General features: G+C 42.1%; 1 protein-coding gene across 2 annotated transcripts; it reads right to left on the bottom strand.

Moving 5' to 3' along the window:
• Positions 1–17,287: 17,287 nt before the first annotated feature.
• Positions 17,288–69,833, bottom strand: LOC132393476 (interferon-induced GTP-binding protein Mx-like). 2 transcript variants are annotated; one of them, XM_059968754.1, is made up of 15 exons: positions 69,723–69,833; positions 67,915–68,086; positions 63,134–63,213; positions 60,963–61,155; positions 59,766–59,903; positions 44,713–44,867; positions 43,128–43,266; positions 40,798–40,996; positions 38,156–38,234; positions 32,527–32,649; positions 26,267–26,411; positions 25,708–25,866; positions 23,222–23,298; positions 20,356–20,586; positions 17,288–18,824 (listed from the first exon to the last, which is right to left on the bottom strand). In XM_059968754.1, the coding sequence occupies exons 2-15, from the start codon at positions 67,958–67,960 to the stop codon at positions 18,600–18,602; spliced, it is 1,989 nt and encodes a 662-aa protein (XP_059824737.1). In that variant the 5' UTR covers positions 67,961–68,086; positions 69,723–69,833; the 3' UTR covers positions 17,288–18,599. The 2 variants fall into 2 exon arrangements, with proteins under 2 accessions (XP_059824737.1, XP_059824738.1); XM_059968755.1 differs by lacking the exon at positions 69,723–69,833 and adding an exon at positions 69,307–69,511.
• Between the last annotated feature and the right edge of the window lie 2,256 nt (positions 69,834–72,089).

Below are 72,089 nucleotides of genomic sequence, written 5' to 3'. Positions count from 1 at the left end.
CTAAGTGTGGCCTAACCATAGGCTGGAGCTGCTCTAGAACATGTCTGTCCAAGATCTTCATGATGTGGGAGGTCAATGCCACTGGTCTGTAGTCATTGGAGCCACTGGGGCGCGGTGTCTTCGGTACAGGGACGAGGCAGGACGTCTTCCACAGCACAGGAACCCTCTGGAGACTCAGGCTCAGGTTGAAGACATGGTGAAGTACTCCACATAGCTGGGGGACACAGGCTTTGAGCACCCTGGGGCTGACACCATCCGGGCCTGCAGCCTTGCTTGGGTGGAGACATTTCATCTGTCTTCTCACCTGTTCAGCTGTGAAGCCCACTGTGGTGGTTCCAGGTGGGGGAGGGGTGTAGTCATGAGAGCAGGGTGGGGGGCTGTGAGGAGGGGTAGGAGGGGAGAGTGGAGTATGTGTTGGTTGGGGGCCGACAACAGATGAATTATGTGGGGGATGGACAGGGGCCACAGTGTCAAATCTGTTGAAGAACAGGTTAAGTTTGTTGGTCCTGTCCACACTGCCTTCAGCTCCTCTGTTGCTAGTTTGCCAGAACCCAGTGATGGTTTTCATCCCACTCCAGACCTCTCTCATGTTGTTCTGCTGGAGTTTCCACTCAAGCTTCCTCCTATACCTGTCTTTAGCCTCCCTGATCTTGGCTTTCAGATCCCTCTGTATTGTCCTCAGCTGCTCCCTATTTCCATCTCTAAACGCCCTCTTTTTAGCGTTCAGGATGTCAATAATGTCCTTTGTTACCCATGGCTTGTTATTTGAATAACAAAGGACAGTTCTTGCCAGAACATTGCAGTCCACACAGAAGTTGATGTAACCGGCGATGCACTCTGTGAGCCCATCAATGTCCTCTCCATGTGGCTCACAGAGGGCCTGCCAGTCTGTTGCCTCAAAACAACCCTGTAGTGCCTCATTAGCCTCCCCGGACCATTTCCTCACTGACCTCGAGGTTGCAGGTTTACTTTTCACCAGAGGCACATAGCAGGGTTTGAGATGCACCAGGTTGTGATCTGATCTTCCCAGTGGGGGAGGGGAGGGGAGCTGTATCAAGTCAAGGGTCCTCTCCCCTCTGGTTGTATAGCTCACATACTGCATGAAGTTGGGCATTGTTCTAGCCATGGTAACATGGTTGAAGTCACGCGAGATGGTAATGAGGGCACTCGGGTGCTGGGTTTGTAGTCCGACTATGCCAGTGTGAATGATGTTACACACCGACGTTGGGTTGGCAGAGGGAGGGATGTACAGGTGCCAACTGGTATGAATAACATACACCACATGTAGATTCCAGCAGGAGAATATCAGAACAGAATAAGTAAAATGGGTGAAATATGTCTAATTTATTATAATTATAATTAATATTATTAATTAATTAATTAATTAATATAATTAATTCATCTACTATGCAAAAATCTATCCAACCTTGTTTTAAATATATTTACTGTGTTCGCCTCCACTGCTTCATTGGGCAGAGAATTCCACACATTCTCCATTCTCTGGAAAAAGCAAATCCTCCTTATCTCCTTCCTAAATCTGCTTACCCGGACCTTGAGGCTATGTGCCTTAGTTCTAGTCTCACCTACCAGCGGAAACAACCTTTTCTATCCTTTTCATAAATTTGTATTTTTCTATAAGATCTCTTCTTATTCTTCTGAATTTCGGTGAGTACAGTCCTAAGCAACTCAATCTCTCCTTATAGTCTAACCCCCTCATCCCTGGAATCAACCTGCTGAACCTCCTCTGCACCGCCTCCAAAACCATTACATCCTTCCTCAAGTAAGGAGACCAGAACTGCACACAGTCCTCCAGATGCAGCCACACCAGTACGCAGTACAGTTGCAGCATAACCTCCCTGCTCTTAAATTCAATCCCTCTAGCAATGGTTAACATTCCACTTGCCTTCTTGATAGCCTGCTGCACCTGCAAACCAACCTTTTATGATTCATGCACAATCACTCCCAAGTTTTTCTGCACAACAGCATGATGCAATTTTTTACCATTTAAATAATAATCTGCACTTCCATTTTTTCCTTCCACAGTGGATGACCTCACATTTGCCAACATTGTATTCCATCTACCAGACCCTTGCCCACTCATTCAATCTATCTATCTATATCTCTGGGCCATTTCTTCATTACCCAATATCAATTCTCCTTTCTCCTCCTCCAAGGCACCTATGTTCAATTTAGCCACCCTTTTCTGCTTTATATAATTATAAAATAATTACTATCTGTTTTTATATTTTTTGCCAGTTTATTTTCATAATCTAGCTTCCCTTTCTTTATTGCTCTCTTAGTGGTTCTTTGTTGCTTTTTAAAGTTTTCCCATTCCTCTAGTTTCTCACTACACTTGGTAACTATGTATGCACTAGCTTTTAGTTTGATGCCTTCTTTTATTTCCTTAGTTATCCAAGGCTGGCTCTCCCCACTCTTATACCCACTTTGTTGAGCACTGTGAAAAATCTCTTTGAAAGTCTTCCACTGTTCTCAAACATTCCACCATATAGCCTGTGTTCCCAGTCTACACTAGCCAAATCCTCCCTCATCCCATTGTAATCTCCATTGATTGGGCATAATGCACTGGTTTTAGATCAAACTGTTGCAACCTCCATTTATATGAGAAACTCAGTCTTACTGTGATCACTCTTTCCAAGAGGATCACTAATTTTACCTGTCTAATTGAACAGGACCAGATCTAAGATAGCATGTTTCCTTGTAGGTTCAGTAACATGATGTTCAAGAAAGCCATTGCAGATGGATTCTATGAAGTCCTTCTCAAGACTGCCTCAACCAACTTGATTCACTCAATCTATATTCAAGTTAACTTCCCCCATGATAACTGCTGTTCCATTCTTACATGCCTCAGGTATTTCTCAGTTTATTGCCTGTGCCACCATAATGTTATTATTCAGTGGCTGGTAGACAAATCCCACCAGTGATTTTTTTCCCTTTACTATTCCTAATCTCTACGCAGATGGAATCAACATTCTGCTCCTTAGATCTTTATCGTCTCTCCCTATCACCCAGATCTCATCTTTAATTAAGAGTGCTACCCCACCTCCCTTACCTTCCGGCCTATCCTTCTGTATTACCTGATATCCTTGGATATTTAATTCCCAATCCTCTCCACCCTGCAACCACGTATCTGTAATGGCCACTAAATCATAGCCCTTTGTAGTAAGTTCACTAAGCTTGTTTCGAATTCTACGGGCGTTCAGATAAAGTGCCCTTACGCTCATTGTGCTTTTAAAATCTTGTAACCTTTTACTCTTTTGCACTTGACTTTTCTTCACTCCACTCTTACTTTTCTCCTTTTTATCTTTTGCTTTTACTTTATCTTTATCCACACTTTTCTTCTTAATTTATCCATACTTCTCCAATCGGTTCAACCCACCCCCCCTGTACTATTTAGTTTGAAGCACTATTCATAATCCTAGTTATGCAATTCGCTAGGATCCTGGTCCCATCATGATTCAGGTGAAGCCAATCCCATTGGTACAGCTCCCTCCTTCCCCATTACTGGTGCCAATTTCTCATGAATTCAAACCTACTTCTCCCACACTAATCCTTGAGCCACGCATTTAACTCCTTGACTCTATGCCAGTTTGCACATGGCTCAAGTAATCCAGAGATTACCACCTTTTTGGTTCTGCTTTTTAATTTGGTGCCTAGCTGCTCAAATTCACTCAGCAGAACCTCTTTCCTTGTTTGACCTATGTCTTTGTTACCACATGGACCACAACAACTGCATCTTTCCCCTCTCACTGCAAATTCCTCTGCATAAAATGTCCCAACCCCCACGGCAGCACAGCCTTCAGGACATTCTATCCTTGCAACAGAGATCTCTGTTTATTCCCCTGACTATATTGTCCCCAATTACCACTACATTTCTCTTCTCTCCCCCCTCTTGAATGACTTCCTGACAGTGCCACAGTTATGATGCTTATCCTTCTCACAGCCCCCTCTCTCATCCACACAGGGAGCAAGAATCTCAGACCTGTTGGACAAGCTCAAGGGCTGAGGCTCCTCCAGCGCTGTCTCTTGGATCCCACTACCTACCACACTTGCAGTCCCACCCTCTTGTCCCCAACCACAGACCAAATTTAAGGCAGCTAATCTAATGGGTGTGACTACCTCCTGAAACAGAGAATCCAGGTAACTCTCCCCTCCCTGATGTGCTGCGGTGTTTGAAGCTCAGATTCCAGGTCATCAACTTAGAGCCTCAAGCGGCCAACACTTGTTGCAGATGTGGTCACCAGGAACCACAATGGGGGTCCACCAGCTCCCACATCGTGCATCTACAACATGTCACCTGATCCTGCATCATCCCTACTTTATTTAATTAGCTGTAATTTTGTGACTTTTTATTCAACCACTACAAAAGCCTTACTTGATACTTACCTGTGCCTCCTTATCAAAGCCTCAACTTCCCACTCCTACACTGGCCCACTCACGCAACGGCTGCTTTGCTTGACGCTGCTTTACTTTTATTTGTTCCTGCTAATGAATCGTGAACCAAATTGTCTGCTGCCAATGCGCCAAGCCCTGTGAAATACTCCCTCTTCAAACTCCTCTCACCAACCTGTGCGAAACTCCCACTCTCTGTGAGTCAATTCGCCCACCACTAATTATTGCAGAGAATTCAGAGGCACTTGCAAGGCACACGAATGACTGTGAAAAGATGGCTGGCAGTGTGTGCATACAGAGGTCCAGACCCCAAACCACAAAAGCAATATTGGTTTCCCAAGAAAGCAGAGGAAGATATAATAATTAATACAGAGTTTGGTGCAACAAGGGTACTGAAGCCAGTAGCCTCCTCTAATAATTCACCCATATGGCCAGTGAGGAAACCAGATGGTAGTTGGAGATTGACAATAGACTATCGAGAGCTGAATAAAGTAGTGCTGTTAACACCCCAACTGTCGCAACTAACCCAGAGACGGTGGTCCAACAGAATGAAAAAGCGCTATTGTTCACAGTTTTAGGCATAAATAATGGATTTTGGTCTATCCCACTAGAACGAGACTGTCAATACAAGTTTGCATTTACCTTTCAAGGACAGATGTATACATGGACTGCCCTACCACAGGGGTTCCATGATTTTTCATCTATATTTCACCGGAGCTTAGGGGAAGGGTTAAAATGGTTTTCAAAACCTGAGTACTTGGTGCAGTTTGTACGTGATCAACTTTTCCAGACGGAAACCAAGCAAGAACATCATCAGCTATGGACAGAACTGTTGCAATTATTTGCATTGGGACTGGAGGTAAACCCTAAAAAAGCACAGGTGATGAAACAAGAAGTTAGTTATTTGGGAGTGATCTTGACTGGGGAAAAGAGAAATCGGTAAGCAAATAGTAGAATCTTCCGGCCATGTTTCAGAGTAGGCCAGTGGCAAGAGTAGAAGCTTCAGGCTTTGGCTCAAAGAAGGCTTTGACTCGCAGGAGGCGTTGGCTCTGGGTAAGCTTCCGTTAAAGTTTTCTTTTTGTTTTTCTCTTACTGTGCCTGGTGTAGTAAATGGCGGTTGTGTGTTTATGCCAGATGTTGGAGTCCTGGGAGGCCCAGCATTTCCCAGGGAACTGCATCCGTGTGAAGTGCATCCAGCTGCAGCTCCTTGAAGACTGTGTTAGAGATCTGGACCAGCAACTGGATGACCTTCAGCTGTACAGAAGAGGGAGGAGATAGTTGATCAGAGTTACGTGGAGGTAGTCACCCCGAAGTTTCAGGAGGTGAGTTGCTAGGTGACAGTCAGGAGAAATGGAAATAGGCAGTGAGAGCCGAGCACCCTGTAGCCATTCACCTCTGAAATAAGTATACCGCATTGGATACTTTTGTGGGGGATGACCTACCGGGGGAATGCCACGGTGAGCGGGTTACAGGCACTGAGCATGGGTCCATGGTGCAGAAAGGAAAGAGAGAGAGGAAAGCATTGTAGGGATGACTTACAACAGACTGAAAAGCTTGAGCAAATAGACATTAAGAAAGAGGATGTGCTGGAGCTTTTGGGAAGCATCAAGTTGGATAAGTCTCCGGGACCAGACAAGATGTACCCCAGGCGACTGTGGGAGGTGAGGGAGGAGATTGCTGAGCCTCTGGCAATGATATTTGCATCATCAATGGGGACAGCAGAGGTTCCAGAGGATTGGAGAGTTGCAGATGTTTTCCCTTATTCAAGGAAGGGAGTAGAAATAGCCCAGGAAATTATAGACCAGTGAGTCTGACCTCAATTGTTGGTAAGTTGATGGAAAAGATGCTGAGAGGCAGGATTTATGGACATTTGGAGAAGCATAATATGATTAGAAATAGTCAGCATGGCTTTGTCAGGGGCAGGTCATGCCTTACGAGCCTGATTGAATTTTTTGAGAATGTGACTAAACACATTGATGAATAGTAGATAGATATAGAGCAATAGATGTAGTGCATATGGATTTCAGCAAGGCATTTGATAAGGTACCCCATGCAAGTCTTATTGTGAAAGTCAGGAGGCATGGGATCCAAAGGGATATTGCTTTGTGGATCCAGAATTGGCTTGCCCACCGAAGGCAAAGAGTGGTTGTAGATGGGTCATATTCAGACGTTTCTTTGTAATTTTTATAAATGACCTGGAAGTGGAAGTGGAGGGATGGGTTAGTAAATATGCTGATGACAAAAAGGTTCAGGATGTTGTGGATAGTGTGGAGTGCTGTCAGTTGTTACAGTGGGACAACAATAGGTTGCAAAACTGGGCTGAGAAGTGGCAGATGGAGTTCAACCCAGATAAGTGTGGTGTAAACAGGAGAAAATCTGCAGATGGTGGAAATTCAAGCAATACACACAAAATGCTGGTGGAACGCTGCAGGCCAGGCAGCATCTATAAGAAGAAGTACAGTCGACGTTTCGGGCCGAGACCCTTTGTCAGGACTAACTGAAAGAAAGGACAGTAAAAGATTTGAACGTGGGATGGAGAGGAGGAAATCGAAAATGATAGGAGAAGACAGGAGTGGAGGAGCTGGAAAGTTGATTGGCAAAAGGGATACACAGCTGGAGAAGGGAAAAGATCTTGGGATGGGAGGACTAGGGAGAAAGAAAGGGGGTGGAGAGAACCAGAGGGAAATGGAGAACAGGCAAGGAGTGATTGTGACAGGGGCAGAGAGAGGAAAAAAAGGAGAGAAGTGGGGGGGGGGAGGAGGAGGACAAATAAATAAATAAATGAATAGCGGTTGGGGTAAGAAGGGGAGGAGGGGCATTAACAGAAGTTAGAGAAATCAATGCTCATGCCATCAGGTTGGAGGCTACCAAGATGGAATATAAGGTTCCTCCAACCTGAGTGTGACTTCATCTTGACAGTAGAGGAGGCCATGGATAGACATATCAGAGTGGGAATGGGACGTGGAATTAAAATGTGTGGCCACTGCGAGATCCAGCTTTCTCTGGCAGACAGAGCATAGGCGTTCAGGGAAACGGTCTCCCAGTCTGCATCGGGTCTCACCAATGTATAGAAGACCGTACTGAACGCAGTATATCACGCCAGCCGAATCACAGGTGAAGTGTCGCCTCATCTGGAAGGACTGTCTGGGGCCCTGAATGGTGGTGAGGGAGGATGTGTAAGGGCAGGTGTAGCACTTGTTCCGCTTACAAGGAGAAGTGCTAGGAGGGAGTTCAACAGGAAGGGATGGGGGGGGATGAATGGACAAGGGAGTTGCATAGTGAGCGACCCCTGCAGAAAGCAGAAAAATTGGGGGGAGGGAAAAATGTATTTGGTAGTAGGATCCTGTTGGAGGTGGCGGAAGTTATGGAAAATTATATGTTGGACCAGGAGGCTGGGGGGGTGGTAGGTGAGGACAAGGGGAGTCCTATCCTGAGTAGGGTGGTGGGAGGATTGGGTGAGAGGAGATGTGAGGCTATTAGTTTAGGTTTTTTTGAATGGGCAGTCCTGAGAGGTTTTCCTGTCAATCATGTTGTTTTTTTCTCTCTCTGATCGAATCCATCATTTGTTCTTCCCTGTGGGTTTGGTCTGTGTCAGCGCACTAACTTATTTTATAAAACTTTAAATTAAAGCCTTATTATGGATGTTAATAAAAATTCATATAATTTCTTGGAACCTGAATGGCTTGAACCAACCTATTAAGCGTAGAAAGATCTTTAAGAAATTAAAAACGCTCCAAGCTGATGTTATTTTTGCGCAAGAGACCCATGTCCGTAGGGAGAATGAAAATCATTTTTTTTTTATTTTGGAGGGGCTCTCAGTTTCATTCTTCATCAGTAACTAAAATTAGAGGGGTATCTATTTTTATTAATTTTAAAATCTCTTTTGTACATCTTAATACTGTCACTGATTCAATTGGAAGATACTTAATTATTACTGGTTTGTTATGTGGTCTTAAGGTGGCTTTGGTGTGTGTGTATGCACCCAATGTAGATAGCCCTGAATTTTTAAAGAGGTTATTCTCTGCATTGCCGAATTTAAATGAATATAAGTTGATTATGAGTGGTGACATTAAATGTTGTCTCAATCCTTCGATTGATAGGTCATCAACCAATCTGTGTCTCCCTAATAAGGCTGCGTCCTATATTAATTCCTTTTTGCTAGAATATGTTTTGGTCGATATTTGGAGATTTGTCCATCCTAAAGATAAGGATTTGTTTTTCACATGTACATCATAAATATTCAAGAATTGATTATTTTTTGTTGGATACGCGATTGGTTCCTTTTGTTGCTGACTGTGCATATTCCATGAATATCTTTAGTTTCATGAAGTACAATAACCAAGGGTTCCAGCACCAAATTAAATAACAAAGGACTTAGCGGACATCCTAGTCTCATACTTCACGAATGCTGAGAAAAAGGAGATCTGCAATTATTAGCAATAACAGTAGCAATCGAGCTTTTATATATCATTCTGATCCACTTATTAAAATTAATACCAAAGCCGAATTTCTCTAAAACATTAAATCAGTATTTCCATTCAACTCTGTCAAATGCCTTTTCAGCATCGAGAGAGACAACACATTGGGGAGTCTTAGAAAAGGATGAATATATAACATTTAACAGTGTCCGAACATTAGAGAAGGAATAACGGCTCTTTACAAAACCTCTTTGGTCTTGTAAGATAATTTTAGCCATAACATTCTCCAGCCAATTAGCCATTATTTTTGAAAGAATTTTAGCATCCACATTTAATAATGAAATAGGTCTATATGAAGCACAGTCAGTAGGGTCTTTATCTATCTTAAGAATTAAAGAAATAGAAGCTTCATAAAATGTGGGAGGTAACTCTTCTATCAAAAAGAATCTTCAAGCATTTCCAACATATATGAAGACAGCAATTTTTCAAAATTTTTATAAAATCCTACAGAATAACCATCCAGTCCTGGAGCTTTACCAGATTGCATTGAAAAAACTGCTTTCTGAATTTCATTTTCAGTAATAGGAGTATCAAGAGTTTGTTGGTCTTCAACAGAAATTCAAGGAAAATCGATCTTTTGTAAAAAGGCTTTCATTTCGAAGAATCAACTGGAAACTGAGATTTATAAAGTTCAATATAAATGTCTTGAAAAATGTTATTAATATCTTCATAATTACATGCTAAGCTACCATCTCCCTTACGAATTTTTAAAATTTGTCTTTTAGCTCTAGCTGCTTTTAATTGAGATGCTAATAGCTTATTTTTATCTCTAAACACATAAAATTGACTTCTCAATTTAAGCAAATTTCTTTCAATAGGATAAGTTAATAATAAATTATATTGTAATTGGAGTTCAACTGTTTGTTTGAATAAATCAATGTTAGGAGAGATTGCATAAATATTATCCAAGTCTTTAATTTGTTTTGAAATCTTATCTAACTCTGTTTTTGTCTGTTTCTTAAGCTTAGCTAAATAGGATATTATCTGACCACACAAATATGCTTTAAATGTATCCCATATAATCAATTTTGACACATCTCCTGTATTATTAAAAAGAAAAATTATTTTATCTGAGTCTCAATAGATTTGACAAATCTGAACTTTGTAATAAATTTTATGGAAAACGCCAAGGCAAATTTGCAATAACAACATCGTTCAATTCAAAAGCTAAGCTTAAATGTGAGAGAACTATAGCATCATATTCACATTTCTGGACTTTGGACAAAAATCGGTCAGATATAAAATAATTGATTCTCAAATATTTTTTGTGAACATGTGAAAAAAAGAATAATCTCTATTATTAGGATGTAAATGTCTCCAAATTTCAACCAGGCCAGAATCAATTAAAAAAGAGTTAATAAGTGATGCAGAACAACTCAAAAGACGCTGATTAGTTGAACTCTTGTCAATCAAATGATTTAAGCAACCATTGAAATCATCGCCCATTAACAATATGTATTCATTTAAATCTGGCAATAAAGCAAATACATTTTTAAAAATGATCATTTTTAAAAGGATCATCCACTTTAGGTCAATTTTTCTATTACAAATTGTTCCTTTAACAATTAAAAATCTACCATTAATATCTGACACAATGTCTTCTTGGATGAATAAAATATTAGATTTAATAAAAAATAGATACTCCCTTTGTTTTATTTTGACAAGTTGTGTGAAATTGTGTGAAGTTGTGTGAAATCTATTTTGATTGCCCATTTTGATATGCATTTCTTGAGCAAAAATTATATCAGGTTGGAATCAATTAATGATTTTAAAAGTCTCCTTTTGCTTAATAGGATGATTCCAACCATGTGCCTTCCAACTTTTAACATGTATCTGTTTAGTTACAATTTTTAAAATTATTTTATTTAACACATAAATGCACGCATACCAGTGTGGGCTAATCAAAACTGGCGTGATAAGTATAACCATGTACAAAACATGCATGCTCCGAAACTCCATAATGGGAAAAAAATACAAAAAGGAAAACTAAAATTAATCCTACAGTTAATCCTACACCTCAAAACTAACCCCAATCCTCCCACCACCCCAAAAAGCCTGAAATTCAGCAAAGAAAAAGCTGAAATGCGTCCCCATAGAGAAAAAAAGAGAGTGACTCCGTGAGCTGCCCATTTTATAATAGTGATTTTAAAAGCTTTCCTTAATTCCTCCCCCAGTTGCAAAAAAAAAGATACGGCCCTAAAATAGAAAAGCGCTGCAGAGGAAAAAAAATGTTTTGCTAAACATAAAAAGCCAAACACTACAGAGCAACACACCACCATATCAAGTCATGTTAACTGGTTCTTCTGCCCACTTACAGGCCTTGCTTCTAACTGATATATATGCAATTTAAATATAAATTTACTTTGATGCCTTCCATTGCTTTACGGAGTAATATTGTTCTGGATCAATGGACACTAGTGAGGCTTATTAATCTTTAAAACATGGAACAGATTCCCAGCAGAAATGGCTAACACAAGAGGGCACAATTTTACGGTGATTGGAGGAAAGTATAGGGATTTCAGTGATTTTTTTTAGTCATAGACCAGTGGGTGCATGGAAAGATCTGCCATGGGTAGTCATAGAGGCAGACACAGTAAGGACATTTGAGAGACTCCTAGATAGGTTCGTTTTGAAAGATGAGTAGAATTCTCTACAGGATGGAAGCATTAGATTGATCATGGAGTAGACTGAAAGGTGAGCAGAACATCATGGGCCAAAGGGCCTGTACTGTGTAGTATTGCTCTACAACATCCGGCAACCATATCCAGCAGAAAAGTTCAGAGAGAAACATATAATTAATCCTTAAAAACAAGCTGGGGAATGCAGAAACAATCTCCAAAAAGACCAAAACAATAAAGTTAAACAAAGAGAAATATGCCTATGTAATCTCTAGTGAAGAAAAAATCAGCCCCATTTTCCATTTAACTTACATGCTCAATGAAAAACAGTTTTTAGAAAAAAAGCTAAGTATCTATCTACTAAGCACACCCAACTATGTGTATATAAGAAATGGTCCTTATGAACTATGAAAACAATCACTTAATTAATGAAAAAAAGGAGGATAAAAACAAATAATCAAACAATCTGTCCATTCTGTTAATTCGCTCAGCGGACTAAACAGCTTTCGGAAAAGTCATTCATCACTCATATCAAAAAATTCACGTCTTCTTTAAATGGTCGATCGATCAAAGGACATCTTAAGCAAATCAGAAATCTTCAAAGCTTATTTTCTTTCCAAAATAACGATTATTCAGCAGAGCTAAAACCATCCAAACCTCGGCTACAATTGAAACAGAGTTAACATAGTCCAATGCCTCTTTGGCGTCCAGAAAAACACAAGGATTTGAATCTTTGGGAAATAATTTTAATTGGGCTGGATATTGAAGTAATGGGAATAATCCCTTATCAGAGGCTATCTCCATGGTTTGAACAAATTTAGACTGCAGGTCCATAACTTCCCATGGATAATCTTCATAAAAATGAATCTCGGAACCCTGAACTTTAAAAACTCTGTGTTTCCTTGCGTATTTTATGATTTGGTCTTTAACTTTGAAATGAAGGAAGCAGAGCAAAACTGACATTGTTTTATTTGGAACCCGAGATTTCAAAGTGAAAATTCTATGCGCTCTTTCGATATCGGGAAGTTGAGCTAAAATATCCAGAAAAAGAGATTGGAACAACTTAGCAAAATAGTCCAATAAATCCCCACTCTCAGATCCTTCCTTCAGTCCAACAATTCAAATATTATTTCGACGAGACCTTGCTTCCAAATCGATAACCTTATGTTGAGACTTTTCCAAGCGGGCTGCAATATCCACTATTTGACACTTCATCTCTTTAAGTTCAGAATTCAGAGAAATAATATTTTCCTACACAAATTGAAAACTCTCTCATAATGACTTCATCTCAGAAGAGGTAGCATCAAGTTTTACTATGTTGTTGTCTATTTTCTTGACGAGAACCATCAGTGAATGTTCGAAATGCTCAGCCCAAACAGGCATTTCTTCTGATGTTTTACCCTTTCCATTTCTGGATTCAGGAAGCTGCTTTCCACTTCTTAAAGACTGTGACATAGTAATGCCTATTCCCCTCTAAGATCCGACAAACAAAAGTTAAAAATTCAAAGTTTAAACTGGTGGAAAGCAAGAATTAATTGCAGCCATACAAACTGTGCATCACTCCTTTAGACAGTAGGTGGAGTGTCCCTAGTTTGGAGATTTTCTTCTTGGTCTGTTTTGGTCCATGGGCATAACTCTGCTAAGTTTTATGAAAGGGTGATTTTTACTACCAAGGTGGTCTCCATTGCCAATTCTTTCCAATGCCCCAGTTCAATCCTCAAACTGCTTTCTATCCTCCTCCATTAATACAACGTAAAATGCCATTTTTATTTTCTTCTGAAGGTAGCTCTAGAAGATTACCTCCCTCTCTCTCCCTCTCTCTTTAGGCAATGGATACTCCATTGTCCAGTCAATATGAACAAGAGGTACGGCCATGCATTGATCTCATCGACTCGTTGAGAGGATTTGGTGTGGACAAAGACCTGGGGCTTCCAGCCATCACACTGATTGGCGATCAGAGCTCTGGGAAGAGCTCCGTCTTGGAGGCCCTCTCTGGAGTGTCCCTTCCCAGAGGGAGTGGTAAGAGACTGTTGGAGTCGATCATTAACTGTTTGTCTGTAGATTTATTTGTTGTACATAGATGCCCTACTCATAGTCAGAAATCCTGTAGCAGTTAAGGATGGTGCTGCAAATGCATAGGTCATGCCTTTTCTTTCAATGACTCCCATAGTTTTTTGAGTATTTTATGGCTATCTGGAGAAGACAAATATCAGAGTTGTATTTTACATGCGTACTTTTACAACAAAATGAACCTTTGAACCTTTTAAAACTTTCAAGGAATATCTCATCAAAACAGGCTTGGATGTCACAAGATGGGAACAGCTGGCCTTCTCTCGTCTTACTGGTGGCTAATCTTCCATCAAGTGGAAAGTGTCTTTGAAGAAAAGCACCTTTCCCTCAAGAGTGAAAAGAAAGAGCACAGAAACAAAAGAAGCCCTGGACAGGTCTTTGACAATAAACACATGGTTCTAGGATCAGATTATTAGACATTAATGAATTATAGCAGAGATAGTCTTTCAAAGGAAAGATTGACAATCATTAATATATTCAACCACCCATCACTGTGTTACTACTAGCTCAATAGTAGCCAATGCCTTCTCACATAGATTTTCAAACATATCTAGAACTGAAGGTAAGTGGCTTAACGATTAGTGATGTAATCAAAACTGGGATTTAATTGGGTATAATTTGATTCTGTAAATGTTTCTAGGGAGAAACATGTTTTATGTGTTTGCTCTCACTTAGCAACATTGCATCAGACTCTCATTGTGTGCTCTACTCAATAACTTCATTGGAACATGAAGCAGCAACTGTAGTGTTGGCCCTGCTATTCAAAACAAGTTCCTTCTTCCTGTGTTCCGGGCAATTGTCCTCCTAATAAACATTTAGGAGTAAACATGTACTGAATTACATTTCCTTATTGAACTAACTCAATTGCTGAAGCTGCTGCCATTGCTCTAAGTGGAAAAATACTTCAGTCCTTCTGTCTAATACTCCTTTATATTACTAAGAGTGTCAATAGAAGAAGATGAGGTTAAATGGAAGGAGATTTTTAAGGTAATCGTTACAAATAATGGAAGTTCATATAATAAGTAAATAAGCGGTGTGTCTGTAGGTTTTATCAGTTGAGTAGCAGGTAGATTTACAAAGGGCTTGTTTAATGAGAATACTACGACTAGCCAGAGTAGATCTGATTGGCCAGTATCTCTGTCAATCAAGATTTTCGTTTATTCTGGGAACGTAGACCTCGACGGCAACCATGGCACATAACTGGTTTATCAGACATTTTCTGCTAATGTTCAAACATTCTGGTGTTTCTGGGGTCACATAAACATAAGACTGAGAAAGGATAGATGATTTCCATTCCCAGCTGTAAACATTCAGTAGTTAAATGGTCACCATTTTGATTCTAGACTTTAATGTTGTTTAAAAGCTCAACTGAATGACACTATCAATATCTTCTCTCATCTTAATTCATTTTTCAGTTAAGATAGTCTTTTAAAAGTAAATCGTATTCCATTGATGATTATTTGTTGTGCTGATTTGTTTTCACCTGTTATGAACCACAGTTTCAACACCTGGCAAGGTACGTAATGTACTGGGAATCTGTGTGTTGTGTACTCAGGTATTAATAGTTGGAACAGTAGGTGATGTACTGGGAATCTGTGTGTTGTGTACTCAGGTATTAATACTTGAAACAGTAGGTGATGTACTGGGAATCTGTGTGTTGTGTACCCAGGTATTAATAGTTGGAACAGTAGGTGATGTACTGGGAATCTGTGTGTTGTGTACTCAGTTATTAATAGTTGGAACAGTAGGTGATGTACTGGGAATCTGTGTGTTGTGTACTCAGGTATTAATAGTTGGAACAGTAGGTGATGTACTGGGAATCTGTGTGTTGTGTACCCAGGTATTAATAGTTGGAACAGTAGGTGATGTACTGGGAATCTGTGTGTTGTGTACTCAGGTATTAATACTTGAAACAGTAGGTGATGTACTGGGAATCTGTGTGTTGTGTACCCAGGTATTAATAGTTGGAACAGTAGGTGATGTACTGGGAAACTGTGTGTTGTGTACCCAGGTATTAATACTTGGAACAGTAGGTGATGTACTGGGAATCTGTGTGTTGTGTACTCAGGTATTAATACTTGGAACAGTAGGTGATGTACTGGGAATCTGTGTGTTGTGTACCCAGGTATTAATAGTTGGAACAGTAGGTGATGTACTGGGAATCTGTGTGTTGTGTACCCAGGTATTAATAGTTGGAACAGTAGGTGATGTACTGGGAAACTGTGTGTTGTGTACCCAGGTATTAATACTTGGAACAGTAGGTGATGTACTGGGAATCTGTGTGTTGTGTACTCAGGTATTAATACTTGGAACAGTAGGTGATGTACTGGGAATCTGTGTGTTGTGTACCCAGGTATTAATAGTTGGAACAGTAGGTGATGTACTGGGAAACTGTGTGTTGTGTACCCAGGTATTAATACTTGGAACAGTAGGTGATGTACTGTGAATCTGTGACTTTGTTTCTCGTAGTGTCATGCGATGACCTTCCCCAACAGTATAAAAGCAACCGCGCAGATTACTCCAGAGACACACGTTGAGAGGCACACTTTGGGACAGACCCACTTTGGTGGAGAGTCATTAGTGAGGGTGAAGAGTGCAAGCTTCGATCGAACCCAAGAGGGACTGGGTAGTTGATAACGCTGTGCTCTTCAGAAGTGACTGACATTTCATAATCTAAACGTGGAATTCCGGCACCCACTTTGGTGACCCCTGCAAAGTCTCGGGTGTGCAGTGACCAGTCCTGGAAAAGGGACTTCTGTCAGTTACGTGGTGAAATTCTCACATTTTGTGGACTCTTTGAAACAGACTGCATCGTGAACCCGCTTCCACTGTAAAGGGACAGTGGCCACTGTGTGATATCAGAGCTTGAGAGGTACAGTGTCTCTGCTGAATCGCCTTCGGAAAGGTATGGTGGCTGTTCCGGCGTATCTCTGTGAGACTCACATCTTCACTGTATTTTGAATCTCCGTCTTCAAGATCATCACTTCGCTACACTTTGAAACTATAAGTCTCTCCTATCAATACCCTCGTGAATCCCTTGAAAATTTCTGAACTGACATTCTGAGACTGTGCTCCAGTAAGACCCTGGTAAGAATCGTTTCTAAGTTTAACAATCTTGGAGCTATAGACGCATAGCACTGTTAACATTGTTTTAAGTTAGTTGCTTGTTTAATTTTCTATGTTTCTGCTTGAGCGTTAATAAACTTAGTTATTTTGCAATAATTCCTTGACTCTATTCCAGATCCATTGCTGCTGGTTCCATGTTACACACATGACTCAAAAACATTACCTTCAAAATAAATTTTTGGTCCTAATTGATATCCAACAATATTTTCCTTGTGACAGGAATTGTAACCAGATGCCCACTGGAACTGAAGCTAAAAAGAGTTAAAAAGGAGAATGTTTTGAAGGGGAAAATCAGCTACAGAGATTATTCAAAGGAACTCAGCAGTGCAGCTGAGGTGGAAGAAATTGTCAAAGGTATGTTCCAAAACATTGCTGTGTAGGACCAGCTGTGGATTCAAAATTAATGATAAATTGGGGTTTAACATTGCCACGATGTGTGCTGACAATGTCAGAACCCAAGTGCAGAGGAAAGACAAACTCTGATGTAGAGATGATGACCAGAGTTTATTTATAAGAATTCCAACGGAACATTAGTGTCTCGACACTGCAAGGCATAACATTCTCAAAACTAGGACCCCACAATTAGTGCTCACCAGGCGTCCACTTAAGTAATATGGAATCCGAGCCTATCGACATAATCTTAACAAGTGAAAACAGAAAACACTAGGAGACAGCATCACAAAAGAGAGGTTGCTTGAGAAAAATGCAAGGAGCCCTAAACAATTAATAACTCTTATTAAACAACAATTATCCAATTCGAGTACTTTAAAAAAAATCAGAGCCCCTCACTCTCCTGCTCCCTGAAAAGGTCTGAAGAGCTCATTGCAAACACATCATAATACTGTAAAAATTAATTTAAAATATTGTGAGAGCCAGCTACTTTTTTCTAAGTTAAATATGGCATGCTCAGGTCTTGTGGCAAAATCACCGTTTTCTCTCAGTAATCATCAATAAAAAGTCAGGAGAAATATGGTTTTGGGCTTTGATGCAAGTCTCTTTAATACAAATCATTCTATCAAATGTTTATTCTGGTAAGCGAGTGAGGACTGAGGCTTTTAAAGATTGAATTTTTAACTCTATTTGTCATATGTGCATGAAAACATCAAAACATGCAGTGAAATGCCTGCAGTCCAAGGATTCTGCTGGGGTCAGTCTCAAGTATGGATTTGCTTCTGACACCAGTAACCACCTAGCTGTAGTCCTACTCCCTGCGCATCTGTGAACAGTTGGGATTGTACTGTAACTCTTCACTTAAATGATTATTAACACTTCTACCTTCCAATAGACTGAAGTATTTCAGTGTTTCGCGACGTCATTAACTCTCAAAACATGTAAACGCAGAGCGGGTCTGAGGAGGAGATGGGATTAAGCTTGGTCAGAGCATCAGGAAAGGTGAGAAAAAAACAAGTGCTGACTATTAATTCAGTAGAATAAAAATGGGATAATAGACACATTAATGAAATAGTCTTTTATTGAATCATAGAAACATTAAATGCAGTTCAATTTAATGCATTAGTGGAAGGTCTCATTACCACAGCACAGCCCTGTGAGGCTGTTCACTGGGACCAAATTCATACTGAATATATATTGCAATCACTAAATATAGATTTCGAAGAGAACATAGTTTAAAAATACCAGAACATTTGCATTGCTCACCTACAAGAAGTTGGTGGCTAGAGGTAAAATATTGTTCTGTTTGCAATTTTTGCATAATAGAAAATTCCTACATTGAACCTATACCAAAACCTAAATGGAAACTACTGAACCCAGTGGAAATTTTTCATAATGTTTTAACTATATTCAGCTTCTTTCCACATACATGGGCTATCAACAGCTATTGCTATTCATTCACTAGTTTATTTAATGTTCACTCTATCTAACAGCAGGATATTTCCTGTTAATGCATGGTCAAGGCCTCACTAGCTCTTTTCAGTCTCTTCAGGCGGTTGGAGAGGAACTGGCGCTTCTCGAAGATACCCGCCTCTTCCATCAGCAATATCTCAATCTGATTCCTGTGCTGCAGCAACAGCAACATTTTATGTTGCAGCTTGTCTGCGAACTCTTGCAGCAGGTGAAAGTTAATGGCCATTGGCACTATATCAGCCAGTCGTTTCAAAGCAATCTGAAATATAAAGTGGATCCATCATCAACCTTCTGCGAGTCTTTGCTGCAAGTGAGGGTTGAGGCTTTTAAAGATTGAATTTTTAGCTTTATTTGTCATATGTGCATGGAAACATCAAAACATGCAGTGAAATGCCTGCAGTCCAAGGAGTGTGCTGAGGTTAGTCTCAAGTGTGGCCTTGCTTCTGGTGCCAACAAAGCATGTCCCCAACTCACTAACCTTAACGGTCTGCACACCGAGAGGAATCCCCCACTGTCACAGGGAGAATGTACAAACTCCTCACTGGCAGCAGTGGAAATCAAACCCAGATTAGTGATCAATGGTGCTGTAAAGCACGAACTGCTAGGCTACCAAGCCACCCTTTTGAAGTACCTTCTGTATTTTGGGTGTACAACGTTGTGGTATTATGACGTACTAAGGAAAAGGTAAGAGAGACAATACACTGTACTATATTAACCAGGTTTATCAGAGTCTTATTTCCTGGTAGCAGAGGATTTTTTGCAGACTCAAGTGAACATTTTCCAGTTTGTCTGTAAAAAGGGTTATTTTTCCTCTTTTTTTTAGGTCTCTCTTTTCTTCTCAATGTGTCTGGGGTCCTGTCGGAGTCCTTGGTCTACAGCTTTAGCTCAGACTATGGTTTTCCACGCACAGTGAATTCCTGTTTTCAGACTCACTGTGTGGCCTGGTATTTCCATATCTTCAGGTGTGGCCTGGAAGATGTGTGCCTTTGGAGTGTAGCCCTGTGGACAACCTGAAGACCCCATCACTCAATCTCTCTCTTTCTCTTGATGGGGAGTAAGAGTGATCCTCAAGTCGGGGAACTCGGACAGGCAACATGGCAGATTGTAACATTGAAACAGAGAGCTGATTGTCTCCCCTCTTGTTGTTGCAGGAACAATAAATCTCTGCCACTTGCTAGTGAGGGGCAGAGCCTGTCTGAGATGTTGAAATGTTGCGATGGACGTAGTTCCTGACGAACTCCAGATCGTGGTTTCTGGGGGCTTGCTTCTGATTGTATGGTAGGTGGTGGGGGGATTTGATGCTTTTGCTGGACCAAGTGGGGGGAAGGGGGAGAGTTGATGCTTTTGCTGTTGCCTGTGAACGGGAGGGGGGGATTGGGCTTTGCAGTTCTAACATTTTCTGCCATTCATTCTTTGGGTGTTTTTTCTGTTCTGTGGATGTCTGTGAAGAGTAAGAATTTCAGCCTGTATATTGTATACATTCTCTGATATTAAACTGAACCATTGAATCAGAACAGCGTCTCATAAACATTCTCAGCAACAATCCAACCACACAATTCGGATGGGTGAAGAGGTTTCTGCTAAAAATAACTTGGGCATCTTTGGTCTTTAATACCAGTTTATTTTGTTCCTGGAAGCACTTGCTGCTCAGTACCCTTAGGCTGTGGTGACCTTTGCCCTCCTCCTGTTCACAATGCTGTGTACATGCAGACCAATCAATCTAGACCTACTGAAGGGAGTAGCGTTAAGTATATTGTTAAAAGTCTAGTTGTATTAGTTGGCTAACTCACCTTATAATAGGCCTTCAAATGTGCTGACAATCCGGCCATTTGTGTGTTTTTAACAACATTCTCTGAGGTTTCTTCTTCTTCATCTGATTCTTCATATGTGTCCTGAACCCACTTCAGCTTTTTGCAGTAAATTAAGTCCTGAGTGTAGATCAGGCTTTCCATTTTGAACAAAGTATTCAGCATTTTCTCCGCTTCCATTTCCTGTTCCTCCTGAATATCATCGATCATTTTCTGCAGAAGACAGGTTGTTTGTAAATATAGGTTGAGTACCCCTTATCCAAAATGCTTGGGCCAGAAGTTTTCAGGATTTTAGATTATTGTTTTGAATTTTGGAATATATAATTGAATATCTTGGGACCGCCATAATTTCCAACTCTGAATTTATGTGCTACTATTAAGCAGTCTTTGTCTTACACTTGTTCATCATACATGTCCTGCTGCAGCGTTAGATTTTCATCAGCGGCTATCTGATCAATAAATTTCTCTGCTGTTTCATCATCAACATACATTTTATCACCACAAATCTTTAAACAGTCAATACTGTGCCTTTTCTTAAATTTCTGTAAACAGCTTGTTGAATATTCACAATTACTTTCAATTTTCAGTTTGCCATGAAAGAAATTTGCTTCTTTCATGATCAGCAGATGTTCACTCTGACGCTAATGAATCCATTCTTTCAATACATAGTTGAGGTCTTCATTTTTCACTTTATTCAGCGTTTTTCTATTTTTCATTATGTTCTGTTCATTACAACTGGAGGTCCCTTTTCAGAGCTGTCTGTGGTGTGCAAATATCTGCACAATGTCTGGGAACCTTTTCAGCGCCTTGAGGAATTTACCATTTGTGACATCATGTCAGCACTCAAAACAACTTTGGATTTTAGAGGTTTTTGGATTTGGGATTTCACATAAGGGATACCCAACCTGTACTTTGCTAGGACTTTACAGATGATTTGCGTCAATGCCAGACTTGGCTATGGGTCAAAGACCACTGCCAGTGTTATTCACTCCCACTCAAGTTAGTCCCGGACTTGGAGAGAGTTGCTTCTACCCAGGGTATACTGAGTGAGATGTTGGTGCATATCACTCTCCATTGGTGGGCCGTGTGGAGATCAACAGCAGAGTGTGACCATGCTGGGATTCCCCTTCATTATCTGTTGCTTCTCCCAGACCTCACCAAGCTAGCATGGCTTCAGATCACTACTTTCTCAGTGATAGGAATGGGGATTCTGCATTACCAGTTACAGGGGAAAAGGTACGTAGCAGTGTATTTTCATAACTTATTTCATTTCATATTAAAAGTACCATAAGATTTATGAGAAGAAAGCTATTCAGCCCATCATGTCTGCTATGTCATTCATTACTGATTTATTCTTCCTTTTCGACCCCAGTTTCCTGCTTTCCCTCCATAACCATTGGCATCCTTGCTAATCAAGAACCTAGCAACCTCCACTTTAAATATACCCAGTCACCTGTCCTTCACAGCTACTTGCAATGATGAATTCCAGAGATTTACCAACTTCTGGCTAAAAAAACCTCATTATCTCCGTTCTAAGTGCCTCCTCCCCAGGGCACCACTGCTCAGTACAAGAGGTCATGGCATTAAGGTAAGGGGAGGGAAGTTCAAGGGGGATATTAGAGGAAGGTTTTTTACTCAGAGTGGCTGATGCGTGGAATGCACTGCCTGAGTCGGTGGAAGCAGATACACTAGTGAAGTTTAAGAGATTACTAGACAGGTATATGGAGGAATTTAAGGTGGGGGTTATATGGGAGACAGGGTTGAGGGTCGGCACAGCATTGTGGGCTGAAGGGCCTGTAATGTGCTGTACTATTCTATGTTCTATGTTCTAAAGGGATGCCCTATTCTGAGGCTATGCCTTCTGGTCCTAGACTTCCACATCCACAACATCTATGCCTTTCAATGCTTGGTAGGTATTTGATAGTTGGTTTTCTGTCCCCTTCGATGATATTGCCTTCCCACACACACTTTCAAAGTGCATTATTCACATAATCTCATTAAACTATACCTAGCAAGACTTTTCTCTCAAAAACTACAACTGGTCTTTTGAGTTACTCTAGTTGCAAACTGAAGAACATATGGAACGAGCTGCCAGAGGAATTAGTAGAGGTCGATAAAATTGCAATATTTCAAAGATAATTGGACAGGCACATAGATTTGAGGGAGATGGGTCAAACACAGCCAAAATGTAACACTTCACACCCGAGTTAAATTCCACCTGCCATTCCTTGGCCCACTTTCCCAGTTGATCAAAAGACAGCTGTACCTTACATAACCGTCACTATCTATTATAATACCAATTTTTTCAGTCGCGATGAAGGGTCTCGGCCTGAAATGTAAACTGTTTGCTCTTCTCCATTGATGCTGCCTGGCCTGCGGAGTTCCTCCAGCATTTTGTGTGTGTGTGTTACTCGGCTTTCCAGCACCTCTTGTTTGTACTATTTGTTCTGTGTCATTTAAAAATTTACTAAGCATGTCAACTACATTCTCATCCAAATCCATAACAGTGGACTCAGAATCAATACTTGTGGCACATCTCTAGACAGAGTTTTACAGTTTTCCAAGCGTTTCATTGTTGCTATTACTTAGATTGCTTTTCTTTAATTACTCCATATTTTGTTTAAGTTAGCTGAGATTCAGTTCTCCAGTAGCTGAGGTGAGATTTGAACTCATGCCATTAGATCACCGATCTCAACCTCTAGAGCTCCTCAATTCTTTCTAAATATTACCAGTCATTTTCCCTGGGAGATTCTGCTTTTCAGATTCAGCATCCTCTGATGGATTTCAGACACATCACTCATTCCCAACCCTTCACTAATGGAAAAACAGATGTCAACTATCCACGTACCTGGACCAATCTCAGTAGGTTCGGCAGACCTTCAAAGTGCCACAAAGTCATGTTTTTAAGCACTCTCTGGACCTGGGCTGTAGAGAAAATAAGAGTGAAGTCAATCAGAGAATTATAATGTATTGATTGTGTTTTAAATGACACAAGTAAATCCTGCTTATAAGGCAAAAGCACTGTCATTCAATGGCCACTCTATTAGGAACACCTGGACACCTACTCGTTAAAGCAAATATCTAATCGGCCAGCTCAATGCATAAAGCTTGCAGACATGGTCAAGAGGTTCAGTTGTTGTTCAGACCAAACATCAGAATGGGGAAGAAATGTGATCTAAGTCACTTTGACCATGGAATGATTGTTGGTGCCAGACAGGGTGGTTTGAGTAGTTATGAAACTACTGATCTCCTGGGGTTTTCACACACAGCAGTCTTTAGCATTTTCAGACAATGGTGTGAAAAACAGAAAATCATCCAGTGGGTGGCAGATCAGTTTACAAAAATACCTTAATGAGAGAGGTCAGAGGAGAATGTCCTCTGAAACTGACAGGGAGGTGACAGTAACTCAGATAACAATGCGTTACAACAGTGGTGTGCAGTTTGAAGTAGTAAAGGAGTAAAGAAGAAGTAATCAGATAGGGCAGGACAGTAGACTCTGGGAGAAAGGGAGGGAGGAGGGGAACCAGAGGGAGGTGATGGGCAGATGAGGAAAGATGAGATAAGAATGGAGCGAGAAGGGGGAATGAAAAGAGAGAAATTACCAGAGATTAGAGAAATTCCAGGGCCTGAGCTGCTGAGCTCTTCTAGCAATTTGCATGTGCAAAATGTCGAGCATCTGCAGAACCTATTGTACTAACTCAAGGAAATCTGCAGATGCTGGAAATTCAAACACACACAAAATGCTGGTGGAATGCAGCAGGCCAGGCAGCATCTATAGGGAGGAAATAGATGCTACCTGGCCTGCTACGTTCCACCAGCATTTTGTGTGTGTAACCTATTGTGCATATGATTTCCATCCTCTTCCAAATGCTCAGACTGTGCCATTTAGAATTCTACAGTTCAAATGAATGATCCTGTGTTGTTTTTATTTATCTCTAGACTAACGCTCAGTGATGAAATTCCTCTCATCAGATTCCTCCTCCTCCAGTCGTAAGACCATCATACACAGGAGCAGAATTAGGCATTCAGTCTATTGAGTCTGCTCCACCATTCTGTCATGGCTGAGCCCAGATCCCACTCAACCCCATAGACCTACCTTCTCACCATATCATTTGATGCTCTGACTGATCAAGAAATGATCGGCTTCCACCTCAAATATACCCACGGACTTGGCCTCCACTGCAATCTGTGACAGAGCATTCCACAGATTCACTACTCTTTCACCAATCAACTTCCCAGCTCTTTACTTCACCCCAGCCCCACTCCCAGTTTCACCTTTCACCTGGTGTTTCTTCCTCTCCTCCCCTGACCTTCTTGTCCTGACTCCTCATCTTTGTTTCTCCAGTCTTGATGAGGGGCTTGGCCTGAAACGTTGATTGTACTCTTTTCATTCCGATGCTTCCTTGCCCGCTGAGTTCCTCCAGCATTTGTGTGTATTGGTTAGAAAACTTAATGTTGAATCCGTCGATTTGGAGGCTACCCAGATGGAATATGAGTTGTTGCTCCTTCAGGGGGCAGGTACTCTCACCATATTTAACAAGGACAAGCAAGGACTTGAAATGCTGTGACATATAAATCTACAGTGATAGTCCAGGAAAGAGATGTTATTGTGGTGAGGTTCTTGATGGCCAACACAGTCCATTTCTATAATGTATGATTCATTGAGAAAGAGGTCATTCATCCTTTCAACTTAATGCTGGCAATCAGTTTTGTTTAATTTCTCCACTCTTTTGTTCTATCCTTGTGAATTATTCACTCTCGGCTGACCATCCAATTCTCTTTCTAAGGAGTAACTGACAGTTCAAAATCCTCACATTGCCTCTTAAATTTTCTCCCCATTAACCTGAGATCTTCCACCCCTGGTCCTTGAGCAATCACCTAATGGGGTCAGTTCCCCACCATGTATTCCTTCTAGCCAATCAAAACCTTGCTCCCTCTGTGAAATCTCTTCTTGCAACAAGTACAAGATTCATGATTGTGTATTGTCATTCTTCAGTAAGTGACTGTGGAATGATTGTTAGTGTCAGAGGAGAATGGCCAGACCGGTTCCAGCTGACAGGAAAGTGACAGTAACTCAAATAATCATGCATTACAACAGTGTTGTGCAGAAGAGCATCTCTGAATGCACAACATGTCAAACCGTGCAGGTGGATTCACTACAGCAGCTGAATACCACAAACATTCAGGAACACACTGACTCAGTAGCCAGTTTATGAGGTACCTCTTGTACCTAGTAAACTGGCCACTGAGTGTACAAACGAAGCAAGGCATCAGTACCTGAGTGCTCAGAGCTTTTCTGCTTCATGGTTATGGCTTGTTAGTTGTACGCATTACCTGATATTTCTTTTAGCATGGTTAAAGAGTGAGGTTGCATCTTCAGGATCAGATTCCTGGCGAGTGACTCAAAGGTCTTGAAATTGGTAAATCCAGGTAATTCTCTCCCACGGGACTTTGCAAAGTGTTCTGTTACTTTAGCTTTCATTTCCTTTTCGGCTGGAAAGACAGAAGATTGAAGAATAAAGCCTCTTTACGACTTACTTTTATATTTTGACTATTGTTTTTTTTTAATTTAAAATCTTTGGTGAGCCTGGCCTCTGTTCTTGCCCCTTCCCACAAGCAAATCCATACATCTTTGGAACATAAAAGGAAACTAGAACACCCAGTGGAAACCCATGCGGTCAAGGGGAGACGGTACAATCTCCTTCCAGTCAGCAGAAGAGAATGAAGCCCGTCACTGGTGGTGTAAAATATTACACGAGCTTCTAGCTACCATGACACCCATAACAGTAACCCATTGGCCTTTGGGTTCACTGAAAACTTGGGAAGCTTCCTGTAAGCACTTTCAAGTGTGTAACGCATTACAATATGAATGGAAGTCAGTTTTAATACTTACACTTAGCCTGCTCTAAAATAAGCAGATCATTCCAATCACTGAAAACCCTACGTGACATGCTGTACAGTCTATTGTCATCACTGTAGTCCTTTGTGTACTCTCCGCTTGTTACGTTAACGACATCCTCACTGTAGTCTTTAATTTTCTGCAAATAATCCAAGAAGTTATTTCTCAGAGATGCATTTGGGCACCACACTTGTACCAGCACTTTCCATTCCCTCGCCACCTTTATAACAATTGTCCCCATTACATGCATTTTGTGATTCCTGTTGTAGGTTTTCGTAAATAAAATGACAGAGACATTTTAAGTTTAATGCAAACCAGTACAACTGACTATTTTGTCAACCAAGCACAGAACATGAAGTGCAGTAAGTAAAACTCCATGTCATTACATCAGACCAGCCTCTTAAAATGAATCCCAACTCAATGTTGGTGCCTGTGAATTACGAGTAGGTTTCCACCCCTTACTTTGTTTTTGTTCCTTTTCATGCAGAGGGCAGCATTTTTTTTTGCTGTTTCCTTAGCATTTGTTTTTTTTTATAAGGTTAAGTTGCAAGCTCAACAATCAACCCAGGTGAAAGGTGTGCAAGGAGCCAGTCAGATTCGAACCCGGGCCTCAAAGTCCAGTGTTGAAGCCACTGCACCATCAACCAGTATAACCATACCCCTGCCTCCCTTACATTACCCTCAACAATTGTTTGAGAGAAGTGTCATCGCAGTGGAAGACAACACTTTCAGCACTTCATCGAGTAGGTAATTCCAAAGATTCATAATCCTCTTTCTGAAGGAATTCCTCTTTATCCCAGTATTAAAAGGAAACCTCTTATTCCCAGATTCTAAATTTCCACCTTGGGGGAAACGTCTTCACTGATCTATCCAGACAAGCTACTCAGAATAGTTCAAGCCTTGCGCTTTATTATTCACCTGTATTGCACTTTTTCAGTAGCTTTCACATTTTATTCTGCATTGTTACTGTTTTATTTTAGCTCAATACACTGTGTAATAATTTAATCCATATAAACTGTACGCACACAAACACAGGAGATTCTGTGGATGCTGGAAATCCAGAGCAATGATCACAAAATGCTGAAGGAAGTCAGCAAGTCAGGCAGCTTCTGCGGCAAGGAATGGATAGTCCACATTTTGGGCCAAGTCCCGATGATTTGTCACAGTCTGAAATGTCGACTGTTTATTCCTCTCCATAGAATCTGCCTGATCTGCTGAATTCCTCCAGCATTTTGAGTTTGTTGCACAGTATGCAAGACAAGTTTTTCACTGTGACAATGCTAACATTAATACCAAGATTTCAACAAAAACACAGAATATATAGAACATAGGAATTGCCTTTTGAGCAACAATGTTGACTGATGCTGATTTAAACTAATCCTATCAGCCTGCGTGAGCTGTATGGGGTGTTCAGGGAGGGTAGCACCTCTGGTGAAGGGGCTTGATGTGTCCATTCTGGGGCTGCACATTCCCCACTGGACACCCAGCCCTCACCTGTGGCTCCTAGTAGTTATTGACATGCGAGAGTGGTCACACCCTGGTACAGTGTTCCAACAAGGCAAGCTAAACCAGGTGAGGGTAAGTCAGGGGGGGGGGGGTCTTATACCCCAGTGAGATATAGACATGCCTGCCCTACAATGCAAAGTCAGCTCCAGCATGGCAGACTGAGTACACTGAGACCCAAAGGCCAGGATTTACAACGCTCTGTGGAGAGCAAAGGGCACAGTGAGGCACAGAAGTCACGGACATCCACTGCAGCCAAGAAAGACTCCAGTGTAAACACAAAGTACACTGCAGATGCTGTGGTCAAATCAACACGTACAAACAAGCTGGATGAACTCTGCAGGTCGGGCAGAATCCGTTGAAATGAGCAGTCAACGTTTCGGGCTGAGACGCGTCGTCAGGACTATTCATACCAGTGGATCTGGTCGTCCGAGATCAAGAGAGTGGAATCACCCCAGTGCCATGGATTTTCCACTTGAAAACTCTCTCACACAGGTTTCTTGTCACCTGTGAATGTGACAGGCAACTACCATCAGCCTGCACACAGCCTATTTCCACTCATCCCCTGTCTGTCCATGTGCCCGTCTAAATCCCTCTTGAACATTGACACAGACAGCCTGCTCTGGGCACCTACCACTCTCTGTGTAAAAAAAAACCCTGCCCTCGTAAATCTTTAAACATTGCCACTCTCATGGTAAAGTTATGCCCTTAGTATCTGATATTTCCACCTTGAGGAAAAAGGCCATCTCCTGTTTCTATGCCTCTCACTGTTTATCTTCAGTCACGATGCCTCTCAGCCTCTGACACTGCAGAACATATAATCAATGTTTCTCCAACTTCTCCTCATGGCTAATACTCTCAAGGGCAGGAAACATCCTGGTGAACATCAGTACCCTCTCCAATGCTCCCACATCCTTCCTGTAAAGTGGTGATCAGAACTGCACACAGTACTCCAAATGTGACCTAACCAGAGAGCATCCCTACCTTCAGAAAGCGCCAGGGTCTGTAACAAAGCTTTAATCTGATGGTTTGGAAATGCAAATGGTCTATCCTCTGGCTCACCCATTCGTCTGGAATGTGATTCAGTGGTCCAGGGTGGAAGTAGGATGTGTGGCCAGAGCAAGGATTTAGACTGTTGGCAGAACTGCAGGCCGGACTGTGAGTGGGGTGGGTGAGTGAAGCCAGGATTGGAGTTTGGATCCTTGCTGATGCTCGAGAATGGGGCAAAGTTGTAGCTGGTGTCAGGTTCTGGAATGTTTTTTTATCGCCAGCTCCACTTAAACTAAATGACCAGTCCACATCCCTGCTGGCTAATGAAGTCAAGAATTCTTCTAAGTTTACACAAGGCTACATATGGATATTGGTTCTGTATTTCTCTTGAAGTTGTTAAGTGGTGAAGATAAATTCAGCATCTGACAACACAAGAGAGACTGCAGATGCTGGAATCTGCAGGAAAACAAAGCATTGGTAGAACTCTGGGTTGGTAGCAACTATGGAGTGAAATGGAGAGCAGAGACCCTTCATCTGGGCCAAATGATAGAGAGCTGGCCGATATACAAAACAGAAGTGGAGTGACTTAGTGACACCTACTGACCAGGGTGGGATTACAGATGTGTGAGGGTAATGCTAACATAATGGGTGTGTTACCAGGCCTGTCTTAAATAGGCTTTGAGAATACACATTTCGTTATAATTGCATTTGGGGAATAAAAAGCTGGTGTCAATGAGATAGTTTCAAATATGACCCTGTTAAAAGACTTCTCCACTACATGTTCTTATTATACCAAACATTGGATTATGCCGCAAACACAAGAGATCTTACACATTCTGGAAATCCACAGTATTAAGCACGCACACACACACACATACACACACACAATGTTAGAGGAACTCGGGAGGTCAGGCAGCATTTGTGGAAGTGAATAAATAATTCAGAGAGCAGTGGAGTCACAGAGGGGGAGCAGTGAGAGGGTCTCAATGAACTCCAATCGAAGAGAAGATAAAAGCCATCATTGAGGAAAGCAGGGAGAGAGGATCTCGATGAACTCCTGGAGAGACGACAGTAGAGATTGTAGAGGGAGGCAGCAGTGAGAAAGGATCTCACTAAACTCCCCTCGAGAAGTTAGTGGAGATCTCAGAGGGGAGCAGTCAGAGAGGGTTGCCCTGAACTTCAGTGGAAGAGAATATCACAGGCACCTCTGATGAAAAATCTCGGCCTCAAATGTTGACTGTATATTCCTCTCTATAGATGCTGTCTGTTGCATTTTGCCACTTGGATTAAATCATGGCACTCTCCAGCACTGAAAACACCACTTCACCATATTGTATTGTTGGTCCATTGGTGAATCCATCCAAATAGTCCTAATCCTCCCAGCCTTCCTCTGAAGCTCCTTCGAATCCTCTTTCCCTTTGGAAATGGAGCTACTATTCTTGGTACTGCATTCCAGTTACAACATTCCTCCTGAATAGAAGTATTTCTTTCGGCTGCCTCTTCCTCTTCAGCCAGTCAGTCTCTGTGACCCGGATAGCAAGTTGCACTCTATTTACTCAAACACAACCACTGGTGCTTTGGAAAACCTCTATTCCAATTACTCCAATTCCAATAACTGAAAATCAAAGCACTATGGATGCTGAAAATCTGAAATTAAAACAGAAAACGCTGATAACACTCAGCAGATCAGGCAGCATCTATGGAAGCAGACGAAGAGCTATATTTGTTCTCTGAAAAAGGCTCTTTGGCCAAATATATTAACAGTATCTTTATCCACAGATGCTATCTGACCAGCTGAAATTTTCCAGCACCTTCTGCTTCATTTCATTATTGAACAATATCTGACAAAACCACCATCTTCTTCCCAATGCTAAAAGAAAAACAAGCAGTGTAGATTACATTGTTAGTATAACGCCTCTTAGTCCATTAGGGACAAAAATAATTTATCACAAATTAAATTACAAATGAGCTCACTGAGAGCCTACAGGCTGAGTCTTGAGAGAAGTTCTGAATGATTGCCTTCTGTTCCCTAGCTCTCCTGTCAGCCTGACTTCTATCAAATCAAAATGGCTCAAACATTTTTGTCATAAAGCTAAACTTTTTTTGGTAAAGATCCCTCAGTGAGTGCTCTATTGTGAAACACCCCAGTTTCCTTGCTGCACAATTCAAGGAAAGACAATCTCTGGCCCCGCTAAACTCGTGAGATTGAGGTGCACATGATCCCACCCCAAACCCCAGATTGTGTGGATGATAAGAGCAAACACGAGGAAATCTGCAGATGCTGGAAATTCAAACAACACACACAAAATGCTGGTGGAACGCAGCAGGCCAGGCAGCATCTATAAGGAGAAGCACTGTCAATGTTTCGGGATGAGACCCTTTGTCAGGACTAACTGAAAGGAAAGATGGTAAGAGATTTGGAAGTAGTGGGGGGAAGGGGAAATGCAAAATGGTAGGAAAAGACCGGTGGTGGTGGGATGAAGCTAAAAGCTGGAAAGGTGATTGGCGAAAGTGATACAGAGCTGGAGAAGGGAAAGGATCATAAGACGGGAGGCCTCAGGAGAAAGTAAGGAGGGGGGGAGCACCAGAGGGATATGGAGAACAGGCAGAGTGATGGGCAGAGAGAGAAAATAAAACAAACAACTAAATATGTCAGGGATGGGGTAAGAAGGGGAGGAGGGTCATTAACTGACGTTAGAGAAGTCAATGTTCATGCCAACAGGTTGGAGGCTACCCAGCCAGTATATAAGGTGTTTTGAAAGTAGACATGAATCCAAACTCAGGCTGGAGGAACAACACCTTATATACCGGCTGGGTAGCTTCCAACCTGATGGCATGAACATTGACTTCTCTAACTTCTGTTAATGTCCATCCTCCCCTTTTACCCCATCCCTGACATATTTAGTTGTTTGTTTTTTTTCTCTCTCTGGCCATCACTCTGCCTGTTCTCCATCTCCCCCTGGTGCTCCCCCCCCCTTTCTTTCTCCTGAGGCCTCCCGTCCCATGATCCTTTCCCTTCTCCAGCTCTGTATCACTTTCGCCAATCACCTTTCCAGCTCTTAGCTTCACCCCACCCCCTCCAGTCTTCTCCTATCATTTCACATTTCCCCCTCCCCCACTACTTTCAAATCTCTTACTATCTTTCCTTTCAGTTAGTCCTGACGAAGGGTCTCAGCCCGAAACGTCGACAGAGCTTCTCCTTATAGATGTTGCCTGGCCTGCTGTGCTCCACCAGCATTTTGTTTGTGTTGTGTGGATGATGTGTCATTTGCTACTCCATTACAAATTAATTCCATGAAACACCAGACAGTACATTGCATATGGTTAAAGGAATTAATAAAGGGGTAGTAAAGAATAACAAAAATAAAAGGGCCCGTTTTAATTAAACAGTCAGATGTACACAAGTTGGAGCTCATCTTGAACTTCTCTGTCATTCATGCACTAGGCCCTTGGTCCAAGTATAAGCACCATCTCAAACAAACGGGTGTCCCACCAATCGTATGCTACGACTGGTTCTCCTCGGTGTTCTCCCTCTTTATCTCCTCTCCAAAAGCACCAAGCCCATTCTTAGTGCCCCTCACCAGAGAAACCTCCCCATGATCTGACCATCCTAATTGGATGACACACGTTTTTCCTCATCTCTTATCTTCAACAGTAACCCAAACATAAGCTGAAAACCAGCAGCTCGCATGGAACACAAACTGAAATAGATACAGCATAACAGGAAAAAATATGAACCAGGACATTACAATTGTACTTACATCAGTGAGGAAGGACATCTTTTCGTCATCATCCACAGGCACTCTCCGTCCAAGCCTCTGCAATTCCTTATTGGTATCCGCAATTTTGTGCTGAATTTCATTCTGAATTGTTGGTAAAGTTCTCTTCATTGTGGAGAGAAGTTGAGAACATGTTATTACATGCTACAAAACTGTCTTGAGCAGGCAGAGTTTTCCCCCACTGTCCCCTCTTTAACTGAAGAATTGCTTATAAAACCTATTTACATCTCCTGGGTAGCATTGATTTCACCTTTTTTCGGAAATAAATTTTTATTTATTTATCGCAGGGTTTTATAACCTTCAATCTACAGACCTCTTGTTTAATGGTATTGGTCCAAGGCATATAAGAAAGTAGGGATCCCCTGGCTTAGAAATACAGAGCGGAATACATCCTTCCAACCCATCAAGCCTCACTGCTTAGCAACCTCCAATAACCCCGATTGAACCCTAACCTAATCACAAGACAATTTACAATGACCAGTTAACCAACCTGGTACGTCTTTGGCCTGTGGGAAGGAAGTGGAGCACTGGGGGAAACACTGCATTCCACGGGGAAGACGTACAGAGACTCCCTACAGAGGATGCTGGGATTGAACTCCGAATTCCAATGCCCTGAGCTGTAATAATGTCACACTAACCACTACAATACCATGGCACCCATGATAAATTATACAATTCAATGTAAAGTTCAGGTCTTTCATATCTGCTCCAGGCACCATGTCTATGGACTCACTTTTATTCTGAATGCTACTTGCTATTTTTTTCACAATTTATTTTTCCTCTCTCTGCAAATTGGGTGTTTGAGAGTCTTTTTTAAAAATGGGTTCTTTTGGGTTGCTTTGTTTTGTGGCTGCCTGTAAGGAGAGGAATCTCAAGGCTGTATAACACATAAATACTTTGATAATAAATGAACTTTGAACTTTGGCACCTGGAGACAACTGGAGAAACTTTTGATGCTGGGCCTTCCTTCACCCAGGGCACGTCCTTATGCTGAGAAGTTCCTTCTTCCCCATCCTGAGTTATTGCCACCTCAGGCCTGTTCCTTCTCTGGTGTGATCCTCACTTACCCTGGGATTTCTTTCACCCTCACTCACCTCAGGCCCTCCATCACTACCAACTCTAAATAATATTTCATCCAAAGCTGAGAGAACCATCAACAGAAGATTCATACCAGAGACTGCATGGTTGTAAAGAGCCTCTCCATGTGCAATGACAGGATACGGCTATCAAAGTTCAAACTAAATTTATAATCAAAGTCTATATATCTCACTTATACAACCCTGAGAATTGTTTTCTTGCAGACATACGCAATGAATCCATAATAGAATAATAACCACAAAAGAATCAATGTAAGACCGCACCAACTTCAGCATTCGTAAGACAACTAACAGCAAAAGGAAAGAAATAATGATAATAAATAAAACACCAATAAATGTCGAGAACGTGAGATGAAGGGTCCTTGAAAGTGAGTCCATATGTTGTGGAACAGTTCAGTGATGGAGTGAGTGAAGTTGAGTGAAGTTATCCTGATAGTTGAGGGGCAATAACTGTTCCTGAGGCTCCTATATTTCCTTCCTAATGGCAACAGTGAGAAAAGTCCTGATCCAGGGTAGGTGGGGTCCCTGATGATGGCTTCGTCTGACAGCATTCCATATAGATGTGCTCAGTGTTGGAGAGGGCTTTACCCATGATGGACTGGTCCACTACTTTTTTGTAGGATTTTCTGTCCATCAATTTTGGGCTGTCTACCAGCACCCATTTGTACCACCCCACACTAATTACGCTCCCATCAACTCTTGAATATGCTACCATTGATCGACATACAGTAGCCAGTTAATATCCCAATCCACACATGATTAGGATGTGGATGAAAGCCAGGGAACCCAGTGGAAGCCACACAACCAAAGGGAGATCATGCAAACTCCACACAGACTACGTCTAAGGTTGCATTCAAATCTGAGCTCGTGAAGCTGCAGGCCAGCAGTTCTAATAGGTGCGATGCCACGTCACCCAAAGTTGTTGAGCACTGGAGTCATACTGCACAAAACAGGTCCTTCAATCCATCAAGTCTGTACTGCCCATTGTACCCCTGCTTACAATGGACAAACTGATAGGATGGCTACTCAGTGTAGGGAGTAGGAATGGAGAAAATTACTTAAGCAGATTATAAGAAAGACCATAAAACATAGGAGGAGGTGTTAGGAGACAGGGGAGAGAGAGGGGGGGAGAGAGAGGGGGAGAGAGAGGGGGAGAGAGAGTTGGGGAGAGAGAGTTGGGGAGAGAGAGTTGGGGAGAGAGAGTTGGGGAGAGAGAGTTGGGGAGAGAGAGTTGGGGAGAGAGAGTTGGGGAGAGAGAGGGGGAGAGAGAGTTGGGGAGAGAGAGGGGGAGAGAGAGTTGGGGAGAGAGAGGGGGAGAGAGAGTTGGGGAGAGAGAGGGGGAGAGAGAGTTGGGGAGAGAGAGGGGGAGAGAGAGTTGGGGAGAGAGAGGGGGAGAGAGAGTTGGGGAGAGAGAGGGGGAGAGAGAGGGGGAGAGAGAGTTGGGGGAGAGAGAGGGGGAGAGAGAGTTGGGGAGAGAGAGGGGGAGAGAGAGTTGGGGAGAGAGAGGGGGAGAGAGAGTTGGGGAGAGAGAGGGGGAGAGAGAGTTGGGGAGAGAGAGTTGGGGAGAGAGAGGGGGAGAGAGAGTTGGGGAGAGAGAGTTGGGGAGAGAGAGTTGGGGAGAGAGAGTTGGGGAGAGAGAGTTGGGGAGAGAGAGTTGGGGAGAGAGAGGGGGAGAGAGAGTTGGGGAGAGAGAGTTGGGGAGAGAGAGGGGGGACAGAGGGGGAAGAGAGGGGGGACAGAAGGGGAGAGAGAGTTGGGGAGAGAGAGGGGGAGAGAGAGTTGGGGAGAGAGAGGGGGAGAGAGAGTTGGGGAGAGAGAGGGGGAGAGGGAGTTGGGGAGAGAGAGGGGGAGAGAGAGTTGGGGAGAGAGAGGGGGAGAGAGAGTTGGGGAGAGAGAGGGGGAGAGAGAGTTGGGGAGAGAGAGGGGGAGAGAGAGTTGGGGAGAGAGAGGGGAGAGAGAGTTGGGGAGAGAGAGGGGGAGAGAGAGTTGGGGAGAGAGAGGGGGAGAGAGAGTTGAGGAGAGAGAGTTGGGGAGAGAGAGGGGGAGAGAGAGTTGGGGAGAGAGAGTTGGGGAGAGAGAGTTGGGGAGAGAGAGTTGGGGAGAGAGAGTTGGGGAGAGAGAGGGGGAGAGAGAGTTGGGGAGAGAGAGGGGGGACAGAAGGGGAGAGAGAGTTGGGGAGAGAGAGGGGGAGAGAGAGTTGGGGAGAGAGAGGGGGAGAGAGAGTGGGGAGAGAGAGGGGGGACAGAGGGGGAAGAGAGGGGGGACAGAAGGGGAGAGAGAGGGGGAGAGAGAGTTGGGGAGAGAGAGGGGGAGAGAGAGGGGGAGAGAGAGGGGGAGAGAGAGGGGGAGAGAGAGGGGGAGAGAGAGGGGGAGAGAGAGTTGGGGAGAGAGAGGGGGAGAGAGTTGGGGAGAGAGAGGGGGGACAGAGGGGGAAGAGAGGGGGGACAGAAGGGGAGAGAGAGGGGGAGAGAGAGTTGGGGAGAGAGAGGGGGAGAGAGAGGGGGAGAGAGAGGGGGAGAGAGAGGGGGAGAGAGAGTTGGGGAGAGAGAGGGGGAGAGAGTTGGGGAGAGAGAGGGGGAGAGAGAGGGGGAGAGAGAGGGGGAGAGAGAGGGGGAGAGAGAGGGGGAGAGAGAGTTGGGGAGAGAGAGGGGGAGAGAGAGTTGGGGAGAGAGAGTTGGGGAGAGAGAGGGGGAGAGAGAGTTGGGGAGAGAGAGGGGGAGAGAGAGTTGGGGAGAGAGAGGGGGAGAGAGAATTGGGGAGAGAGAGGGGGGGACAGAGGGGGAAGAGAGGGGGGACAGAGGGGGAAGAGAGGGGGGACAGAAGGGGAGAGAGAGTTGGGGAGAGAGAGGGAGAGAGAGAGTTGGGGAGAGAGAGGGGGAGAGAGAGTTGGGGAGAGAGAGGGGGGACAGAGGGGGAAGAGAGGGGGGACAGAAGGGGAGAGAGAGTTGGGGAGAGAGAGGGGGAGAGAGAGTTGGGGAGAGAGAGGGGGAGAGAGAGTTGGGGAGAGAGAGGGGGGACAGAGGGGGAAGAGAGGGGGGACAGAGGGGGAAGAGAGGGGGGACAGAAGGGGAGAGAGAGTTGGGGAGAGAGAGGGGGAGAGAGAGTTGGGGAGAGAGAGGGGGAGAGAGAGTTGGGGAGAGAGAGGGGGGACAGAGGGGGAAGAGAGGGGGGACAGAAGGGGAGAGAGAGTTGGGGAGAGAGAGGGGGAGAGAGAGTTGGGGAGAGAGAGGGGGAGAGAGAGTTGGGGAGAGAGAGGGGGGACAGAGGGGGAAGAGAGGGGGGACAGAGGGGGAAGAGAGGGGGGACAGAAGGGGAGAGAGAGTTGGGGAGAGAGAGGGGGAGAGAGAGTTGGGGAGAGAGAGGGGGAGAGAGAGTTGGGGAGAGAGAGGGGGGACAGAGGGGGAAGAGAGGGGGGACAGAAGGGGAGAGAGAGTTGGGGAGAGAGAGTGGGGAGAGGGGGAGGGGGAGAGGGAAAAACATATCATGCAAAGCATAAAGACAAGCAACAGCAATCAGAACGTGAGTGACGCCATAGACCCAAAGGACATAGTCCATAGTCCTCAGTTCCTCACACAGCAGGGCAAAATTCATGAAGCTAGGGGCATTTTACAGCTGCCTGTTAACCTACCAATCCACATTTTGTTGGGATGTGGGAGGGATCCCTACAATTACAGGGAGAATGCAGACAGTGCCAGAAGTCAGGTTTGAACCAGGTCTCTGGGGCTGTGAGGCTCTATCACCGTGTCATTTTGCCACCCATAAGACATAGAATTAGTCTATTTGCAACCAAATCCTTCCTGTAGCAGACAGCAACAGTCTTCACCAAGTTCAGCTCCTCCACCAACAAACAGCTTACTGATGGGGTAGCCTGCAGTACCAGAAGTTCCTGGAGTCCAGCATTGTCTTGCAATCGTAAGAAAGACATTCTAAAAAGAGAAAAGAACTCCTTTGTTTGGCCCCTGGAGCACACCACCATCTTACCAGAAGAGGATCAGAGGACATTGTGCCACTTGCTGAACGAGCTGCTTGCTGCGCTGTTTTTCAGGGTTTTACAGCTATTCTCAGTATAATACAGAGGTTTATACTGTATAACCATCCAAGAAGACCACAACCTTGGATTGGAGGCTTGCATGCCTCAATGACCCAGAGAGCAGTGTTGGCTGGAGTCAGGGCTTTATGTTTTGGCTCTTGGTAGGGTCACCCATGCCAAACAGGTCAAAGGGTAGGGGACAGACGAATAATGGTCTACCAAGCTCCGGGTCTGGGCATTCAGCTCAGGGCTAACAACCCTGACTGGTGAAACAAAATTGTTACGGAAAAAGCAATGAAGATTCCTTCTACATCTGAGTGCAATGGATTCCTGAGCCTTGCATGACTGACAGTAGTGAAAACTGAGAGGAAGCTACTGACATGATGAAGGAAGCCCTGACCACTGCCAGAGATGGAAGAGCTAAACACCAGCAGTGTAACAGGCAGTAAGTTCAGTATACTGGATGAAATAAAGAGTCACTCACCTGAATGTGCATCACCAATTCTGTCGACAGTCTAGCAGCCACACACTGTATTGTCGCCGCATTATCGTCCAAGAGTGTTCTAAGAAAAAACAAGAAGGTAAGAGAAAAACATCACATCTGGATTCCTGTGACCACTTAGGTGAGATCATAAAGTCTGCAGATCCTGCAAATCCTTTCTTTCTTTCTAAATCTTTTTATTAATATTAGTAATATGGACAGAATACAGATGATATATTGATAAAGAAATTACCAACATACACATTCCATTACATATGAAAAAAAACATACATAATAGTTACAATATAAATGTTTACCAAGTCATAAGCCATAAGATATATGTATGGACATAGTAAATCTAAATATTTCATAATGTATAATATAAAAAAAAACAGAAAAAAGAAAGAAAAAAATTTATATAATGCAGAACTAGCTAATCTAATCTAATAACTATAACTAATAAGTAATATAAAAGAAAAAAAACAAAAGAGAAGGAAAAAAAAAGCGGGCTGTTTATAATATCTCACAAAAATAAGTATTCATCAATGCCGTCACTTCCGGTCCTCTCAAAATACATAAGCTGAAAGCTGGGAAATCAAATGAACTTGGCACAGGGTCATATTACATCATATGAAAATGTTGAATAAATGGTCTCCATAACTTTTCAAATTTAATAGAAGTCTCAAAAGTACCACTTCTAATTTTTTCTAAATTTAAACATAACATAGTTTGAGAGAACCAATTAAATACAGTGGGAGGATCAATTCCTTTCCAATTCAACAATATAGATCTTCTAGCCATCAGAGTTAAAAATGCAATCATTCGACGGGCTGAAGAAGATAAATGCAGTGAATCTAACATTGGTAAACCAAAAATTGCGGTAATAGGATGAGGTTGTAAATCAATATTCAAAACCGCAGAAATAATATCAAAAATATCTTTCCAATATTTCTCCAAAAATGAACACGACCAAAACATGTGAGTTAAAGACGCAATTTCAGAATGACATCTATCACAAATAGGACTTATATGAGAGTAAAAATGAGCTAATTTATCCTTGGACATATGGGCCCTATGTACGACCTTAAATTGTATTAGTGAATGTTTGGCACATAACGATGATGTATTAACTAATTGAAGAATTCTATCCCAATTCTCACTAGAAATACTAAAACTAAGCTCTCTTTCCCAATCCTGTTTAGTCTTATAAAGAGGCTCTGAACGTATCTTCATAATTATATTATAAAGTTTTGAAATAAGCCCTTTTTGAAAAGGGTCTAATTCAAATAAACTCTCCAAAGTATCTGAAGGCACAAAATTTGGAAACGTAGAGAGTACAGAACTTAAAAAATGTCTAATCTGTAAATATCTAAAAAAATGAAATCTCGGCAAGTTATATTTGTTGGATAATTGTTCAAAAGACATGAAACAATTATCTAAAAATAAATCAGAAAATCTTAGTAATCCCTTAGTTTTCCAAGCTGAATAAGCTTGATCTATAATGGAAGGGTGAAAAAAACAATTAGATACAATAGGACTATTTAAAACGAACTGAGTCAACCCAAAAAATCTCCGAAATTGAAACCATATACGCAATGTATGTTTAACTATCGGGTTGTCAATTCGTTTTGGCAATTTAGAAAGAGCAAAAGGGAGAGAAGTCCCTAAAATAGAACCCAAAGCATAAGCTGATACCGATTTAGTTTCTAAACTCACCCAACAAGGGCCAAAAGATCCACCCCCATCTTTCAACCAACATAACAAATATCTAATATTAACTGCCCAATAGTAAAATCTGAAATTAGGTAATGCTAACCCGCCTTCCTTTTTTGTCTTCTGTAAATATGTTTTACCTAACCTGGGATTTTTATACTGCCATATATATGAAGAAATTTTAGAGTCAACATTAGTAAAAAAAGATTTCGGGATAAAAATTGGTATCGCTTGAAAAATATATAAAAACTTAGGTAAAATAACCATCTTAATAGCATTAATCCTACCTATTAGGGATAGAGACAAAGGTGACCACTTAGTAAACAAACCTTTAATCTGATCAATTAAGGGTAAAAAATTAAATCTAAATAAATCTTTATGGTTTTTTGTGATTTTGATCCCTAAATAAGTAAAAGAGTCATTAACTAATTTAAAGGGTAAATTTCCATAAATTGGGACCCGTTCATTCAATGGAAACAATTCACTTTTATTAAGATTTAACCTATACCCAGAAAACTCACTAAATTGAGCCAATAATGATAAAACTGCTGGAATGGATTTCTCCGGGTTAGAAATGAATAGTAATAAATCATCTGCATACAAAGATAACTTATGAATATCTGTCCCACGATTAATACCCAAAATATCCTGTGATTGTCTGATGGCAATTGCCAAAGGTTCTAAGGCAATGTTAAATAGTAATGGACTAAGAGGACATCCCTGTCTAGTGCCCCGAAATAGGCGAAAAAAGGGAGATCTTTGATTATTGGTAACCACTGAGGCTACTGGAGTATCATTCTTCAACCCACAGTTGCCGACTACAAAGACAAGATGTGTGCTTTAATATTCAATGTTCTTTGTAATCTTCCCTATTGAAACAATAACAATGAAAATATGATGACAAAGGAACAATAACAACCATTTTGACTTACCTGAAAACCTTATTTTGCTTGAAAAAAGCTTTCTCATTCTCTAAAGCCTTAGCCAGTGTCAAATTGTCATTAATATCCTGTTGTCCACGGCATTTCACAACCATATAACCTTTCTTCAAAGTAACAACCTCGTTATTCACCAGTTTAAGGATGTTTATTTCTGTTCCCTTGTCAACCAGGTCAGGTTTAGTCAATATACCTGCATATGAAAAAGACAGCAAGACTTCTGTTAAAAGCAGCAGAGTCGTGGAATGGCAGAGAAAGGCAGTTTGTCCTTTCAGGCCAATTCCTGAATGATGTCTATATTTCTACACATCAAATCCTATGCCCTTGGATCTTCCATCGCCACTGAGTGGATCCTAGTTTAGAGTTGATTCTGGGTGTATACCTTCATGTGGATTTAACGTACTTCTGACCAACATCAAACTATTTTCAGGATTCTGATTGGATGTTAGTTCAACAAGCAGCACATTAGCTAGACACACAGTGTAGTGCAGTGGTTAGCAAACGCTCTTGCAACTCAGGGCATCGGAGTTTGGAGTTCAATGCCGATGTCAACCATATGGATTTTGTACATTCTCCCTGTGAATGCATGGATTTCCTCCCACAGCCCAAAGAGATTCCAGTTAGTAGGGTAATTGGTCATTGTAAATTGTTCTGTGATTAGGCTAGGGTTAATAGGTGGGTTGCCAGGTGGTGTGACTCATTGGGCCAGAAAGGCCTGTTCAGTAATGTATCTCTAACTTATATATACTTCGCAACCCCCTTGTCCATTCATCACTCCCCACTGGTCTTCCTCCTGGCACTTATCCTTGCAAGCAGAACAAGTGCTACACCTGCCCCTACCCCTCCTCCCTCACTACCATTTGTCAAAAATAGTCCTTCCAGGTGGGGCAACACTTCACCTGTGAGTCTGTTGGGGTTATATACCATGTCCGGTGTTCCCAGTGTGGCCTCCTGTATATCGGGGAGACCCGATGTAGATTGGGAGACTGCTTCGCTGAGCACCTACACTCCGTACTCCAAACAAGCGGGATCTCCCAGTGGCCATCCATTTTAATTCTACTTCCCATTCCCATTCTGATACGTCAATCCATGTGTTCCTCTACTGTTGCAATGAGACCACACTCAGACTGGAAGAACAAGGCCTTATATTCTGTATCAGTAGCCTCCAACCTGATGGCAGGACTTCTCAAACTTCTGGTAATGCTCCCCATCCCCTTTTCTTTCTTCCATGGCCCTCTGTCCTCTCCTATCATTCAAGGATACACACTACCCTCTGTATAAGGAAGTTGCCCCTCGTGTGTCCTGTGAACCTTTCCCCTTTTACCTTAAACCTACGCCTTCTAGTTTTTGACGTCCTTTCCATGGACTGTGTGTCTTCACCCAATATACACCTCTAACATCATCTTAAGTGAAGGGGAAAGATGACAATACACAGCCTATCAAGCAGAAAGAGAAATGCTGAGTTGAATGTTACAGGTTCACAAGGTTACATCAGAACTTGAGGAGAAACAGGAAAACGCTGTCTTTGACCTCCTAAACACTTCCAATGAAGCCCAATACAAACTGGAGGCTCAACCCTCAGGCCTCCATATTGAATTGATTTATTCCATGTAGATAGTCTTCTAAGATAAAAAGTCATCCATCTATCAGTCACAGCACGGATACAGGTCCAGTATCCCAACTTCCAACTATGAAGCCTTCCTGAGCTAGTCCCATTTGCCTGCAAACCACCCATAACCTTTTCCAATCTATGCGCTGCCCAAATGTCTTTTAAACACTGCAACTGCCAGTGGAGAGCTGGCAGCTTGATCCATACTCCCAACACCGTCTGTGTGAAAAGCTTGCTTGTCAGGTCCCCGTTAAATCGCCTTTCTTTTCCTGAATCCTTGGCACTCTAGGTTTAGACTCCCCTGCCCTGGGGAAAAGGACTGTGATCCCTCACCTTATCAATCACATGCCTCTCGTGAGTTTGTATACCCGCATCAGGTTACCCCTCAGCTTCCTACATTCCAGGCCTATCCACTCTCTCATTATAACCAAAGCCAAGCAGCCCCAGCAAAACAAAAGCACAAAAATTTGGCAGAGGCTGGAAATCCAAAGCAACATACTCAAAATGCTGGAGGAGCTCAGCAGGTCAGGCAGCATTCATGAAAGAGTCAATGATTCAGGTTAAGACCTTCTTCGCACTTCCTGTCCAGTCCTGAAGGGTCTTGGCCTGAAACATCAACTGTTTGTTCATTTCCATGGATGCTGATGGCCCCAGCAAAATCCTTGTGGTGATATGAACTCAGCAACCTTCTAAAAGTGAGAAACTTTTTCCTTACCCAGTGTTCTTTCTCCTGTAGGGTCAACTTCCTGGGCCATTTTCAAGGCCTCTGTGGTCGCTATGTCAACATTACATGGTATGACAACAAGGTTAATGGTCTTATCCTCCTTAATGTAGGAGCCAATTAGCTGCTTGATCTGAACGAAGAATGAGGAAACTTAATTCATCCAACAAATTGATTGATTGATTTAATATTTACAATTTTTCTCCATCTCTTTAAACAGAAATGCAACAGTCAATGTGCTCACAACAAAGAAGAAGTTCAACAAAATGATTTGTTATCTTTCAAAGTTAGTTGGCATATTGGAAATTTTTTTCTGTTTCCTGTCCAGATTGGGACCAGTTGGATTCAACTGGAATGATATGAAGGAGGCACTCCTAATGAAACGCTAACAGCTCACTTCTGGACAGGAGAAGATGTCACCATTTTGGGATAAATTGTGTAGCTGAAATGTAAACAACATCTTCAGAAAGGACCTAAAAGTGAATGGAAAAATGCAGAGCATGTGACATAGAAGATCAATATCAGAAGAGCAGATAGATGAAGTGAACAGTTAACAAAAGGGGTAGTAATTCCCAACGTAGATTGGGAGATTGCTTTGCCAAGCACCTTTGCCACAAAAAGCAGCATCTCCTGGTGGCCACCCATTTCAATTCTACTTCTCATTCCCATTCGAACATGTCAGTCCATGGCCTCCTCTACTGCCGCAATGAGGCCACATTCAGATTGGAGGAGAAATAACTTATATTCCATTTGGGTTACCTCCAACCTGATGGCATGAACTTTGATTTGATGAACTTCTGATAATTCCCCCCTCCACCTTCACCATTCCCTATTCCTGTTTCCCTCTCTCACTTTATCTCCCATCAACTCTCTCTGGTGTTCCTCCCCCTTCCCATTCTTCCATGGTCTTGTATCCTTTCCTATCAGATTCTCCTTTCTCCAGCCCCTTATTTCTTTTATCAATCAACTTCCCAGCTCGTAACTTCCCCCCACCCCCTCACCCGGATTCACCTGTCACCTACCACCTTGTACCTATTCCTCCCATCCCTCCCCACCTTCTTACTCTGACTTTTCCCCTTCCTTTCCTGTCCTGATGAAGGGTCTCAGCCCGAAATGTCGACTGTTCACTCTTTTCCGTAAATGCTGCCTAGCCTGCTGAATCCCTTCAGAATTTGGTGTGCTGGCTTTGGATTTCCGGTACCTGCAGAATTTCTTCATATTTGTATTCACTGTTTCCCCAGTTGCTTGCTGGCTTCTGAGAACTTCCAGCATTGACCATTTGAGAGAAGAAAAGATCAAGGGGGCAAGACATAAAGTAAAAAACAAGAGAAATGTAGAGAGAGCTGACGAGGAATGGAGAGATGACTAGTAGGAGTGAAAGAAGAGGAGGAAAAAAGAAGAAGACAAGTTTCACCTGAAACACAAGGATGAGTGGGAAGAAAGAATAATAGATATGCTCAGGTGTGAAAGAAATGCTCCCTTTAATTTGCCGTAAATAGAAACTTCAGTAGCTGACTCAGATCCAAAGATTACATTGTCACATAATAATTTCCTACCGCACAGTCAGTTTCTGCCTTACTTGGTCTCCAATATCTCGTGGCTGGTTACCAACAGCAACCCGAGTGATGCCTGGAAGGTCGATTAACGTGAGGTCGGGGACGTTGTCAGACTCCACCTCTAGACCGATGAGCTCGGAGCTGATTCCCTGGTCCGCACCGGCCATGGTGTTCTGAGCTGTGACCCAAACAAATCCATTATCAATGTCGCTGCACAACTACAAGGAATCTGCAAAGAACACATCGCTGTGGTAGCAACCTCACCAGGCTAGTAAAAAAGAGGCAGACACAACGTGACGGCCTGAATTCAAATCCTGCTGGGACAGCTGTGGAGTTCAAAAGGAGACAATTAAGTAAACCAGGAATCAAGTGTCTGGCTCCGCCGCATTTATTAGGGGAAGGGTAGCCCAGGTCTGACCTTTAAAGCAACCTGCAATCACACACCAGGGAAAAGGCCCTTTGGCCCACAAAATGAAAGCTGGATAACTCAGGGTTGTTTTCTCTGGAATGGCAGAGGCTGAAGGCAGCCCTAATGTCAGTTTATAAAATTACAGGAGTCAGAAATGAACAATTAATATCTTTATCTCAGGATCAAAAAGATTCATACAAGCGGATATGCTTTTAAAGTGAGAGGGAGTGAGTTGAAAGGAGATGGGTGGGTCAAGTATTTTATTTTACACCAAGAGAGCAGGGTTCACAGAATGTGGTGCCTGGGATGATGGTGCAGGCAAACATGATAAAGGTGTTTAAGATGGTCTTAGACAGGCAAGTGACTATATTGAGAGTGTTGAAATATGGACCAAGTGTCGACAGAAGGGATTTAACGTCATTAATTTCAACTGTTTGGCACAATATCGCGGGTGGAATGGTCTGTTTGTGTGCTGTACTGGTCTCTGTTCTCTGACTCCATGCTGACCATCAGTTACCAGTTTACATTTACTTTATCATCCTCACATTGCATAGAAAATAGAACACTTCTGCACAGTGCTAACCCTTTGAGCCACAATGGTGTGCCGATCTTTTAACCCATTCCAAGTTCAACCTAACCCTTCCCTCCCACATAGTCCTCCATTCTTCTTTCAACCATGTGCTTACTAGTTTCTTAAATGCCCCTGGTGTATCTGCCTCAACCACCACACTTGGAAGGGCATTCCATGAACCCATCACACTGTGTAAACACCCCCACCCACCCTAAAATAATGTCCTCTTGTATTAGCAATTACCTGGGATAAAAAGCGCTGGCTGTCCACTCCATCAACACCTCTTTTCATCTCATACGCCTGAGGCTCAGAATCAGAATCAGCTTTCCTATCGCTGACATATCTCATGAAATGTGTTGTTTTGCAATGTGTGTCCCACCACTGAACTGATCCCACAACCTACGGGCTCAGTTTCAACGACACTTCATCACATATTCTCAATATTTGTTGCTAATTTATTCATCATTATTATTTGCTTATTTTTCTAGTTACCCAGTTTGTTGTCTGCTGCAAACTGTCTGAATGCCCAGTTTGTTTCACTGATTCTATTATGGTTATTATTAGATTATCGATTTATTGAAGAAAATTAGCCTGGAAGAAAATTAGTCTCAGGTTCATATAAGGTAGAACGTAGACAACATAGTAAACCTACAGCACAATACAGGCCCTTCAGCCCACAAAGCTGTGCCGAGTATGTCCCTACCTTAGAAATTATCTAGTGTTACCCTTAGCCCGCTATTTTTCTGAGCTCCATGTACCTGTCCAGGAGTCTCTTAAAAAACCCTATTGTATCCATCTCCACCACCGTCGCTGGCAACCCTTTCCATGCACTCACCACTCTCTGCATAAAAAACTTACCCCTGACATCTCCTCTGTACTTCCAAGTACCTAAATACTGTGCCCTCGCGTGTTAGCCATTTCAGCCCTGGGAAAAAGCCTCTGATTATCCACACAATCAATTACTCTTATCAGCTTGTACACCTCTGTTAGGTCACCTCTCATCCTCCATTGCTCCAAGGAAAACAGGTTGAGCTCATTCAACAATTTCTCATAAGGCATGTTCCCCAATCCGGGCAACATCCTTGTAAATCTCTTCTGCATAATTTCTATAGCTTCCAAATCCTTCCGGCAGTGAGGCGACCAGAACTGAGCACAGTACTCCAAGTGGGGTCTGTCCGGGTTCCTATATAGCTGTAACATTAAACTCAATCCCATGATTGAGAAGGCCAATGCACCATATGCTTTCTTAACCACAGACTCAACCTGCGCAGCAGCTTTGAGTGTCCTATGGACTGGGACCCCAAGATCCCTCTGACCCTCCACACTGCCAAGAGTCTTACCATTAATACTATACTCTGATTTCATATTTGACCTACCAAAAATGAACTACCTCACACTTATCTGGGTTGAATTACATCTGCCACTTCTCAGCCCAGTTTTACATCCTATCAATGTCCTGTTGTAACCTCTGACAGCCCTCCACAATATCCACAACACCCCAGACCTTTGTGTCATCAGCAAATTTACAAACCCATCCCTCCACTTCCTCATTCAAATCATTTATAAAAATCATGAGTAGGGGTCCCAGAACAGATCCCTGAGGCACGCCACTGGTCACCGACCTCCATGCAGAATATGACCCATCTCCAACCACTCTTTACCTTCTGTTAAATACCTTGCTGAAATCTATATGCACTACAGCTACTGCTCTACCTCCATCATTGCGTTTAATCATAACCTCAAAAAATTCAATCAGGCTCGTAAGGCACAACCTGCCCTTGATAAAGCCGTGTTGACTGTACCTAATCATATTTTGCCTCTCTAAAAGTTCATATATCCTGCTTAGGATCTTCTCCATCAACTTACCTACCACTGAAGTAAGACTCACTGGTCTGTAATTTCCTGGGCTATCTCTACTCCCTTTCTTGAATAATGGAACAACATCTGCAACCCTCCAATCCTCTGTAACTTCTCCCATACCCATTGATGATGCAAAGATCATCACCAGAGGCTCAGTAATCTCCTCGTTCACCTCCCACAGTAGCCTGGGGTACATATCATCCAGTCCTGGCAACTTATCCAACTTGATGTTTTCCAAAAGCTCCTGCACATCCTCTTTCGTAATATCTACATGCTCAAGCTTTTCACTCCGCTGCAAGTCATCACCACAATCACCAATATCCTTTTCCATAGTGAATACTGAAGCAAAGTATTCATTAAGTACCTCTGCCATCTCTGGTTCCATACACACTTTTCCACTGTCACACTTGATTGGTCCTATTCTCTCACATCTTATCCTCTTGCTCTTCACATATTTGTAGAATGCCTCAGGGTTTTCCTTAATCCTGTCCGCCAAGGCTCTCCTAATTTCTTTCTTAAGCTCCTTCCTGCTAGCCTTATAATTTTCTAGATCTCTATCATTACCTAGTTTTTTGAATCTTTCATAAGCTCTTCTTTTCTTCTTGACTAGGTTTACAACAGTCTTTGTACACCACAGTTCCTGTACCCTACCATTTCCCTGTCTCATTGGAACATACCTATGCAGAACTCCATGCATATATCCCCTGAACATTTGCCACAATTCTTCCATACATTTCCCTGAAAACATGTGTTCCCAATTTATGCTTCCATTTTCCTGCCTGATAGCCTCATATTTCCCCTTACTCCAATTAAATGCTTTCCTAACTTGTCTGTCCCCATCCCTCTCCAATGCTATAGTAACGGAGATAGCATTGTCATCACTATCTCCAAAATGCTCTCCCACTGAGATCTGACACCCGACCAGGATCATTTCCCAATACCAGATCAAGTACAGCCTCTCCTCTTGTAGGCTTATCTACATACTATGTCAAGAAACCTTCTTGAACACACCTAACAAACTCCACCCCATCTAAACCCCTTGCTCTCGGGACATGCCAATTGATATTTGGGAAATTAAAATCTCCCACCACAACAACCCTGTTATTATTACACCTTTCCAAAATCTGTCTCCTTGTCTGCTCCTCGATGTCCCTGTTACTATTGGGTAGTCTATAAAAAACACCCAGTAGAGTTATTTACCTCTTCCTGTTCCTAATTTCCATCCACAGAGACTCTGTAGACAATCCCTCCATGATGTCCTCCTTTTATGCAGCCGTGACACTATCTCTGATCAATAGTGCCATGCCCCCACCTCTTTTGCCTCCCTCCCTGTCCTTTCGGAAACATCTAAAGCCTGATATATATGCATTTTGATAATAAATCTATTTTCAGCTTTACAATGACAGCAAGCAGGAAATGATAGCAACTACATTGCTGCTTCCTTCTGCAGCCAGTGAGGCTGATAGAAAGGAAATTTGTCAAGTTCTGATGCTGTAGCAATTGATCAGCACTTAAGTACTGTTCATATCTCTTTATAACACAAAAAGAGGCCATTTGAATTATCAAGTCTATGCCAGCACTCAAACAATTGTACTCCAAAAATTATTTCACAGTAACACATTTTCTTTCATTTGCCCATCTGATTCTCCTACTGAACATTGGCATTATGGGTAATTTACAGTAGCCATTTCCCAGCAGTCAACACCAAGAATATAGAACGTAGAAAGCACATTACAGGCCCTTCAGCCAATATTTTAATGTACTCAGTCTAATCCTACACTCCTACATAGCTCTCCATTTTTCTGTCATCCATGTGCCTGTTTTAGAGACTGTTAAATATCCCTCTTGTGTCTGCCAGTGACCACAGGCAACAGTTTCCACACACCCACCACTCTGGGATGCAGAAGGAAATGAGGGAGGTCCACATTATCACAGGGAGAACACGAAAACCCCCCACAGACAGCATTCAAACTCAGGTTTACAACAATGCTACCTCCTATACTACTGAGCCACCCAGTTAAGATTATAGGTTTGAAGCTTCAAAGGTAGTACAGTAAAGATACAAGCTTGGATAAAGGATTAGCTAACTGGCAGGTGGCAGAGTGGGAATAAAGGGGCTTTTTCTGGTTGGCTGCCGGTGATGTCCCACAGAGACTGGTGTTGGGACCGCTTCTTTTCATATTATATGTCAATGATTTGGATAATGGCTTTGTGGCCAAGATGGCAAATGATACAAAGATAGGTGGAGCAGTAGGTAGTGTTGAGGAAGCAGGAAGTCTGCAGAAAGACTTAGATTAGGAAAATGGGCAAAGAATTGGCAGGTGTAATATTATGCAGGGAAGTGTATGATCATGCACTTTGAAACAAGTTGGAGGTTATTTTGTAATCAACGAGCAAATTCAGAAATCTAAGGTGCAAAAGGTCTTGGGAATCCTTGTGCAGGATTTCCAAAAAGTTACATTGTGGACTTCCAGTTAAGATGGTGATGGTTTAGTCGTTAATAGCTATCGCTCCATTTTATTTCTTATCTCCACACTCCTTCTCTCCCTTTTTTTCACTCCAAACTGTTAAACTTTTTATTCTCCCATCTGCCTGCTAATACACCTGTTATACGATGGCTTCAAAGACCACCAGATTGGGGAAGAAAGAAGTCCCTGCCACTGGCCCCTCAGGCGAGAATATTATCTTAATTTTGGAGCAGCACAGATGGGAGATAATAGCTGAATTTAAGTCTTCTATCAGTTCAGTGAATTCGAAATTGGATCAAATTCAGTCCATAGGGGAGGATCATGCCCATCGCTCATCACATCTTGAGTCTGCTACGGATATGTTAGACTGTCGTTTTAAAGAGCTGGAAAGCATTTGTTCCGACTTAAGAGATCATAACAGCAAGTTATTATCCAAAGTTACTGATCTGGAAAGTCAGAACAGACGTCAAAATCTACATGTTTTCCGCTTGCCAGAGCTTATCGAATTTTTCTGTATTCTGCTATGTGAGATTTTCGGGAACGAAATACTTTCGACCCCGCCCGAGATAGACAGAGCTCACCGCACTTCAGGGCCTATCCCAGACCCATGACACAGGCCACATCCAGTAATTATCTGTTTTCATCGCTACCAGACATAAGATTTCCTCATTATAGAAGCTCGTCGGAGAGGAAAGCTGGAATATAAGGGTCAACCAATTAGTGTTGTCAAGGACTGTATCCACAAGTTGTAAGTCTGCGAGCCAAGTTTAAAGGAGTTATGAAAGAACAATATAATCGCGGATTCAGGCCTTCCCTTCAACTTCCAACTCGCCTCTGAATAATTCTTACTAGTGGAGACAAAAAGTGGTTTAACTCGGCTTCAGATGCTCAGAAATTTATTGATGACTTCCCTGTGGCTTCAGGTCCCTCTGGTTCGGTCTGATTACTTATATTGGTGGAGAAGTACATTTTTCTGGTTTTTTTCCCCACCTTTCTTTCTTAAGTCAGTTAATTTTACTTTCATAGTTTTTTGTGGGTAGGTTATTGGGTAAAATCTGTTCATTTGTTTTTATACTTTTTCTTAAACACTAGTTCACAAAATTTTTTTTGGATTATTACCTTGAGATATACTTATCAAATTTTGTTGGAATGGTTTTTCTTTTTACTTTGTATTACTTTAGTTTGTAGTGCTAAAAGTTTTCTTTTTGTAATTGATGCAAAATGGAGCCAATGATGACAAGAAGTGGGATTATGGGCTGATTTTTTTTTTTGAAGAGCTTGCTGCTGCTTTTTGGTAGCCTTCTTGTTCTGGGATTTGGTGTGGGGAGGGAACTCTACTGCAAATATTATTCATAGAACCTTTAGACATTTGTATTGTTCAAGACATTTTTCTGTCCTGTTTTTCTTGTTTTATACTTTTGCCCCAGAGCTGTTACTTGAATTTCAGATAATGCTTATGCCTACTATCCTCTATTTTTTTAAAGGTTAGTCCATTGAATTTTGTAAGCTCGAATGTTAAGAGATTGAACCATCCTGTTAAAAGGTGTTTTCACATCTTAAACAGCTAAATGCAGCTATTGGTTTTTCTTGCAAGAAACACACATTTGTAGTTCTGATAACTCTTGTCTTATGTCTAGATCGGTGGGGCAGCACTTCCATTCAACTTTTCAGGCTAAAGCCAGGGGGGCTTCAATTCTTATAAATCAAAATGTTCCTTTTGAGTTTCATAATAAAGTATCTGATACAAATGGTCATTTTATTATTGTCTCGGGGAAATTATACAACACTCTGGTAGTCTTGGCTAATTTATATGCCCCCAATTCGGATGATGTGGAGTTTTTTGATCGTTTCTTCTCTTTATTGCCTGAGCTGAGCTCATATTCTCTCATATTGTGTGGTGATTTTAACTGTGGTTAGATCCAGTTTTGGATCAATCGTCCTCTATTCCTAGATTACCAAGTAAATCTGTTTTATCAATTCAGTCATTCCTTTCTAATTATGGTATCTCTGATGAATGGCATTTTCTTCATCCAAATATGAGAGATTATTCTTTCTTTTCACATGTCCATCATACTTACACTAAAATTGATTATTTTAATTGATAATCAGTTGATTCCATCTGTTTGCTCTTGTGACTATCAGAGTATATTAATTTCAGATAACGCCCCAGTCACCCTGTCTATAATTCTTCCTGGTTTCCCCCAAATGAATAAACATTAGTGTTTTAATCAAACCTTGGTGTCAGATAATGATTTTGTAAAATTTATGGAGGACCAGAAAACTTTTTTTTAAATACAAACACATCATCTGAAACCTCAAGTCAGGTTGTTTGGGATGCTATGAAAGCATACCTAAGGGGTCAAATAATTTCATATACTGAGAATTTGAATAAAAAGACCTATAAAGAGCTACTAGATCTGGTTAAACATATTAAAGCAATTGACCAACTATATGTCCAGACTAAAAATCCAGAGCTGTATAAGAAACGAGTGGAACTTCAATCTAAGTTTGACCTTATTATTTCCACTCACCCAATTGAATGCCAACTTTTGGAAAGTAAGACCTGGTTTTATATCCATGGTGATTAATCTGGTAAATTTTTAGTCAACCAACTAAGACACTCTAAAGTTAAACAACATATTTTAAAAATTCAAATGGAAAATAGGAACATTACCTTGAATCACTCTGAAATTAATAATACATTCCAGAATTTCTATTCTCGATTCAATACTTCTGAATCCCTAAATGATAATATTTCTGTCGAGCATTTTTTAAATAGTTTAAACATTCCCACGCTTTCTCCTGATCTTAAAGCAAAATTGAATGAACCATTATCACTAGAGGAAATATCCTCAGCTTTTTCTGTACTGCAGCCTGGTAAATCTCCTGGACCTGATGGGTTCTCTGCAGATAAATCATTTTCCTCACTGCTTTCGCATCAACTAATATTAGTTTTAACTGACGTGTTTAAACATGGTAAATTGCCAGTATCATTTAATGAGGTATGTATTATTCTTTTAGTGGAAAAAAGGTAATGATCCAATAGAGTGTTCCTCGTACAGGCCTATTTCTTTCCTAAATATTGATGTTAAAATTTGGCTAAAGTTTTGGCCCGTAGATTGGAAAATTGAGGACCAAACTGGTTTTATTAAAAATCGTCTCTCTTTTTTTAATATACGGTGTCTATTTAATTTCCTATACTCACCTTCAGCTGGGATTCTTGAATGTGTCATTTCTGAAGATGCAGAGAAAGCATTTGATCGGGTGGAATGGAATTATCTTTTTGTGGTTTTAAAAAAACTTGATTTTGGACAAAGTTTTATTATGTGGATTAAATTGTTATATTCACACCCCACTGCTTCTGTCTTGACTAATTCTCAGCAATCCCAACCTTTTAATCTTAAAAGTGGCACCTGGCAAGGGTGTCCTTTAAGTCCCTTACTTTTCGATTTGGCTATAGAGCCATTGGCGATTGCATTTCAAAGTTGTGCTGAATTGATGGGGATTTGGAGGGGGAGTGTTGAGCACAAGGTCTCTCTTTATGCTGATGATCTTTTACTTCTTATATCAAATCTGACTACCTCCTTATCCCCAATGTTTTCACTCCTTAACAAATTTAGCCAGCTTTCCGGATACAAACTTAATTTACATAAGAGTGTACTCTTTCCAATAAATAGAGAAGCACAATTACTAGAATTTTATAACCTCTCTTTTAAAGTAGTAAATAATCAATTTACTTACTTTGGCATTGCAATAACAAGAAATTAAGAGCGTCTTTTTGGAGAAAATTTCACTAATCTTTTAAATCATACAAAACAGAGTTTAGAACAGTGGTCACCTTTGTCCATGTCTTTAGTAGGTTGAATTAATGCTGTTAAAATATATAGCCTTCCTAAATTTTTATACTTATTTCAATCTTTAACAATTTTTATTTCTAAAGCTTTTTTTGATTCGTTAGATTCTATTATTTCATCCTATCTATGGAAGGGCAAATGTCCCAGACTAAATAAAGCTCATCTTCAAAAACCTAAAAGGGGAGACGTTATGGCCTTGCCCAATTTTCATTTATATTTTTGGGCAGCCAACATACGTTGTCTTATCTTTTGGTCTTACTTTTGTAATCAGTCTGACTGCCCAATATGGGTGGCAGTGGAGTTAAACTCTAACAAGAATCTCTCCATCTCCACTCTTCTTCGATCCGCACTTCCTTCCCATTTGCCTAAATCAATTGTTAATCCGGTTGTCAGACACACTCTGAGAATATGGGCTCAGTTCAGAAAACATCATGGGCTTCACGGTTTCTCTCTCTCTAGTCCTATTCTACATAGTCATCTTTTTCAGCCTTCTATGCAGAATTTAACATTTAGACTGGCACAGAAAGGGCATTAGGTGCTTTGAAGATCTTTTCATAGCTAAGTGCTTTGGAACTTTTGAGCAATTGTCTGTAAAGTTTGGCCTACACAACACTCAATCCTTTAGATATCTCCAAATTAGACATTTTATCAACCCTTTAATACCAAACTTTCCTGAGGTACCTGATAAAAATGTTGTGGATTTGTTTCTTCATGTGAATCCATTGGGTGAAGGTTTAATTTCTACCATTCCAAATACGTTACCAATGTTGAAGCAAGCTACCTTCGACAAAATTAAAACTGCCTGGGAGCATGATTTAAATTTTTCTTTGGCCGACGAGGTTTGGAATTCAATTCTCAAGTCAGTTAATTCAACTTTTCTATGTGCTCACCACTGACTTTTACAGTTTAAGGTGGTGCACAGGGATCATATGTCTAAAACTAAATTATCACTCTTCTATCCTGATATTGGCAGTCTACTGCTACTGGCAGTCGACAGCTTTATTTATCTGGGCAGTACTCTATCACGAGCGGTGAACACAGATGCAGAGATCAGCAACAGAATTACCAAAGCCAGTGCCGCCTTTGGGAGACTCCGTGAGAATGTATGGGAGCGGAGAGGACTCAGCCTTACCACCACGCTGAAGGTCTACCGATCAGTGGTTCTCACCACCCTCCTCTATGCAAGTGAGACCTGGACTGTCTACAGCAGACACGCTAAACAGCTCAACCACTTCCACCTGAGCTTCCTCCGCAGACTTCTCCAAGTACGATGGCAGGACAAAGTCCCAGACACAGAGGTCCAGGAGCAGGTGAGCACCCACAGCGTCTACACCCTCCTACAGAAAGCCCAAGCCAGATGGGCTGGCCATGTCATCAGGATGTCTGACAGTCGACTACCAAAGCAGCTGCTGTATGGAGAGCTGAGCCAGGGCAAGCGCTCAGTTGGAGGGCAGAAGAAACGTTTCAAAGACTGTCTCAAAGTGTCCCTCAAAGACCTCAACATCAATCCCAGTAACTGGGAATCGCTTGCTCTGGACCGCCCAACCTGGTGGAGCAGGGTCACTAAAGGAGCGGATGCAGCAGAAATCAGATGCACCGCAGAGGCTCAGAGGAAACACGCCGCGCGCAAGGCTCGAGCTACCTCCACTTCCACTGCAGCACCTACCCTCATGTGTCCTACATGTGGGCGAGCTTCCAGGGCCTGGATTGGCCTCACCAGTCACCTCCGGACCCACAGTCACAAACCCTCCCCCTGACAGAAGTCGTGGTCATCTTCGACTCCAAAGGACAAACAACAACATCCTGATATTAGTCCCTGTTGCGATAAGTGTAAAGGGGGCAAGGCCTCACTTATTCATATGTATTGGGCTTGTCCTAGCTTGGAGAAATTCTGGAGAGATTCTTTTTTAACTTTATCTCATATACTTAATTGCTATTTGGAACCGAACCCTCTGATTGCTCTTTTCGGTACTTCCAGAGAAGCTGACATGCATTTGACTCCGACTAAGCATTGTACATTGTCTGTTGCCTCTCTTTTGGCCAGACATGCAGTCCTTCTTAGGTGGAGAGATGCTGCCCCACCCACTCAAGCTCAATGGCTCAGAGATATTATGTCTTGCTTAGACCTTGAAAAGATTCATTATTCACTTCTTAATTCGGACATAAAGTTCCAAAGTTGCAGGTTGAGTCAATAATAAGGAAGGCAAATACAGTTTTTGCATTTGCTTCGAGAGGACGAAAACTTAAAAGCAGGGGCGCCTCGAGGCGACTTGTGTGGCAGCAGAACTCTCAGCTGATACAATTAAATATTCTCATTTCGGCCTAATACAGTTAAAAATTACAACAGCTTCAAAGGTCAGTACAGTCAACAAAGATGTTCTAATGTGATTAAATGAAATATTGCTGCTTAAAACGGACAGAAACAATGCCGATTGCAGCGTATTCCTTGCTGGATTCCATGCAGGAAACATGGCTGCGGTTCAGGGATACACGTACATTTAAGGAAATGGGGCTTTAAACTCCCAACGCCAACCATCTTGCTGGAAAATATGCAGTCCCTGGTGAATAAAATCAATGATCTCAGAGGGACATTAGGACCGCCTGTGTCCTTTGTTTCACGAAATCCTAGTTAACTCCTTCTGTACCGGATGCAGTGATTCAGATCAACGGGTTTACTATGCACCATCAGGATAGATCTACAGTGTCTCTCAAAAGCAGAGCAGAAGGAGTATTTCACATGATCAACTCCTCTTGGTGCACAAATATATCAGTACTGTCCCAATTCTGTTCACCAGACTTAGAATATCTCACAGTTAAGAGCCATTCATTTTACCTACCACGGGACATTTCCAGGATCATTTTGGTAGCAGTATACATTCCACCTCAGGCCAGTGTCAATCAGGCTTTAGATGATCTCAACCGTAGGATCAACTTGCACAAAACAGCACACCCTAATGCCACCCATTTTGGCGGATTTTAACCAGGCCATCCTGAAAAAATCACTAAGCATCAACAGATCACATGTAATACCAGAGGAAACAACACATTGGACCATTGTTACACCACCATCAAGAATGCCTACCGTGCTATTCCACGCCCTCACTTCGGGAAGTCTGATCACCTGGCTGTACTTCTACTCCCTGAGTATAGGCAGAGACTGAAGACTGCAGCACCAGTAGTGAGGACCAAGAAGGTTTGGACAAGGGAAGCTCAGGAACACTTACAGGACTGCTTAGGATCGGTGGACTGGACTGTATTCGGGGATGCATCTTCAAATCTGAATGAGTCACTGCAGTTGTTGCAGACTTCATTAAAACCTATGTGGATGAGTGTGTGCCTACAAAGACTGGCTGTACATTCCCAAACCAAAAGCTATGGATGAACCAGGAGGTATGTTGTCTGCTAAAGACTAGGTTTGTGGCATTCAAGTTTGGAGACTCAGGTCTGTACCAGAATATCAGGTATGTTATGCAGAGGGCTACTTCAAGGACAAAAAGACAATTTCAAATGAGGTTGGAGGTGATACTCTATGTATGACAACTCTGGCAGGGTTTTCAAGACATTACTTCCTGCAAAGCGAAACCTAATAGCATGAATGGCAGAGATGCTTCACTACCAGATGAACTCAATGCCTTCTATGCCCGCTTTGAAAGTGAGTATATAACTACAGCTGTGAAGATCCCTGCTGCACCTGATGACCTTGTGATCTCTGTCTCAGAGGCTGATGTCCTCAGCAAGGCAGAAGGTCCCAATGGAATACCTGGTAAGGCTCTGAAAACCTGTGACAACCAACTGGTAGGATTATTCAACCTCTCATTGCTACAGGTGGAAGTTCCCACTTGCTTCAAAAAGGCAACAATTATACCAGTGCCTAAGTAGAATAATGTAAGCTGCCTAAATGACTATCACCCAGTAGCAGTCACATCAACAGTGATGAAATGCTTTGAGAGGTTGGTCATGACTAGACTGAACTCCTGCCTCAGCAAGGACCTGGACACACTGCAATTTGCCTATCATCACCATAGGTCAATGGCAGATGCAATCTCAATGTCTCTCCACGCAGCCTTAGACCACCTGAACAACACAAATTGCAGTTTGAGTATTGTGAGCAATTTTAGGACCCTTATTTAAGAAAGGATGTGCAGGCATTGTAGAGGCTCCAGAGGAGGTTGATGAGAATTATCCTGGAAATGAAAGGGCTAACATTTGTGGCATGATCAGTAGTCCGGACCCATACTCACTAGGGTTTATAATAATGAAGTTTAATCTCATTGAAATCTATCGAATGTTGAAAGGCCTAAATGGAGTGAACGTGGAGAGGATGTCTCCTAGAGTGGGGGTGCTCAAGCACTAGAAAGCACAGCCTCAGAAAAGAAGGACATACCTTTAAGCAGAAATGTGCAGGAAATTCTTTAGCCAGAGGCTGGTGAATCAATGGTTGCCACAGGTGGCTCTGGAGGCCAAACCATTCAGTATATTTAAAGAGAAGGTTGATGGGTTTTTGATTAGTAAGGGCCTCAAAGGTTACGGAGAGAAGGCAGGAGAATGGGATTGAGAGAGATAATAAATCGGACCCAATAGGCTGAATGGCCTAATTCTGCTCCCACGTCTTACGGCCAACTTGCTCTTTGCAACTCGCATTCAGGAAATTCAAGATTGTTTCTTGTCATTCGTCACTACACGGGTGTAAAGGAGAACAAAATGATTGTTACTCCAGGTAGAGTCAGAGTGTCACAGAAAAATACAGCACAGATACAGGCCATCTGGTCCATACCAAACCACTTAAATGGCCTACTCCCATCAACCTGCACCGGCACCATAGCCCTCAATATACTTCCCATCCATGCACCTATCCAAACATTGAAATCGAGCTTTCATTCAGCATTTGTGCTGGCAGCTTGTTCCACACACTCACAACCCTCTCAGTGAAGATGCCCCTCATGTTCCCCTAAACTTTTCATCTTTCACACTTAAACCATGATCTCTGGTTGTAGTCCCACCCAACCTCCAAGGAAAAATCATGCTTGAATTTACCCCTCATAATTTAGAATACTTCTATCAAATCTCCTTTGAAACTTCTACATTCCACGGAAATAAGTCCACACCTATTCAATCTTTCCTTATAACTCAGATTGTCTAGACCCGGCAACATCCTCGATGCAGCATTAAAAAAAAACATGATGAGTATAACACAATAAATATAAATATAAATGCAATCCTAAAAGCCCCAAAGCACAAGTAACCATTAAATTAATGTACAAAATTAAGGGAGGGAAGTTTAGGGGAGACATCAGGAGTAAGTTTTTTTTTACACAGAGGGTTGTGAGTGCCTGGAATGCCTTGCCAGGGATGGTGGTGGAGGCTAAAACATTAGGGGTATTTAAGAGCCTCTTGGACAGGTACATGGATAAAAGAAAAATGGAGGGTTATGGGGTAGTGTCAGTTTAGTACTTTTTTTAAGGATTATATGGGTCGGCACAAAATGGAGGGCTGAAGGGCCTGTACTGTGCTGTAGTGTTCTATCGTTCTATGGTTAAATACTGTGCATGGGGAATGACGGGTGCTGAGGGGCTGTGGAAAGGAGTCACTGAAGTAGAGCTAGTGATGGTGGGGTGTGGGTTAGTGGTGGAGCTGTTGATCAGCCCGATGGCTTGGGGAAAGTAAATATTTCTGAGCCTAGTGGCTCTGGTGTGGATGCTGCGTAGCCTTTTCCCTGATGGGAAAGGGACAAACAGCACATGGGCAGAGTAAGGAGATCAAAGAGAATATGAGTTGGGCTTGAAGTATCAGTTCCCTAATTACAAAATTCAGAATTACTGTACATAATTATACTGTACATGATTATAATCAAACAACATGGAATAGACGAGGCATGTCATAGCAGTGATCTAGCAGTTACACAATTTCAACTGACCTTTCAGAATTTCTTTGCCCACTTCAGATGGGCCTGACAGTTCTTTGCTGTAGTTGTTGTAACTGATTTTGGCCCTCCACGTATTCTTCACCTCGGTATTCTTCAGCTTCAGTTCCAAAGGACATCTCGTCACTATACCTGCCAAATAAACAGAATTGACAGTGTCAGGCTTGCAATAATCAGAAAGGGGAGGGGGATTCACAGGGGCCGGGTTGAGGTAGGAGCTGGTGTCAGCGGGTGAGTACTTTTGTTCTGTTACTGACTGTCACTTCCGCTACTAAAATAGGATTAATACTAACCAACAATGAAATGACTATCCAACTTCCTTATTTCCCTTTAGAAATCTCCAGGCATAGCCTATTCAGTCTCACAAATGCTTACTTGCTCTCAATATTATTTCTGTTGTTTTATCATCTCCAGTACATTATTACTAACAAGAATCTACCAATCTATAACTGAGGGCTAAGTTCCAGCTTTCTCACTATCCTTACCACAGGAGCTTTTGCAGATGCTGGAAAACCAGAGTAACACACACAAAATGCAAGCCAGGCAGCATCGATGGAGACAAACAAGTACAGCTGTAATCAATTATCAGGGGGTAGGGAATTATGGTCTATCCTTGTCCATAACTGTTCTTGGCAAATTTTCTTACAGATATGGGTTGCCATTGCTTTCTTCAAGCTGCAAAGAGTTGTAGAATTATTCAGCCCCATCATGGGCACAGGCCTCCATAGTACCCAAGACATCTTCAAGAAGTGGGGTCAAAAAGATGATGTCCATCATTAAGGACCCACCACCCAAGGCAGCCCTCTTCTCATTGTCACCATCAGGAAGGAGGTACAGAAGCCTGAAGGCACACACTCAATGATTCAGGAACAGCATTTTTCCCTCTGCCATCCAATTCCCAAATGGACATTTAACCCATGAACACTACCTCACTACTTTTCTATCTATTTCTGTTTTAACTAATACATATATTTACACATATGTATATAATATATATACATACAAACACTGTAATTTTTTTACTATATTATCACAAATTGCATTGTCTTGCTACCACAAAGTTAACAAAATTCTTGACATATGACAGTGATATTAAACCCGATTCTTATCTGCCTTAAGCAGGTAGCTTTGGTAAATCGAGATTAAATTTGTTCAAACAGACAGTTCATTGTTTTGGGTTACTGTTCTTACCACTGCCCCTGGGTAGAGCAATCCCAGAAAGTGCCTCAAGGACGGAGCTTTTTCCAGAGCTTTGATCTCCAATTACTGCGATGGCTGGAAGAGACAGATCCTTTTCCAAACCCAATGCTCTCAGCTTGTCGATGAGGTCAATGCAAGGTCGCACTCTCTTCTCATACTGATTGTACAGCAATGCATCACTTTCCTGAGGCAAGAAACATTGGACCATAGAGTGAGGTACACTTCACAAAGTAATTTTTTCTCTGTGCCACAAGATGAACTCGAAGTCTAGTAATAGTATTCACAACCTCGGATTATTTCAAAGAACTTCAATGGCCAAATAGCATCTATGCAGTACTGTGGATAGGACAGCATAGCAGTTACGAATTTGTTTGTGGAGAGTTGGGACACTGATTGTGATCATCTAAAGGTCATGGGTTAAGGATGAAAGGTGAAATGTTTAAGGGAGCATGAGAGGAAACTTCTTAACTCAAAGGGTGGTGAGAATGTGGAATGAGCTGCCAGCAGGAGTGGTAGATGCGGGTTTAATTTCAATATTTAAAAGAAACTTAGATATACACGTGGATGGGAGGGCTATGGTCTGGACACAGGTGAATGGGACTAAGCAGAAAAATAATTAAGCACACTAGATTGACCAAAAGGCCAGTTTCTGTGTTGTAGTGTTCTATTGCTTTATCATAAATTTAACTTTCACTATTTTAGCTGGTGTTTAAATTATGAGTGAGGAGACATCTTTAAATGTAAATTTTAATTCACTTCTAGATAGGGTATTAATTTATTTTGAAATCTCCAATATATATATTTCACTCATTGCTTACAACCTTCCCTCGTCGGAACATAAGAATATAAGAAAATAGTAACAGGAGCCAGTTACTTGGATCTTTAAGCCTGCTGCACCATTCAGTATGATCATGGCAGAACTGTCATCTCCATCTCCTCTTCTGCACCAGTTATCCAAAGTTCTCAATTCCATGACCTTTCAGGAAAACCATCCCACTCTCCTTTTTAAATATCACAGCTCAATTATAATCTATAATGATTGAACTTGATCTCTAGTGGTCTAGGCTGCACAACATTCTTGGGTAGAGAATTTCATGCATTTAACTAATTCCTCTATGTGTTAGTTTCAAATGACTGCTCTGTAATCTTGTAACCATGTTTCCTTGTCTGAGATTCTCTCATGAAGGGATTCACTTCAACATTTATCCTAAGGATTGTATAGATTCTCCTAAATTCCAAGACATTTAGATCTAATGTTTTTAGTCACTCTCATCCTAGAAAATGGCCCAATGAGTAATTTTTGGACCACCTTCAATGGCACTATATCCTTTTATTAAATAAGGGGACTAGAATTATGTACAGAACTCCAGGTGTGGCCTCACTAGCATTGTATGCAATTCGAACAACACTGCTTTATTTCTAAACTCCAGCCTTCTTGGAATAAAAGTCAGTATGCCATTTACCTTCCTATTCATTTGGTGCAACTATCTACTCATTTTTTGAAAATTGTGCATGAGTACACTGAAATCTTTCTGCACTTCATCCACCTTCAACGCCTCTCCACGGCTTTTGGATTTGTCTTTCTGAAGTGCGTAACCTCACACTTTCCCACACTGAACTCCATTTGACAAGTATTCACACATTCAACCAGCTTGTCTGTATCTGGTTGCAGAATTGTGATATCTGCTTGTTACATCCTCAATGAACTTCAGTAAATTTGTCAGACGTGATTTACTTTTCATACATTAACTGGCACGTTGTCGAACTGTGGGAAGAAACTGGAGCACAGGCAGGAAAACCAGGTGGTTCACAGGGAGAACGTACAAATCCCTTACAGCCAGTGCCAGAATTGAACTCTGAACTGCGATGCTCTGAGCTGTAATAGCATCATGCTAACCACTAGCTGCCAGACTTATTTATTTATCATAGTTGTTATTATTATTTTGCTTTTCTTTTTGCATTTGCACTGCTTGTCTTCTTTTACACGTTGGTTGGTTGTCCATCTTTGGTAGTTTTTCATTGATTCTATTGTGTTTCTATGTATCTACTGTGAATGCCCACTAGAAAATGAATCTCAGGGTAGTATTTGGTGATGTATATGTATTTTAATAATAAATTGAACTTTGAACTAAGTGAAAAACTAATAACATTTGCAGACCCACCAAATTATTATCATGTGTGTCCTTTGATGGAAGAACGGAGTCCCTGTACGTCCCCTGAAAGTCTTGTTCATGGCTTTCCTCTGAAAAACAAAAGGGGAAATGCAACAGACATGGTCAATCAACATTCCTTACAGTTGAGCAAGTGCTTTCTATCATAGTCCTATAATGGAAAGGATGAGGTCAGAATATATGCCAAATTATTTGGAACTATTTCAGATTTATATTAGTGGCTAGTGTACTGGAACAAATCTCCCAAGCCAGAAAATGGTGATCAAATGACACAAGATCAAAACTCACCATCGGCAGCTTCATTTAAGAACAATTACCTGAACCCACAAGTGGAATTTGCTCTTCTTACCCTCTCCTTCTTCTCAGCAGTCTTTTGCAGTGAATAATGATTCAAAGTCAAGGTACTTAGGTGTGTATTCTTTCATTCTGGGACAGCTCTTGGAAACCAGCTAGCATATGGTCCTGATGGAGTGAGGTTTTCATCCAAGATGATGTACATTGATAAGCATATGTAAGTTCAAATAAGTCCCCTTCTCCATTCCTTCTTCCCAGAATGCCATGACCCTGCCTTGTGCATCTGGAAACTGGACTTCCTGTCAGATCCCCGGCAGGTGGTAAGAGTGGGCTCTCTCACCTCCAACCCTCTGACTCTCAACACAGGAGCCCCTTAGGGCTGTGTACTAAGGCCCCTCCTTTACTCCCTGTATACCCATGACTGTGTCACGACCAACAGCTCTAATCTGCTAATTAACTTTGCTGATGACACTACATTGATTGGCCTAATCTCAAAGAATACAAGGTGGCCTACAGGGAAGAAGTCATCTCTCTGACACAGTGGTGTCAAGAAAATAATGTCTCCCTCAATGTTGTTAAAACAAAGGAGCTGGTTGTGGACTACAGGAGGAATGGAGACGGGCTAACCTCTATTGACATTAATGGATCTGGGGTTGAGTGGGTGAACAGCTTTAAGTTCCTTGGCATCCACATCACCGAGGACCTCACATGGTCTGTACACACCAGCTGTGTGATGAAAAAGGCACAACAGCGCCTCTTTCACCTCAGATGGTTGAGGAAATTTGCTTTGGTCCCCCAAATCCTAAGAACTTTCTACAGGGACACAATTGAGAGCATCCTGACTGGCTGCATCACTGCCTGGTATGGGAACTGTACCTCCCATAATTGCAGGATTCTGCAGAGAGTGGTGCGGACAGCCCAGTATATCTGCCGTTGTGAACTTCCCATGATTCAGGACATTTACAAAGACAAGTCACCCCAATCACAATCCATTCCAGCTGCTACCATCTGGGGAACAGTACCACAGCATAAAAGCCAGGACCAACAGGCTCTAGGATAGCTTCTTCCACCAGGCCATCAGACCGATTAACTCAAGCTGATTTGAGTGTATTTCTGTGTTACAGACTGTTTTCTTTATTATAAATTACTATGATTGCACATTTAGATGGAGATGTAACGTAAAGATTTTTACTCCTCGTGTATATGAAGGATGTAACAAATAAGGTCAATTCATTCATTCATTCTTTAAAAATGTGCTAATTAGGGTTGTAATTTGAATTTAATTTGAGATGGAACAAGTAGCCTGACAGATATTTATAAAATTCATTATCATTATGTGCTAGATCATATGACAAAGGACATTATTGTATTTGACCATGATTGTACCTTGGCAAATTTTTCTACAGAAGCAGTTTGCCATTGTCTTCTTCTGGGCAGTGTCTTTACAAGATGGGTGACCCCAGTCATTATGAATACGCTACAGAGATTGTCTGTGGTCACATAACCACGACTTGAGATATTTATCAGCTGCTTACACAACCATCCGCCACCTGCTCCCATGGCTTCACATGGCCCTGATCCGGGGAAGGGGGTATAAGCAGGTGCTACACTTTGTATAAGGGTGATCAGCAGGCTAGCAGAGGGAAAGAGTGCCTTACTCTTTCTTTGGTAGAGATTTATGTCCGCCCTGCCATCCCAATGTGTAAAATTATTGAGGGGTGTAGATAATTAGGGCAGACAGAGTCTTTCTCCCAACATGGAAAAGTCAATAAAAACACAAAATGCTGGCAGAACTCAGCAGGCCAGACAGCATCTATGGGAGGAGGTAGTGACGACGTTTCGGGCGAAACCCTTCATCAGGAGTGAAGTAACATGGGATAGTCGGGGGGGGGAATAAGAAGTCGGGGGAGGGATGAATTAGAGAGCTGGGAAGTGATAGGCTGAAGGGAAATGGGCTGGGGGAAGGTGGAGAATTATGGGAAATAAAAGAGAAAGAAAGGTAGGGCTGGGGGGAGATTATATTGAGGGGGGTAAAAGAGAGAAAAAGAGAACCAGACTAAAATTATAGATAGGGATAGGGTAAGGGGGACAGGGGTATCAACGGAGGTCTGTGAGTTGAATGTTCATGCCGGCAGGTAGGAGGCTACCTAGGCGGGAGATAAAGTAAAGTCAGATACTAGACGTCCTGGCTTCGAGGTGAGGAGATGAAAGTTTAAATATTTGTGAAGCAAGTTATTTTACACAGAGTAGTAGATGCCTTGAACACACTACCAAGGTAGAGATAGAAGCAGATATGATAGCTATGAAGAAGAGGCATTTAGCCAAACTTATGAACAGGCAGGGAATGGACAGCTATAGTCGCTGGGCAGGCAGATGTGAATAGATTAATTTGGTGTCTTGGTCCTGAGCCTAAGATTCTGTTTCTGTGCTGAACTACGCTCTTTCTCATTTCCTAATATCCCGGAGTTAGGCCTCTTCTCAGATTCCTGCTATCAACGCATCATATTTCAGATCTACTTCAGAGTGCTATGGAGTGTTTTGATTATTATTTTTTCTCTTTCACTTTCTGTATATCAAAACTTAAAGTGAAATGTTTGCATCGAATTAAATCAGCAAGGATTGTGCTGGTGGCAGCTCTGGCACCAACATGGCACCCCCATGACTTAATGACCCAAACCCTGAGGTCTCTTGAATATGGGAGGAAATCTCACATGGTCATGTTGAGAATGTACAAACTCACAGACCGTAGTCGGAATCAAACTCTGATCTTACAGTGGGCAGAGTAATAGTTCTGCTATCTCCTCTGACATCTCACATTAACAAAGTTTTTTCACCCATAGGACTGCTACTCACTGGATGTATTCTGATGTTTGTTTTTTGCACCATTCTCTGTAAACTCTGGACTGAAAACCCGAGGAGATCAGCAGTTTCTGAGATACTCAAACCTCCCCATCTGGCACCAACAATCATTCCACAGTCAAAGTTAGTCATTCTTATGTTTGATCTGAACTTCAAATAGATCTCTTGACCGTGTCTGCGTGCTTTTATGCATTGAGTTTCTGCCACATGATTGGCCAGTTTAATATTGCATTAATGAATATAAGTACAGGTGTGCCTAATAAAGTGGCCACAGGGTGTAGGTTCCAATATTGCCACTAATCAGTGGTAAACTTGTGATTGATTTAAGCATTAAAACCAAGAAAATGCTCTAAAAACTGTATTGATTGGATAAGCCAAAATTTCCTCCAGTTAAACAAAGAGAAAACTGAAATAATTGTTTTTGGTGCCAAAAAAAGAATGATTAAAAGTCAGCGCTCATTTACAATCCCTGTCGATACAGACCACAAACCAAGTCAGATACCTTGGTGTTGTAATGGACTTGGGGTTAAGTTTTAACTGCCACATTAACACAATTACAAAGTCAGCCAACTACCATCTGAAAAATAGAGTGATATAGCAAATATTTAGAAACAACTCTGAACTAACCTTTGGTATATAACTGTTTCATTAGGTTTCCAAATTTTGAGAACATGCTTAAACTGTCACATATTTGTTTTAACAACTTTCCACAAAATTATGTTTCAGAATTTTGAATCCTGCTACAGACAGTACTGAATCTACAATTAAGCAGACTCTTTCGTCATTTGCATTTACTTTAAAGCCTAATCAGAAAAAGCAATAATGGTTTGAAGAAAGTGCAAAGAAATGTACAGTTTATTAATTTATATTTCCCATGGATATTTCCTGTTCTACAGATCACAATGGTGATATCTTACAGGGACAGAATGGCATTGCTTTCCAAATAGTTAACATACTTGCCACTTTACTGTATACTGCCCTGGTGACTGAAGCAGACAGAATTTGTTTTTTGGATTCCAGAAATGCACATGTCTAGCAGCAATTAGCCTGTAATGGATTCTGCTCAAACTAAAGCAAAACCTGTCTATTATGTTCAGGTATCCTTTAATTCATGTATGCATTCCTTTGTTTAGCAGAGAACTAGTTTGCTCCACCTAGAGTATTTCCATCGAGGGCTGGTGTCCCATTAGACCTCGGAGCAGAATTAAGCCATACAGCCCAACAAGTCTGCTCCCCACTTCCATCATAGCTCATTTATTATTCCACTCAACCCTATTCTCTTGCCTTCCTTCCATAACCTTTGACACCCTTACTAATCAGGAACCTATTCACCTCTGCTTTAAATGACTTGGCAGCCGCCTATGGCGATGAATTCTACAGATTCACCTGCTTCTGACAGAAGGATTAATGAGTGATACTATATGCTCCAGTTCCTTAGCAGGAGCATATAGTCATCCAACAACCCTTCTCCATTCACTTCTCCCAGTCCGTAGACACTTTACTTGCTGTTTTTCAAGCTCTGACCTCATTATAGAGTATCCAAATTTAACACTAAGAGTGGTTTTCTATTGCGAGACCCAGGTGGTGTTGCAAATATTTAGAAGCAACTCTGAACTAACCTTCGGTGTATAACAGTTTCTTTAGGCTTCCAAGAATCGGGAACATGCTTAAACTCGATGCTGATCTCCTGTGTGGTGGAAGATGTCCTCCTTGGGAGGGTGGCTCCTGAAACAGGTATGACAGCCAAGTGACTTGTGTCGTGATTCGATGCTGACCTGGGGGAGTCTTTGTCTACCAGTCGGTAGGGCAAGGAAATAAAAGGAAGATAATTAGATGAGAGAGTACGTGCCTATGTGCTACCATCTTCAAAACTGTGATGCTCACAAAGGTGACATTCATCACTAAGGACCCCCACCAGCCAGGGAGGCTCTTTTCTTATTACTACCATCAGGGAGGAGATATAGGAACAGTTTCAGCATTTCAGGGACAGTTTCTACCTACTACCATCAGATTTCTGAACGGACAATGAACCAACCTGAGAGCATTACCTCACTATTTTGCTCTCTCTTTACATTCTTATTTAACTTATATAACATTTCATGTTGTAATTTATGTTGGCGCATGTCCTAGTGGACAAGGCTCCGGACTAGTAACCTGAGGGTCACTGGTTCAAGCCTCAGCTGAGGCAGCATGTTGTGTCCTTGAGCAAGGCACTTAACAACACATTGCTCTGCGATGACACCGGTGCCAAGCTGCATGGGTCTTAGTGCCCTTCCCTTGGACAACATCGGTGGCGTGGAGAGGGGAAGGCTTGCAGCTTGGGCAACTGCTGGCCCCCCAAACAACTCTGCCCAGGCCTGCGCCCTGGAAAAACCTTCCAAGGCACAAATCCATGGTCTCATGAGACTAACGGATGCCTATACCTAAGTTGTAGTTTATAGTATTTTGAATGTATTGCACTGTAATACTGCCACAACACGACAAATTTCATGGCATGCAATATGTCAGTGATATTAAACCTGACTCTGAGTCCGTACAATCAGAGATTCAGGAGGTGTCAGATTCATCTGAAACTTCCAGCGAGCCTGAGATCTGATACAAATCCTGAATGTTCAACTCCTACACGACAGAACAAAAGTTTCTCAGGGTTTGTGGGAATGATCTAATAATTAACAAGTTTGATTGGTTTATTATATTCCTCATACGTGGGGCATTTTCTTCCTCAAGTCCTGACTCTTACCTGTGTGCTACCTGGCGCTCTTGTTCGCGTTATCGAGCCGCCGGGGTTCGGTGGGAGGGAACCGCTACGTCTTTCAAAGGGGTGGGGGCGGCGCGAGGATCACCGCAACCGGTCCAGCAGATCCGTAGATGGGGTTACGACCATTAGGAAGGGGTGAAAGGAGCCTAAAGGACCCCAGAAGAGATGGGTTCCCACCACCGGAATTATCAAAACCATCGGGAACAAAATATCCGGCCCTTCAAACCTGGGGTACCAATAAAATCAGACCTACCGGTAGAGACCCAAGTGCCTTAGGGTCGACAATTGGGGGCAAACATCACAGCACCGGAACACCAGCACTTTGCTTCTTTTGGTCAACATGTTAATCAGTGATTGCACTCGATCTAATATCTAAACAATCTTTTCCACTGGGACTTAGAAGGCTTAAGAAAACATCGCTTGAAGACCCCATTGCCAGTTGCAAATTCGTTATAAAATTAAAGGGGGAAACTGCATCAACTAAACTTACTGCGGAAGTTGCAAGTTTCCTGTTATTGAGAGATGAAGCGAAAGGCTTAATCGAGCTTGCGTCTCTGGACGCTTTCGATTCATTCACTTGCAAGCATTAGCGAGCTGAATTTAGAGTTAGGAAGGGTTGGAAACTACGGTTCGAAAGGCATAGGGTTTCGCCGGCAGTGTTAACAATACCTTGCAATTGAGAGCTCTCCTCGCAGCCGAGACGCCAACAAAAGGAAGGATAACACTACCGGGGATTTTCTGCACCGCTATATCTTACTTCTTTTTTGCTTTCACTTTCCACTCAAGTCATCTCGCGACAAGTTAATTTCTTGTAAATGCCGGTTTGTTTCTCCGAATTCAACCACCTTCTCGCCGATTACGGATGATGGACTAAGGAAATTCGCACTCTGAAAGAGTTTGCAAAGTAACTCTTTAAAAAGACACGCGGATAAAGACGTCTGAAATTTCCAGGAAAAGTTTCATGGCTGTTATCACACTTAACATGACAACATAATTACTGTATTTAACATTTATTAATTGCACAAAAGGAATTTAAAATTAAGATTTATTTATCACATGTACATTGAAACATACAGTGAAATACATCACTTGTCTAGTTAGGTCACACTTGCAGTACTGTGTCCAGTTCTGGTCGCCTCACTATAGGAAGGATGTGGAAGCACTGGAAAGGGTACAGAGGAGATTTACCAGGATGCTGCCTGGTTTAGAGAGTGTGGATTATGATCAGCGATTCAGGGAGCTAGGGCTTTACTCTTTGGAGAGAAGAAGGATGAGAGGAGACATGATAGAGGTGTACAAGATATTAAGAGGAATAGATAGTGTGGACAGCCAGTGCCTCTTCCCCAGGGCACCACTGCTCAGTACAAGAGGACATGGCTTTAAGTTAAGGGGAGGGAAGTTCAAGGGGGATATTAGAGGAAGGTTTTTCACTCAGAGATTGGTTGGTGCGTGGAATGCACTGCCTGAGTCAGTGGTGGAGGCAGATACACTAGTGAAGTTTAAGAGACCGCTAGACAGATATATGGAGGAATTTAAGGTGGGGGGGGGGTTATATGTGAGGCAGGGTTTGAGGGTTGGCACAACATTGTGGGCTGAAGGGCCTGTAATGTGCTGTACTATTCTATGTTCTATGTTCTGTCCATGTACCTCCCCAAGTGTCTTTTCAATGTTGTTATTGTACCCCCCTCAACCATCCTCTCTGTGAAGAAGCTGCTCTCATATCCCAAACAGAGATCAGAAGATCAGACTTGGCTCACTCAGGTTCACCAACTGAGTAGAAAAGGCAGCAGTTTAGGGCTTTGAACAGTGGCCAATCAGCTTTCAGGATTGATTGGCAAAAACAAAGTAAAGTAAGTCAGGGGCAAGAGGAGCATCCATCATTGGAGTGGTCATAGTTGGAGTGGGGTTTTTGAGGCTTAAGCTCTTCATGGCTTCAGCAAGGAGAGGCTTGAGAGAGAGAGGAGGCAAGAAGAGCCTTCTCCCCCACAGTTTACTATATATTTCATTCTTTGTAGCAGATCAGTAAGTAACAGTAAAGGTGCCAGGCAGGAGAGTGGAATGCTCCTCTTGTGGGATATGGGAAGGCAAGGAAACCTATAATGCTCTGCAAGGAGTGCATCCAAATGCAGAAATCCCACTTCTCCCAGAAGTTCCAGAAGTCACCCGCATATTGATAGCAGCTCCCTGATGCCCGCAAATTATATACAATATCGCGGAAATCGATTTTTTTGAGAGTGAGCGAGTGAGAGGGAGGGGGAGAGAGAGTCAGAGAGCGAGTGACAGAAGTAGTGAGAGAGTGACAGACAGAGCATCCTGATTGGTCTCTCTTTGTGCTATGTAGACCTATCAGTTTTCTCTAAGGGCAGACTTTACAGTCGACCTCTCCCTCTCTTTCATTGTCCATCAGTTCAGTTCAGTGTCCTGCTGCGCCATGGCAGAGTGTTCCAAAAAAAGAAAATATAAAACGTACTTCACACCGCACTATGTTAAAGTGTACCCCTGCCTAATAGGGGTAAAAAATAATGATAGTGTTGCTCGCTGCACTGTTTGCAACTGTGACTTTTCTATTACCCATGGTGGGTTAAATGACCGTAAAAGGCATGTTGAGGTGAGTTTAACAAGTGTCATTCATTCATTAGCATAGCTAGCGTTATTTAAACTAGCGGGCTAGCAGCTAATGACCTACTCTATTAATGTCCTATGTGATGAGGCCAAACTCCCTGTAGATGTGCTTAAAATTGTAATAGAATAAAAAAACGACTCCAAGATAATATAATATTATTAAGCAAGTTGCTAAGCGAGGAAGCACAAGAGATTCCCCCCTTACAAGACAAAGCAGTTCTTCAAAGATGCCAGAGCTTTCAAAAAATCTTGGAGAAGTTCCCAATGAGAGACAAAGTCTTGAGAAATCTGTCAGTGGTCCCTATAACCATATAACAATTACAGTACAGAAAAAGGCCATCTCGGCCCTTCTAGTCCGTGCTGAATGCTTACCCTCACCTAATCCCACCAACCTGCACTCAGCCCATAACCTTC

The sequence above is a fragment of the Hypanus sabinus genome, chromosome 4, assembly GCF_030144855.1.
Source record: "Hypanus sabinus isolate sHypSab1 chromosome 4, sHypSab1.hap1, whole genome shotgun sequence".
Lineage (NCBI taxonomy): Eukaryota > Metazoa > Chordata > Chondrichthyes > Myliobatiformes > Dasyatidae > Hypanus > Hypanus sabinus.
Note: the sequence above shows the minus strand (reverse complement) of the source record. Positions and strands in the feature narration are given on the sequence as shown.

Excerpts from the sequence above, each read along its gene's own strand:
- LOC132393476 (XM_059968754.1), bottom strand. The coding sequence starts at position 67,960 with ATGTTCCCGATTCTTGGAAGCCTAAAGAAACTGTTATACACCGAAG. Across the intron at positions 59,904-60,962 it reads TGCTCTACCCAGGGGCAGTG|GTATAGTGACGAGATGTCCT; the intron begins GTAAGAACAGTA and ends TTTATTTGGCAG. Across the intron at positions 44,868-59,765 it reads GGGCAAAGAAATTCTGAAAG|CTCAGAACACCATGGCCGGT; the intron begins GTCAGTTGAAAT and ends TTTGGGTCACAG.